This window comes from Erythrolamprus reginae, chromosome 1, assembly GCF_031021105.1.
Source record: "Erythrolamprus reginae isolate rEryReg1 chromosome 1, rEryReg1.hap1, whole genome shotgun sequence".
In the NCBI taxonomy this organism is placed as follows: Eukaryota; Metazoa; Chordata; class Lepidosauria; order Squamata; family Dipsadidae; genus Erythrolamprus; species Erythrolamprus reginae.
In genome coordinates, this window is record NC_091950.1 from 10,769,017 (window position 1) to 10,828,460 (window position 59,444).

The 59,444-nt window shown below is 45.2% G+C and overlaps 1 protein-coding gene across 1 annotated transcript; it reads right to left on the reverse strand.

Annotated features, from left to right (window-relative positions):
* Positions 1 to 3,554: 3,554 nt before the first annotated feature.
* On the reverse strand, positions 3,555 to 48,594 carry CHAF1A (chromatin assembly factor 1 subunit A). Its single transcript, XM_070744285.1, is given in 18 exon segments — positions 3,555 to 3,716; positions 5,669 to 5,777; positions 8,010 to 8,503; positions 11,891 to 11,920; positions 11,923 to 12,029; positions 12,031 to 12,149; positions 13,754 to 13,828; positions 13,831 to 13,848; positions 17,487 to 17,567; positions 18,983 to 19,154; positions 23,388 to 23,614; positions 25,744 to 25,812; positions 25,938 to 25,998; positions 28,053 to 28,294; positions 35,549 to 35,608; positions 40,923 to 41,680; positions 45,853 to 45,907; positions 48,408 to 48,594. Coding segments are annotated over 17 exon segments (2,742 nt in total). The 5' UTR covers positions 45,902 to 45,907; positions 48,408 to 48,594; the 3' UTR covers positions 3,555 to 3,645.
* Positions 48,595 to 59,444: the final 10,850 nt, after the last annotated feature.

The window sequence follows — 59,444 nt, forward strand, 5'->3', positions numbered from 1 at the left end:
TGTGGGTCTTCTAGTCCAGTGTTTTTCAACCAGTGCGCAATGGCACACTAGTGTGCTGCGAGACATGGTCAGGTGTGCCGCGAAGCTCAGAGAGAAAGAAAATGAGAAAGAAAGCAAGAAAGAGCAAGAGAGAGAGAAAGAAAACGAGAGAGCAAGAGAGAGAGAAAGAAAACGAGAGAAAGCAAGAGAGAGAGAGAGAAAGAAAGAAAGCAGAGAGAAAGACAGAGAGAAGTAGGGAGGGAGAAAGAGCAAAAAAGAGGAAAGAAGGAAGAGAGAAAGAAAGAGGGATGGAAAGAGAAAAAAAGGGAGAGAAAGAGGGAGAAATAGAGCGAAAGGGAGGAAGAGAGATAATTTTTTTGTCCAAACTTTTTTTAGCCGCGCCCCCCTCAATGTGCCCTATGGTTTTGTAAATGTGAAAAATGTGCCGCGGCTCAAAATAGGTTGAAAACCACTGTAATCTAGTCCAACCCCCTGCTGGTGCAGGAGACCCAGTACCACCCCAGACAAATGGAAGTCCAGTCTCTCCTTGAAGGTCTCCAGTGTTGGGGCACTCACAACCTCTGCCATTCCACCGGTTGATCGCTCTCACCGTCAGAAAGTTCTTCCTTATTTGCAGGTTGAATCTCTCCTTGGTCAGCTTCCATCCATTGCTCCTGGTCTGGCCCTCTGGTGGCTTTGGAAAACAGCCTGACCCCCTTCCTCAGTGGCAGCCCCTCAAGTATTGGAAGACTGCTATCGTGTCCCCACTGGACCTCCTCTTCACTAGACTATCCATGCCCAATTCCTGCAACCTTTTCTCGTATGTTTTGGTTCCCAGTCCCCTTATCATATCCAGTTGTTCTCTTCTGTACTTTCCCCATAGTCTCAATGTCTTTCTTGTAGTGTGGAGCCCCAAATTGAATGCAGTGCTCCAGGTGTGGTCTGACCAGGGCAGTGATTGCGAACCTGTGGCAAGGGTGCCACAGGTGGCACGCAGAGCCCTATCCGCTGGCATGCGATTGTCCTAGCTCAGCTCCAACTTGCATGTGTGCCGGCCAGCTGTTTTTTTGCTCACACAGAGGCTCTGGGAGGGCATTTTTGGCCTCCCTCAGCTCCAGGGAAGCCTTTGGAGCCTGGGGAGGGTGAAACACGAGCCTACTGGGCCCACCAGAAGTAGGGAAACAGGCTATTTACAGCCTCCGAGGGGGTGGGAGAAGCTGATTTCGCCCTCCCCAGGCAGTGAATTATGGGTGTGGGGACTCGTGCATGTGTGATAACATAGAAGTCTGACAGCAGAAAAAGACCTCATGGTCCATCTAGTCTGCCCTTATACTATTTCCTGTATTTCATCTTACAATGGATATATGTTTACCCCAGGCATGTTTAAATTCAGTTACTGTGGATTTACCAACCATGTCTGCTGGAAGTTTGTTCCAAGGATCTACTACTCTTTCAGTCAAATAATATTTTCTCATGTTGCTTTTGATCGTTCCCCCAACTAACTTCAGATTGTGTCCCTTTGTTCTTGTGTTCACTTTCCTATTAAAAACTTCCCTCCTGAACCTTATTTAACCCTTTAACATATTTAAATGTTTCGATCCTGTCCCCCCTTTTCCTTCTGTCCTCCAGACTATACAGATGGAGTTCATTCAGTCTTTCCTGATACGTTTTATGCTTAATACCTTCCACCATTCTTGTAGCCCGTCTTTGGACCCGTCCAATTTTGTCAATATTTTTTGTAGGTGAGGTCTCCAGAACTGAACACAGTATCCCAAATGGGGTCTCACCAGCGCTCTATATAAGGGGATCACACTCTCCCTCTTCCTGTTTGTTATACCTCTAGCTATGCAGCCAAGCATCCTACTTACTTTCCCTACTGCCTGACTGCACTGTTCACCCATTTTAAGACGCACTCTTTCAGCACCTGAGGGGAAAAAAGGTTTGCCATCACTGGACTCGAGAGGTATTGGTGCCTCCTTACTCTTAGATTGTAACCCCTCTGTTGATGCAGCTCAGTGGCTGCATCTCAGTTTATCAGAGAAATTGGACCACTTGGCTCACACCTTTCTCTTTTTCTGCTTGATGGGAGGGAGGGAGGGGATTGGGTGGCAGGGGGGGCTTTTACAGGGGACCACAAGAACCCAAGAGGCACAGTGGGATGTTTGCAGAACACACAACGCCTTTGCTTGTGGCAATTGTGAAGGAGAAGAAAAACCACAAAAGTTTGCGTGGAAAGGCGAGTTGGACCGTGGGGGAAAAAGTGAGAGGCAGAGACCTCTTGTCAACAGAAGGAAATATTTGTAATTCGGAGTTGAACTGTGAGGCCCTTGGTGTTTCTCCTGCCTTCATGGCCCAACTAGGTAATATCAGCAGTGCTGGGGAGGGGGAGGTTAGGCGGGGGGGGGGGGGGAAAGGATGGGTCCTCGGTTGTTTTCTTGCAGGCCTTGTTTTACCCAACTGGGTAACCTCATCAATCCTAGCAGGGTTTGTTGCCTGGCATGTACGACCAACTCAGACCAACAAACTAACAACACACCAATGCAGCGTAATTGGGGAACCAAGAACGCTCCCACTGACAGGACCAGCAACCTGCAAAAAAGGGCAACAAGAATGATCAAGGGAATGGAGCCCCTCCCTTATGAAACCAGGTTGCAACGCCTCGGTCTCTTCAGCCTTGAAAGACGGCGTTTAATAGGTGACTTGATCGAAGTGTATAAAATCCTGCATGGGATAGAAAAGGTGGATAGAGAACAATTATTTTCTCTATCACACAATACTAGGACGAGGGGGCCCTCCCTAAAGCTCATAGGTAAGAAAGGGAGGACAAATCAAGGGAAATATTTCTTCACCCAGAGGGTCCTTGGTTTATGGGATTCCCTTCCAGAAGAGGCCGTGACAGCTGTCAGCCTGGGGAACTTCAAGGCAGGATTAGACAGATTCATGGATGCCAAGTGTATCGGTGATTGAAACGGATGTCCAAGTGCTGCCTCTGTTGGTTGAGGCAGGCAGGGTTCCCTTGAGTACCATTTTTTGGGGGTCAAGGGAAAGGGAGGGTCTTGCCTTCTCTTTCTACTCAAGATCCCCCTAAGGACAATTGGTGGGCCACTGTGGGCCACAGAATGCTGGACTCGATGGACTTTGGCCCGATTCAGCATGGCTCTTCTTAGGTTCTTATGTTTATAAACAGAGAGAGCAAACCCCACACACCCTTCAAGCACTGATGATGTTACCTACTTGGGTCATTCAAGAGAACAGCCAAGCTCAGTCAGCATCTCTGTGTTAGATTTCATGTGAACAACTATAATAAACTCGAAGTTTAAAACACTCCTGGTGAAAAAATAATCACAGCACCACCTGCAGAGCCCATCAAAAAATTCCATAATGCTTTTATTAGAAGAGATTATATGCCTTATGTTTTATTCACCTACACTGCCCCCTCCAACCCACCCCCCCGCCCTCCCTTCTAAACAATATGTGTCTTAAGCTTCCACCAGTTTGGAGCCGAACAAAGTGCTGTCTTCTCTTTACAAGGAACACAGTATGTTCAAGTATCTCGTACACACACACACACAAAGAAAGGTACACAGGGGTTTTACAATAAGCTAAAAGAATTCTACATACGTACAAAAGGGGGAGAGGGGAGAGGGGAGAATAGGGACGTGTATATCAAAAGGTCTTAGGGAGGTTGCTGACAGCTGCAGGGGCTGCTTCTGCTTCGGAGGTCCTGTGTTCGGGTGCTGAAAAGACACAACAGTTATTATTATTATTATTATTTATTAAATTTGTATGCCAACCCTCTTCATAGACTTGGGGCAGCTCACAACAATAGTGGCAAAACAATATGTAATACAAATCTAATAATTTAAACTAAAAAACCATAATTTTAAAACATGCACACAACCTACCATACATAAACAATATAGTGGGAAAGTTATCTCAGTTCCCCCATGCCTGACGGCAGAGGTGGGTTTTAAGGAGTTTACGAAAGGCAAGGAGGGTGGGGGCAATTCTAATCTCTGGGGGGAGCTGGTTCCAGAGAGTCGGGGCCACCACAGAGAAGGCTATTCCCCTGGGCCCCGCCAAACGGCATTGTTTAGTCGACGGGACCCAGAGAAGATCCACTCTGTGGGACCTAATTGGTCGCTGGGATTCATGCAGCAGAAGGCGGTCCCGGAGGTATTCTGGTCTGATGCCATGAAGGGCTTTATAGGTCATAACCAACACTTTGAATTGTGACCGGAAACTGATCGGCAACCAATGCAGACTGCGGAGTGTTGGTGTAACATGGGCATATTTGGGAAAGCCCATGATTGCTCTTGCAGCTGCATTCTGCACGATCTGAAGTTTCTGAACACTTTTCAAAGGTAGCCCCATGTAGAGAGCGTTACAGTAGTCGAGCCTCGAGGTGATGAGGGCATGAGTGACTGTGAGCAATGACTCCCGGTCCAGATAGGGCCACAACTGGTGCACCAGGCGAAACTGGGCAAACGCCCACCTTGCCACAGCTGAAATATGTTTTTCTAATGTGAGCTGTGGATCGAGGAGGACGCCCAAGTTGCAGACCCTCTCTGAGGGGGTCAGTAATTCCCCCCCCCCCCCCCAGGGTTATGGATGGACAGGTGGGATTGTCCTTGGGAGGCAGAACCCACAGCCACTCCGTCTTATCCGGGTTGAGTTTGAGTCTGTTGCACTCAAAACAATGGTTCCCCATTTCTGTAAGGCACAAGAGGGGGAAGCCCGGCACCTTTGCCAGAGCACCTGCTGTGGAAATGGGAAAACCCAAATATACATATGGGGAGGTCAACGTGAGAGAGAGAATGCGGCTTCTATTCTGCTAGACCAGTGTTTCCCAACCTTGGCAACTTAGAAACATAGAAGACTGAAGGCAGAAAAAGACCTCATGGTCCATCTCGTCTGCCCTTAGACTATTTCCTGTATTTTATCTTAGGATGGATCTATGTTTATCCCAGAGGCATGTTTACATTCAGTGACTGTGGATTTACCAACCACGTCTGCTGGAAGTTTGTTCCAAGGATCTACTACCCTTTCAGTCAAATAATATTTTCTCATGTTGCTTTTGATCTTTCCCCCAACTAACTTGATATTTGGACTTCAACTCCCAGAAATGTAGAAACTGGATGGTGGGGAACGGAAGGATTTATGCACCTTGAAGACAAGTAGTCATTTGCATTCTTTTAGTGCAGTGTTTCCCAAGCTTGGCAACTTGAAGATATTTGGACTTCAACTCCCAGAATTCCCCAGCCAGCATTCGCTGGCTGGGGAATTCTGGGAGTTGAAGTCCAAATATCTTCAAGTTGCCAAGCTTGGGAAACACTGATCTAGACGTTCGGGGTAGTGGCTTTGCCCTTGTCCTGCTTTCGGGGGCTGAGAGAGAGAGAGGGGGAGTGGTCCAAGGTCAGGTAATTGCTTCATCCCTAAGGCAGGAAGAGAACTCGCAGCCTCCTGGTTTCTAGGCCCTGTGCTTTTCAACCACCACACCAAACTGGCATTGCTGGGTTTATACAAGTTATTGTTCTGGGACTGGCAGAGAGTGTCAACTAGTTTGGGCCAAAGGTCTTTCTCAACTTACTTGGGTCTGATGGAATTGTCTTCATGCAACATGGATGTTTAGCCAACTTGGTTTCCCCCACCCCTCCGGCCGTGGGACTTTGAACAAGCAAGGATCTACCTGAATTAGCCAGCTTGCCTTGGCTTGGCTGTACGTCTATGATGATGCATTCGTCGTCGTCTTCTTCCTCGGTGTCTGCCTGAAATCCATCCATCTCCGTCATTTCCGCCTTGAAGAAAAGAGAGGCGGGTCAAACATTGGTGTCAGCCCTCCCAACTTGGGAAGGAACGACTCTCGAGTCCATTGTTAGCGAAAATATACTCTACTATAATGCCCAGTGGTTACTCCAAAGCAAAGCTGGATTAGTTTTTTGCGCCCAAAGTAGATTGCAAAATTGGACCGGGTCTTACAATGACCTATTTGATGACTGTCATGACTTTACAGCAGGGATGTCCAACACAAGGCCCTCAGACCAGGTCTGGTCCATAGGGTCCTTATATCTGACCTGGGGAGGGGGCACCCTGGAAACAGCGAAGCACTGGACCCCCAGTGCCTCTGCCAGCAAAAACAGAGCTCCGTTTTCACCTGCAGAGGGGGGCAGGAGGCCATCGCAGCCAAAAAGGGAACTCGGGAGCCCATTTCTGGAATCAACTCCCCCTGGAGATTAGAACGCCCCCCCCCCCCACTCCTTATTTATTTATTTATTAGATTTGTATGCCGCCCCTCTCCGTAGACTTGCCTTTCGCAAGTAACTTAAGACCCACCTTTGCCGCAAGGGATGGGGTAACTGAGATACTCTGAGCACATATAGTTTTATGAATGGTATGATTGTATTGAATGGTTCTTAATGAAGGGCTTTTTAAATATTTTGTTTCTTTATAAACACAGTAGTACCTCGTGATACGAACCCGTCATACAAACTTTTCGAGATACAAACTTGGGGTTCGGAAAATTTTTGTCTCTTCTTACAAACATTTTTCGCCTTACGAACCCGCCACCTGAACGCTAAACCCGGACGTTCGGCAAAAGTTCGGGTTCAGCGTTTGGGTTCGGGAGGCTGCCGAGAAGCCCAACCGCCCGGCTGTCACCTTGCCAGAAGAGCCGCAGAGCTGTCGGCCGGTCGAGAGGCTCAAACAGAGGTGGGGAATCCCAATAGGGAATTCCATGGGTGGAGCTTTGACGTCACAAAGACGTCCTTCCTGGCCTGCCGAAACGTGGAAAATTTTTTTTTTTTTTGCTTGTATGCATTAATTGATTTTACATTGTTTCCTATGGGAAACATTATTTCGTCTTACTAACTTTTCGCCTTACGAACCTCCTCCCGGAACCAATTAAGTTTGTAAGATGAGGTATTACTCTATTGGATTTGTATATTGTTATGATTGTTGTGAGCTGCTCAGAGTCTCCGGAGAGGGGCGGCATACAAACCTAATAAATTATTATTATTATTATTATTATTATTTTCACTGGCAGACTGCTTGGACACCACAGGCGCCCTCTGACATGAGTGATGTCAAGCTGGCCATGCCCACCATGGCCTCACCCACCCTGGTCCCTCGAAGTCAAACACAACCCTGATGCGGCCTTCAATGAAATTGAGCGAAGTGTTAATACTACTTTATAAGGCCTTGGCAAGGCCGCACCTGGAATTCTGCATTCAGTTTTGGTCACCAGATTACAAAAAAGATGTTGGCAGCATAAGAGTGACAAAGATGATTAGGGGACTGGAGGCTAAAACATATGAAGAACAGTTGCAGGAAATCTTCGGAGAGGGGCGGCATACAAATCTAAATAATAAATAAATAAATAAACTGGGCCTGTCTAGTTGAATGAAGAGAAGGACCAGGGGAGACAGGATAGCAGCCTTCCAGTATCTCAGGGGTTGCCACAAAGAAGAGGGAGTCAAGCTATTCTCCAAAGCACCAGGCGGTAGAACAGGAAGCAATGGGTGGAAACTAAACAAGGAGAGAAGTAACTTAAAACTAAGGAGAAATTTCCTGTGGAACCGCTTGCCTCCAGAAATTGTGAATGCTCCAACACTGGAAGTTTTAAAGAAGATGATGGATAAGCATTTGTCTGAGGTGGTGTATGTAGGGTTTCCTGCTTAAGCAGGGGGTTGGACTAGAAGACCTCCAAGGTCCCTTCCAACTCTGTTATTCTGAGTTTCACACCCCTTTTCTATGTTCTGGCACATGTACCTGCTGGCCAGCTGGTCGTTGTGTGAAGGCCAGTTGGCTGCTGTGCATGCATGCGACGGAACCCAGAGGAGCAGCTGCCAAAGGCATGCATGTCTACAGAGAGGGCTCTGCATCACAGTCCGATGTAAATTAGACAGACCTTCTGGAATTGGAGAGCCAGAATTTCCACCAGTCGGTAAACAAAACACGAAGCAAAGGACGAGGGTGGCACAGCTTGCTAATAACCAGTGGGGGATGGGGAGTTCCTAGAAGCCCATGCTTACCTGCTCGGTGCCCGCAGGTCTCCTCATGAACTTGGTTATTGACATGCTCTGTGTTGACTTCCGTTTTGCGGAGACCGGGGGGGTCTGGGTCGCCGGGCCTCCCTGCAGAGTGCCCGCCGCTTCTTCCTTGGCCACGGATGGCAGCTGGGTGACGTAGTTCCACTGACAGGGCACGGGCAGATGCTCCTGGCCAAAGTTCTCCAGGACCTCGGAGTGCACGTACCAGCACATCCGATACTCGGGCCTCTTCTCGTAGACGGAATTCTCGGAGATGATCCTCTTCAGCCGGGCCTTGGAAGGAACGGCGTTCTCGCAGGACGGCAGAGCCTGGCCTTGTTGGGAGACTTTGGGGCTGGCGTCTCCGCTGCCCAGGGAGGAGGCCGGGCCGTTGGGGTCTGAGAGTAACGCCAAGCGACAGCATTCCTGGAACTCATGAATAATTATCTTGCTTCCATTCACGTTGCCGTGAAGTAGAGGGAGAAGCTGGGCCAGAACTACAAGGGGGAGAAAAGCAGGACCTTAAGTTACACTGAGGACATCTCTGGCTGGTGGAACAACAGAGGTCACCAGAAGGGACCCTGGAGGTCTTCTAGTCCAACCCCCCGTGCTCAAGCAGGAGATCCTATAGAGCAGTGATGGTGAACCTATGGCACAGGTGCCACAGGTGGCACGTGGAGCCATATCTGCTGGCACACGAGCCGTTGCCCTAGCTCAGCTCCAACATGCCTGTTTGTGCCAGCCAGCTGATTTTTGGCTCACACAGAGGCTCTGGGGGGGCGGTTTTGGCTTCCAGAGAGCATCCGGGGGGGGATGGGGAGGACATTTTTACCCTCCCCCAGCTCCAGGGAAGCGTTTGGAGCCTGGGAAGAGTGAAAAAAGAGCCTACTGGGGCCACTAGAAACATAGAAACATAGACGACTGACGGCAGAAAAAGACCTCATGGTCCATCTAGTCTGCCCTTATACTATTTTCTGTATTTTATCTTAGGATGGATATATGTTTATCCCAGGCATGTTTAAATTCAGTTACTGTGGATTTATCTACCATGTCTGCTGGAAGTTTGTTCCAAGCATCTACTACTCTTTCAGTAAAATAATATTTTCTCATGTTGCTTTTGATCTTCCCCCCAACTAGCTTCAGATTATACCCCCTTGTTCTTGTGTTCACTTGCCTATTAAAAACACTTCCCTCCTGGACCTTATTTAACCCCTTATCATATTTAAATGTTTCAATCATGTCCCCCCTTTTCCTTCTGTCCTCCAGACTATACAGATTGAGTTCATGAAGTCTTTCCTGATACGTTTTATGCTTAAGACCTTCCACCATTCTTGTAGCCCGTCTTTGGACCCGTTCAATTTTGTCAATATCTTTTTGTAGGTGAGGTCTCCAGAACTGAACACAGTATTATTCCAAATGGGGTCTCACCAGCACTCTATATAGCGGGATCACAATCTCCCTCTTCCTGCTTGTTATACCTCTAGCTATGCAGCCAAGCATCCTACTTGCTTTCCCTACCGCCTGACTCCACTGTTCACCCATTTTGAGACTGTCAGAAATCACTGCCCCTAAATCCTTCTCTTCTGAAGTTTTTGCTAACACAGAACTGCCAATGCAATACTCAGATTGAGGATTCCTTTTCCCCAAGTGCATTATTTTACATTTGGAAACATTAAACTGCAGTTTCCATTGCTTTGACCATTTATCTAGTAAAGCTAAATCATTTACCATATTACAGACGCCTCCAGGAATATCAACCCTATTGCACACTTTAGAGTCATCGGCAAATAGGGAAACCTTCCCTACCAAACCTTCCCCTATGTCACTCACAAACATATTAAAAAGAATAGGACCCAGAACAGACAGGCCATTTCTGGCCTTCAGAGGGGTAGGGGAAGCTGTTTTTGCCCTCCCCAGGCATTGAATTATGGGTGTGGGCACCCATAGACGTGATAGCACGTACACATTCTCTTTTGGCGCCCCGGGGTGGAAAAATGTTCACCATCACTGCTATATCATTTCAGACAAGTGGCAAGCAAACGGGAAGAAGTTGATTCACTTAGCAACCCTGTTCCCAACTTCGACAACTGCAGAGATTCCCTTAACAATTATGGCCACAAAGGATGTAAAAGAGGGCAGAATTCACTTAACAATTACAGTGGTACCTCAGTCCTCGACCACAATTCGTTTTGGAAGTGTGGTTGAGAACCGATTTGGTTGAGAACCGAAACAATTTAAAATAAATTCCCCCTCTGCAGTTGTCTCTCCCTCTAGCTTGCCTGCTTCTGTCCCCATGTGTCTGTCTCTCTCTCTGTGTAGCTTGCCTGCTTCTGTCCCCATGTGTCTGTCTCTCTCTGTGTAGCTTGCCTGCTTCTGTCCCCATGTGTCTGTCTCTCTCTCTGTAGCTTGCCTGTTTCTGTCCCCATGTGTCTGTCTCTCTCTCTCTGTAGCTTGCCTGCTTCTGTCCCCATGTGTCTGTCTCTCTCTCTGTAGCTTGCCTGCTTCTGTCCCCATGTGTCTGTCTCTCTCTCTGTGTAGCTTGCCTGCTTCTGTCCCCATGTGTCTGTCTCTCTCTGTGTAGCTTGCCTGCTTCTGTCCCCATGTGTCTGTCTCTCTCTCTCTGTAGCTTGCCTGCTTCTGTCCCCATGTGTCTGTCTCTCTCTCTCTGTAGCTTGCCTGCTTCTGTCCCCATGTGTCTGTCTCTCTCTCTCTGTGTAGCTTGCCTGCTTCTGTCCCCATGTGTCTGTCTCTCTCTGTGTAGCTTGCCTGCTTCTGTCCCCATGTGTCTGTCTCTCTCTCTCTGTAGCTTGCCTGCTTCTGTCCCCATGTGTCTGTCTCTCTCTCTCTGTAGCTTGCCTGCTTCTGTCCCCATGTGTCTGTCTCTCTCTCTGTGTAGCTTGCCTGCTTCTGTCCCCATGTGTCTGTCTCTCTCTCTGTGTAGCTTGCCTGCTTCTGTCCCCATGTGTCTGTCTCTCTCTCTGTGTAGCTTGCCTGCTTCTGTCCCCCATGTGTCTGTCTCTCTCTCTCTGTAGCTTGCCTGCTTCTGTCCCCATGTGTCTGTCTCTCTCTGTGAAGCTTGCCTGCTTCTGTCCCCATGTGTCTGTCTCTCTCTCTCTGTAGCTTGCCTGCTTCTGTCCCCATGTGTCTGTCTCTCTCTCTCTGTAGCTTGCCGGCTTCTGCCTTCAGCTCTCTCGAGTGTTCGAGTTCCAAATATTTGTTCGGATTTTAGGGCAAAAGTTTCTTGAATTTCCTGGTCGAATACCGAATTGTTCGAACTGAGAAGCGTTCGAAAACCGAGGGTACCACTGTACCTTGTTTAGCAATAGAAACTTTGGGCTCAACAGAGGTTGTAAGTCGAAGACTACCTGTACAGTAGTCCCTCACCTATCGCTGGTGTTACGTTCCAGACCTCGCCGCGATAGGTGAAATCCGCGATGGGGAATTTATCGACTGATAGTACTTATTTAAGTATTTATATTGTAATTGTTTGGTAAGTTTTCATTGTTTTAAGTGTTTATAAACCCTTCCCACACAGTATTTATTTTAGATGCAGTATTTAAATACAGTATTTACAATTTTAGATTTATTTTTATTTTTTTAAACCTGCCGATCGAGTTCGGCGGGCTGTTTAAATCTGCCGATCGACTTCCTCAGAAACCCGCGATGAAGTGAAGCCGCAGTAGGTGAAGCGCGGTATAGCGAGGGACTACTGTATTATAAAACTGATTGCTACTTTAGACCTTCTCTTTGACGTCAAAAAGTAAATCCTCAACGTAAGAAACCAAAATGAATGACGCTTCATCCATTCACTCCACATCCCAGGAAAGACCCTTGTTCTGGGAAGGGGACCCTGGTTCTTTTTGCTCCCGCCACCCGCCGCTTACTTTGCTGGTCCTTTGTTTTCTTTTTGTGCTCTTCTCTATCAAATCTTCCTCGCCAAAGCCGGAATCCAGGAGGGAAGCTGAAAATTGCTGGAGGATTCCCATTTCTGCCGTCGTGACGGCCCCGTTCTGCTCGCTTTCCCCAAATGCAACCAATCTTCACCGGCTGCAAGACGCGGAATCTCTTCCCCTTGGTAATCAGCTCGTCCCACTCCTTGGCTTTCAGCTTCTGGCGGGCTTTGTAGTTTTCGGGATCACATTCCTGGATAAGGAGGGAGGGGGGGAGATGAAGTTAACAATAGCCTGCTACCGCACGAATCCCAGCGACCAATAAGGTCCCACAGAGTTGGCCTTCTCCAGGTCCCATCGACTAAACAATGCCGTTTGGCGGGCCCCAGGGGAAGAGCCTTCTCTGTGGCGGCCCCGGCCCTCTGGAACCAACTCCCCCCGGAGATTAGAACTTCCCCCACCCTCCCTGTCTTTCGTAAACTACTCAAGACCCACCTTTGTCGCCAGGCATGGGGGAGTTGAGATATTCCTTCCCCCGAGGCATTACAAGTTATGCATGGTATGTTTGTGTGTATGTTTGGTTTTATAATAAGGGTTTTTAGTTGTTTTATTAATTGGATTGTTACATGTTGCTTTTTATCATTGTTGTTAGCCACCCTGAGTCTGCGGAAAGGGGTGGCATACAAATCCAAATAATAATAATAATAATAATAGCCCTTAGACTTATAGACCACTTCACAATGCTTTTGCAGCCCTCTCTAAGTGGTTTACAGAGTCAGTCTCTTGCCCCCAACAATCTGGGTCCTCATTTAACCCCCTTCAGAAGGATGGAAGGCTGTGTCAACATTGAGCCTAGTGAGATTCGAACTGTCAAATTGCAGGCAGCCCAGCAGTTAGAAGTAGCCTGCAATACTGTACTCTAACCACTTAGAACACAAAATACTTCAAGAAAGTATGAGATAGAGAGATCTGGCCCACAGAAATCGCCGAGTTGTAAAATTAGGGGCAAAACTCACTTAACAAGTTCTCTCTCTCGTCTCTCCATCCATCCATCCATCTATTCATTTATTTATTGGATTTGTATGCCGCCCCTCTCCGCAGACATTGTTTAGTTGACAGGACCTGGAGAAGGCCCACTGTGGGATCTAAGATGGTCGCTGGGATTCGTGCGGCAGAAGGCGGTCCCTGAGATAATCTGGTCCAGTGCCATGAAGGGCTTTATAGGTCATAACCAACACTTTGAATTGTGACTGGAAACTGATCGGCAACCAATGTAGACTGCGGAGTGTTGGTGTGACATGGGCATATTTAGGGAAGCCATGATTGCTCTCGCAGCTGCATTCTGCACAATCGAAGTTTCCAAACACTTTTCCAAAGGTAGCCCCATGTAGAGAGCGTTACAGTAGTCGAGCCTCGAGGTGATGAGGGCATGAGTGACTGTGAGCAGTCCATGTAGGGCCGCAACTGGTGCACCAGGCGAACCTGGGCAAACGTCCCCCTCACCACAGCTGAAAGATGTTTCTCTAATGTGAGCTGTGGATCAAGGAGGAACGCCCAAGTTGCGTACCCTCTCTGAGGGGGTCAATGATTCCCCCCCCCAGGGTTATGGATGGTCAGATGGGATTGTCCTTGGCAGGCAAAACCCACAGCCACTCTGTCTTATCCGGTTGAGTTTGAGTCTGTTGACACCCATCCAGACCCCAACAGCCTCCAGGCACCAGCACATCACTTCCACTGCTCTTAGCAACTGTAGTCGTAAATCTAGGACTACCAGCTGAGGTAGATCAACATCTACTGCCTAGGTCATTTTCCCAGCCTCCTGGCCTTAGGAAAACACACTTCCCCTTTGGAGCTTACTTCAGTCACGCCTTCATCCTCTGAAAGGTATCCATGGGGAACAAAAAAGCCGTCGTCATCATCTTCGTCCTCTTCCTACCATCTTCTTCCTCATCCTGATTGACAAACAAACAGGGAGAGATTACAAGGCAGCTTTGGAAATTTATCTTCCTTCTAAGAACAACTTCAGTGGCAGATCTTAAAAAAAAAAAAAAAAGGGGCTGGTTGGGGAGGAAAGGCCATTCTCAGTTGTGCCAAGACGTTTGTGGGTATTTTTATATGTTCTACAAGATTATGCACAAAAATGGAAGGACATTTTCATCCCCACAATGGACGAGTGACTGCGAAAGTTGATGGAGTTAGCAGAGATAGCAAAATTGACTGTTTTGATCAAAGACAAAAAAACCAAACCCACAACTGTATTTTTCAGAGTATACAGTGGTGCCTCTACTTACGAACTTAATTCGTTCCGTGACCAGGTTCTTAAGTAGAAAAGTTTGTAAGAAGAAGCAGTTTTTCCCATAGGAATCAATGTAAAAGCAAATAATGTGTGAGATTGGGGAAACCACAGGGAGGGTGGAGGCCCTGTTTCCTCCCAGGAGATTCCTAGAGGAACCACAGAGGCTTCCCCCCCCTTTTCTGGCCCTGTTTCCTCCCAGGAGATTCCTAGAGAGGCCTCATGGAGTCTTAGCCCTGCTTTTTCCGGTTACATTTTCAGAGGCTCCGGTTTTAAGTGCAAAATGGTTCTTGAGAAGAGGCAAAAAAATCTTGAACACTCGGTTCTTATCTATAAAAGTTTGTAAGTAGAGGCGTTCTTACCACTGTACCTCCCCTCTTTCTAAAAGAGGCTGAAAATATAGGTGCATTTTATACTCCGAATGTAGCTTGTTCAAAGCTATTTTTTCCAGCCCTAACGAGGTGCTAACAATCTTTCTGGCTCTTCACAGCTTGTTTTCATTGCTACTCCCTCTGAAAAAGGTTTTTTCAGCTCTAACGAGGTACAGCTTGCAAGATTTTTTAATTGCTACTCTTCCCAAAGTTTTTTTTCAGCCCTAAGTGTTTGCACGCTTGATTTCATTGCTACTCTCTCCAAAGAAGATTTTTTTCAGCCCTAACTAGGGGATAAAATAATGTGCTGAAGCTGACCAGACTAAGGACGCTAGCCAGAGGAATACCTGGTAGGCAGATTCCTACCCCCAATTTTCCTCCCCCCAAAACTAAGGTGTGTCTTAGACTTCAAAAATAGGGTACTTTCATTTCTAATTGGAAACAGCTTCTGGACTTTGTGTTTGAGATGGGAGCGGAAATGAAACTTTTTGGGTTTTGCCAATGCAATAGGGTTGTTGTAGTAGAAATGGCTAGTTTATATTATTATGGAAAAGTAAAAAGTTGAGATTTGATGCCATTACCTTATTTTACTGCACCAAAGAGAGTTAGAACTCCATGCCTTTCCCCCTTTCTTCTCTACACTTTTATTTTCCTCTTTCCCTCCCTTATTTTCCCTAATACAGTGATAACTCATCTTACAAACGCCTCGTCATACAAACTTTTCGAGATACAAACCCAGGGTTTAAGATTTTTTTGCCTCTTCTTACAAACTATTTTCACCTTACAAACCCACCGCCGCTGCTGGGATGCCCCGCCTCCGGACTTCCGTTGCCAGCGAAGCGCCCGTTTTTGCACTGCTGGGATTTCCCTGAGGCTCCCCTCCATGGGAAACCCCACCTCCGGACTTCCGTGCTTTTGTGATGCTGCAGGGGAATTCCAACAGGGGAATCCCAGCAGCACAAAAACGGGCGCTTCGCTGGCAACGGAAGTCCGAAGGTGGTGCTTCCCAGCGAGGGGAGCCTCAGGGATATCCCAGCATTGCAAAAACACAGAGGTCCGGAGAAGGGGTTTCGAGGACTTTGGTGTTTTTGTGATGCTACGATTTCACTGATGCTCCCTTCGCTGGGAAACCCCACCTCCGGACTTCCGTTGCCAGCAAAACACCCGTTTTTGCGATGCTGGGATTCCCCTGCTGGGATTTCCCTGCAGCATTGCAAAAACACAGAGGTCTGGAGGTGGGGTTTCCCATGGAGGGGAGCCTCAGGGGAATCCCAGCAGTGCAAAAACGGGCACTTCGGCTGGCAAAAGGGGTGAATTTGGGGCTTGCACGCATTAATCGCTTTTCCATCGATTCCTATGGGAAACATGGTTTCATCTTACAAACGTTTCACCTTAAGAACCTCATCCCGGAACCAATTAAGTTTGTAAGACAAGGTATCACTGTATTTGCTTTCACGTTTTATAATTAAAAACTGTAGACATGATACTGAAAAAAAAGCAGGTCTTGGGGTATGTGCCATTTCTGAAAGAACTGCATCTCTCACATTTAGGGATAAATTTCCCCTTCTCTCCTCCCCACCTGCCCCCCTCCCAGCCTTCGGGCATATCAGAACTCAAAGGGCAAAGATAGATTCCAATTATGGGGCCGCAGCAGTTGGAAGAAGTCACAAGTCAGAACTGGTTTGACTCACAAGAAGGACTTTCATTGCAACCACCCATCTATAGGGTGCTTTTCACCCCCAGACATCTGGATCATGATGTCTGTTGTGGTAGGCTCTGGACCAGCTCCTGCCCCAGGGAATGTGGAGGTGGAGGCAGGGGAAATGTCAACATGTCCTAGGCCTGTTTTGTTGCCGGCAGAGTCAGGTAGTGCAGTGTCCTCAGACGAAGAAGTTGGAGGTGGCTTGGAAGAGGGGGGCTTGGCACACAGCCCAGGAAGCCAATCTCCATTATCTTCGGTCGATTCGGATGAGGAAGTGTTAGACCCACGCAGGCGCAGACTTATGCATCGAAGAGACCAATTGAGGACATATTACAGGAGATAAGAGGGGCCACCTGTGTTTGGGTGGGGCTCCAGCAATTAGAGCTGCTGATATAAATAGCAGCGTGCTGGCTTGGCTGTTGTGGAAGATTATCTGATCGTTGTTCTTCAGGACCGTGTCTCGCTGTGTCTGAACTTTGTTTGTGGATTTTTCACGCCTTTGGCACCAAAGCAGAGTAAAGTGTGTGTGTGTTTCACCTCGTAGGAAGAAGGAGGGCTGTGACGTTTCTTCACAGCTACTAGCTAAGTACTTAAGGACTGATTAAGGGACTTGTAAAGCCGACAAGGTTGTTTTGAGGGGGAGTGCTCTTTGCAATACAAAAAGGGTGCTTTGTTTCTTTTGAATTTTGGGATAAAGGACATTGTTTTGAATTTTCAAATGTGTGTGTGTCTGAAATTTGTACCCGTGAATTTTCAGGAGGCTTCTACCAGAGAGCCCGGCAGAACAATGTCAGGTCAAGATTAATCCTGCTGGAGGAGCCAGTTAGGTGTGGGAGTTAAGGCCTCTAGCAAGAAAGCAGGAGACTGTGAGTTTTAGTCCTGCTTCAGACACAAAACCGACTGGATGACCAGTCAGTTTCTGTCAGCCCTAGGGGGGAGGCAATGGCAAAGCACTTCTGAAAAACCTAATTAAGAAAATTGTGGAGGCAATCTCTCATAATTGGACACAATTTAATATAAGGGGGGAAAAAACCCTTTCTGTCTATTTCTGTTAAACACTATTCCAACCGTCTTCTCCCAGAAGATGAGGGTATATGGCGACCAATTCCATGCCTGATTCCAGATGTTTCCTGCAACATTTCAATCACTGCATGGTCTTCCCAAGGGTTTTGTCATTGAAGGAGAAGCACGCTGCTGCTTCGGGGAAAAGGCTTAGTCTCTTACCCCTTCGCTGTGAGAGAGGGACTCCCCCGGTTCCTCCTCCTCCCACTCTTCATCGCTCTCAACTTCGTAGTCCAGGAGCTTCTGCAGGGAAAGAAGCAAGACCAGGCAAGCTAAGTAAGGCAGCTTCCAGAAGGACGGTGCAATGGGGTGGGTGGGGAGAGACACTGATTTCAAACAACAACAACAACAACAACAATAATTATTATTATTTATTGGATTTGTATGCCGCCCCTCTCCGTAGACTCGGGGCAGCTAACAACAATAATAAACACAACATGTACAATCCAATAATAAAAAATAACTAAAAACCCCTATTATAAAACCAAACATACACACAAACATACCATGCATAACTTGTAATGGCCTAGGGGGAAGAGCTATCTCAACTCCCCCATGCCTGGCGGTATAAATGAGTCTTGAGTAGTTTATGAAAGACAGGGAGGGTGGGAGCAGTTCTAATCTCCGGGGGGAGTTTGTTCCAGAGGGCCGGGGCCGCCACAGAGAAGGCTCTTCCCCTGGGGCCCGCCAAACGACATTGTTTAGTCGACGGGACCCGGAGAAGGCCAACTCTGTGGGAGTTGCTGGGATTCGTGCGGTAGCAGGCGGTTCCGGAGGTAATCTGGTCCATTGCCATGTAGGGCTTTAAAGGTCATGACCAACACTTTGAATTGTGACCGGAAACCGATCGGCAGCCAATGCAAGCCACGGAGTGTTGAAGAAATGTGGGCGAATCTTGGAAGCCCCACGATGGCTCTTGCGGCTGCGTTCTGCACGGTCTGAAGTTTCCGAACACTTTTCAAAGGTAGCCCCATGTAGAGAGCGTTGCAGTAATCGAACCTCGAGGTGATGAGGGCATGAGTGACTGTGAGCAACGACTCCCTGTCCAAATAGGGCCGCAACTGGTGCACCAGGCGAACCTGGGCAAACGCCCCCCTTGCCACAGCCGAAAGATGATGTTCCAATGTCAGCTGTGGATCGAGGAGGACGCCCAAGTTGCGAACCCTCTCTGAGGGGGTCAGTAGTTCCCCCCGCAGGGTAATGGATGGACAGATGGAATTGTCCATATTAATGGCAAAATAGAAACACGGAACCCTAGAACTAAGAAGGAACCTAGAGGTCGCTGAATTCCAATACTTGAGGGGCTGCCACAAAGAAGAGGTGGAGGTCAACCTATTCCCCTAAGCACTTGAGGGCAGGACAAGAAGCAATGGATGGAAACTAATCAAGGAGAGAAGCAACCTGGAGCTAAGGAGAAATTTCCTGACAGTTAGAACAATTAATCAGTGGAACAGCTTGCCTCCAGAAGTTGTAAATGCTCCAACACTGGTGGTTTCATTTATTTGTTACTTCATTTCAACTCCTACACCTTCCTCATTTACTCTTTCCTTATTCTTCTCTAAACATTCATAACACTTCTCCTATGCTTTATAACATTCTGTTTCGGCGGCCTTTCAACATCTTTGAAGAAGACAGGTGAATTAAGGTTCTCAGCTTACCGTGTCTTTGGCCCAAGGGTTCCTGGGCCTTATTGCAGAGGTCTTCTTGTTCCATGTGCCCCAGTAGGCAGGGCGGTGATTCTCACAGAACTGCAGGAGTTTCATTCTGCCAAATCTCTTCCTTTCGGGCACGTCTTGAGCCTGGCTGCTACTCACGATGACCACCACATCGCTGTTGAACCAAAAATAAAAATAAGGCGCTCAGTCTTTGGTATCAGCCACTGAGGTTGCAAGACACGGGGGGGAGGGGGGGGGAGGAAGGTGGGATGAAGGGGGCTGAAAGTCTTCCTTGATCTCCATTGGAATGAAGTTCCTAATTAGCACTAGGATAATCTTTTTTATTATTATTATAAATTTTATTTAAATACAACAAACAATACAAAACATAAACATTTAAAAAAAGAAAAAATGGACGAGTGTGAGGCAAATCTGTATGAGGGTTCTATGTACACATTCTGTTGCCTGTCCCCCAACACTATATATAAGGAAGAAATGGCAGTTGCAAACATTCCATATTTACAGCAGCACGAAGCTTGAAACTTCAGCCTGATGATGGTGAATGTGATTTCACTGAAACGTCGCATAGACACTCAAAATATTACACGGGGCAAAACCCGAACCCAGAACAATCTACATATATATAGAGTAAATGCACGTGTTGCAGAACATAAGAATACCAAAACCGTCATACCTGTACCCGTGAAAATCTACAAAAACATATATGTATGTGTGTGTGTGTGTGTGTGTATATATATATATATACACACACACACACACACACACACACACACATATATATATATATGACGGTCTTGGTATATTTGGGTTTCTTCCCGTGTAGGATTTGGAAATTTCTGGCGACGTTTCGACGAGGTCCCACTCGTCATCTTCAGGCTGGTGTTTCTGTCCCTGTTCTAGGGCGAACACAGCGAGACCTGAGCTGCCTCCTTTTAAAGGATATATATATATATCCTTTAAAAAGTAAGTCTTAATTTGTATAGATAATCTTAAATCTCCATATTTCCATTGAACATTTCCACCAGGTAATTACTCTTTATATTTGTTAATTTCATATACTGTGTCAGTTTGACCTTTTCTCTAACCAGCAGTAAAATAAATCCCAACAATTTCTCCCTTAGACTATCCACGACTGACCTCTCCAGGTTCCTAAGAGGTCAGTAAGGGGCGTACATAAGTGCACTAGTGTGCCTTTCGTCCCCTGTCCAATTGTCTTTCTTTTCTCTCACTTATCATATATATTTTCTTCCTTTCATATATTTTCTCCTCTATTTTTATATATTTTCTTTATATATATTATTTCATGTCTATTCTCTTCTGTATGTATTGGACAAAACAAACAAACTAACAAACAAATAAATAAATAAATTGTAAAATACAATTTAAAATTTAAAAATCTTCCTTATTTTTAAGTTCTAATGTTAAGATATTAGAGAAAATTACATCTTATGCAGGGATGGACCAAAAAAAAGGACCTTTAACCACTTCCATAGAAAAGCTTCAATTAAAATTGAACTGGTGAATTATGTCAAAGATAAAAAGAGTGAGTGAAAGTTAAGGAAATGTGTGTGCTGCAAACCACACTACATCAAAGAGGAATGGGGAAAAGGGGGGAGATGAAGCAGTGAGGGGGAGGGAGGTTTCTATGCTGGATGCATAGAAATGCCAGAGGCCCCCTGCCATGAAAACATCTGGGCAGGATGACTAAGGGTTATGGGATCACAACAGCACACCCTCTAACAGAGTTGTGAGTGCACAGCGAGTGTGCTTGCAGCCAAGACAAGCTGAAGCTCAAAAGTCGAGTAAGGGGGCGACATTTTGAAATGAGTCCTCGCACCCGAGCGATCTACGCAGTGTATTCTCAACATCAGGTGAATATATACTGCTCAAAAAAAATCAAGGGAACACTCAAATTACACATCCCAGATCTGAATGAATGAAATATTCTCACTGAATACTTTGCTGTGCAAAGTTGAGGCTACACAACAGCACGTGAAATTGATTGTCAATCGGTGTTGCTCCCTAAATGGACAGTTCGATTCCACAGAAGTTTGATTGACTTGGAGTTATATTATGTGGTTTAAGTGTTCCCTTTATTTTTTTGAGCAGTATATTTCCACAAATGGCCTATGGAGGTTCTCAGTCATCCATGTCATGGCTGTCCCAGAGGTGTTTGTTTGTTTGTCAAGAAGCAGAATATCACTCCAAGTAAATCAAAGGTCTGTGAAATCAAACTGTCCACTTAGGAAGCAACACTGATTGACAATCAATTTCATTTTGTTGTCAGCACATTTAACTTTATACAGGACAAAGTATTCAATGAGAATATTTCATTCATTCAGATCTAGGATGTGTTCTTTGAATGTTCCCTTAATTTTTTTGCAGTGTATATAGCAGTGTTTCCCAACCTTTTTTGAGCCGCGGCACATTATTCATATTTTCAAAATCCTGGGGAACACTGAACGGGGGGACGGGGGCACGCGCGGGGGGGCTAAAGAAAAGTTTGGACAAAAAAAACCCCTCTTCCTCCATTTCACTCTATTTCTCCCTCCCTCTTTCTCTCTCTCTCTTCCTTCTTTCCCTTCTTTCTCTCTCTCCATCCCTCTTTCTTTCTTCCTCTCTTTTTTGCTCTCTTTCTCTCTCCCTCCTTCCCTCCCTCTATGTCTTTCTCTCTCCCTTGCTCTCTCTCTGCCTCTCTTGCTATCTCTCTTTCATTCTATCTCTTTCTCTTTCTCTCCCTCTCTTGCTATGTCTCTTTCTTTCTCTCTCCCTCTCTTTCTATCTCTTTCTCTCTCTCTCTCTTGCTATCTCTTTCTCTCTCTCTCTTGCTATGTCTCTCTTTCTCTCTCTCTCGGGCTGGGGGTGGGGGCTAAAGAAAAGTTTGGACAAAAAAAATATCTCTTCCTCCATTTCACTCTATTTCTCCCTCTTTCCTCCCTCCCTCTTTCCATTGTATCTCTCCCTCCCTCTTTCCTTTCTATCTATTTTCTTTCTATCTCTCCCTCCCTCTTTCCATTGTATCTCTCCCTCCCTCTTTCCTTTCTATCTCTCCCTCCCTCCCTCTTTCCTTTCTATCTCTCCCTCCCTCTTTCCTTTCTATCTATTTTCTTTCTTTCTATCTCTCCCTCCCTCTTTCCTCCCTCCCTCTTTCCTTTCTATCTCTCCCTCCCTCTTTCCTTTCTATCTCTCCCTCCCTCTTTCCTCCCTCCCTCTTTCCTTTCTATCTCTCCCTCCCTCTTTCCTTTCTATCTCTCCCTCCCTCTTTCCTTTCTATCTATTTTCTTTCTATCTCTCCCTCCCTCTTTCCTCCCTCCCTCTTTCCTTTCTATCCTTCTCTCCGTCCCTCAGCGGCGGCAAAGAAGAAGGAAGGCAGGCTGCAGAGGGCACCGAGGACAAGAGCGCTCGCTCGCTCCCTCGCCCTCTGACTTCCCTCCCTCGCTGCTGAAGGGACGAGCGCGGGCACGAGCGCGCGCGGGCCCGTTGCAAGAAGTTTTTGTTTGTTTTTTTCCCTTCCCCCGGCTCACGGGAGGGAGAGAGAGAGAGAGAAAGAAAGAGCGCAGCCAGGGAAAGCAGCCTCGAACCGAGTGCGAACTGCAGGATGCGGCAAAGGACTCCTTGCCAACCAAAAAGGGGGTGGGGGTGGTGAAGGCAAAGCCTGGGAGGCAGGGAAGGGAAGAGCGGGAGACCCCCAGACAGAACGGCCGAGGGGAAGGAAAGACGGAAGGAGGGAGGGATTGAGAAGCGAAGCCAGGGAGGGCTGAGAGAAAAGGGGAGCGGCACGCGCGAGAGAGGGGTGGGGCGGGCATTCCCGAAATGGACGGAGAAAGCCCTCTCTCGCAGCGAAAGCGCTCCCAGCCAGGGGGCTGCGAGAGAGGGCATTCTCCGTCCGTTTCGGGAAAGCCCGCCCCGGCACCCGCAGCGCCCCGCCCAGCTGGAGCTTCCCTAGGAGCTCTGCGGTACACTGGCTGTGTCTTGCGGCACACTAGTGTGCCATGGCACACCGGTTGGGAAACGCTGGTATATAGTATATATACTGTATATTATATAGGACAATAATCTCTACACAATCCAAATCACAAATACAATGCCAAATATCAAATACAAACCAGATACATGAGCACCCCGCTCTATACACACAGTAAAGACTAGATGGACCATGAGGTCTTTTTCTGCTGTCAATCTTATGTCTCTATGTAAATATCAACAATAGTCTCCCAAACAGGAACTCTGTTAGCTCCCTCTTGTGGCCAACAGGCACACTTCTCTTAAAGATATATCACTTAAACATACATTGATAGTTAATATGTATTGTAACCCAACTTGGTACTGACGCAAAGTGTTTTGCTGAAGCTACATCTGTCCTCCTTTCCAAAAAAGAGTAACTAACCTATTAATTTCATCATCGCTGGGGCTACAGACGAGGGTAGGCTCCGATTTTCTAGCATCCCGGCCCTTCAGCTCTTCCAGGAAAGAAGTCTCGCAGCCCTGCTCCTCCACGGAGCGGTCCATTTGATCAGAGAGCTCCTGGTCGAAGGGCACCCGGCAAAGGGGAGCAAGGACCATGTTCTCCTTGATCTCAAAGGGAGCAAACTTCCCACACCAGCCTGCCAGTGTCTGAAAAGAAAGAGGACGGCTTTATTATGTGGTTCCCCTTTGGAACACAACGTACAATGGAAGTTTCCCCCTTGAAGGCCAGAAAAACCACACACTTAAAAAAATATATGTAGATTGCCATTCTGAGGCCAGCGTTTGGTTGCTTGAAGTCCAAACCAATGAAGCACCACATCACAGCCATGTTATGTTATTTTTTAACTGCAAGTTCTAACACAGAGGTCTTCAAACTTGGCAACTTTAAGACTTGTGGACTTCAACTCCCAGAAGTCCACAAGTTTGTCCACAAGTTTGAAGACTTCAACTCCCAGAAGTCCACAAGTTTGTCCACAGGTTTGAAGACTTCAACTCCCAGAAGTCCACAAGTCTAACAAAGGTGCAAAGGATCTTCCTGGCTTGCAGGATTTTTTCATTGCTACTTCCTCAGAAGTAGGGTTTTTTCCCATCCTAAGTCTTTGCAGGCTTGTTTTCATTGCTACTCCCTCCGAAGTTTTTTCCCCCCAGGCTTGCATTGGCTGCCGATTGGTTTCCGGTCACAATTCAAAGTTTTGGTCATGACCTTTAAAGCCCTACATGGCATTGGATCAGAGTACCTCCGGAACCGCCTGCTACCGCACGAATCCCAGTGGCCGATAAGGTCCCACAGAGTTGGCCTTCTCCGGGTCCCGTCGACTAAACAATGTCGTTTGGTGGGCCCCAGGGTAAGAGCCTTCTCTGTGGCGGCCACGGCCCTCTGGAACCAACTCCCCCCAGGAGATTAGAACTGCCCCCACCCTCCTTGTCTTTCGTAAACTACTCAAGACTCACTTATACCAGCAGGCATGGGGGAGTTGAGACACCTTTCCCCCAGGCTTTTTTATACTTTGTTTTATGTTTGGTATGAATGTGCTGTTTGGTTTTTAAAATAATAATAGGGTTTTATATGTTTTTTAATATTAGATTTGTTCCACTATTATATTGTTTTTATTACTTTTGTGAGCTGCCCCGAGTCTATGGAGAGGGGCGGCATAGAAATCTAATAAATAATAATAATAATAATAATAATAATAATAATAATAATAATAATAAAAATTAAAAATAATAATGTGCTGTAACTGGCCAGACTAAGGACACTAGCATATTCAGACTCAGTTGAAGAGCAAGAAATAAACTTCTGCTGCCTAACTTTCCAAAAGAAAGACACAAAACCTGGTAGGCAGATTTTCCCCCTATTTTTCTCCCCCAAAACTAAGGTGCTTCTTATACTATGAAAACTACAGTATTTTATGGTATTACCCAGGGAAAGTACAAATAGTTTTTGTGTGCATAAATATTATTTATTTATTAGATTTCTATGCCGCCCTTCTCGAGGCAACTCAGAGCGGCATATATACATCAATGTATACAAATACACATAAAGGTATACAAATATACAAATATACATTTATGTATACAAATATACATATACAAATACAGTGGTACCTCGGTTCTCGAATGCCTTGGTTTTTGTACATTTCGGATACTGAACAAAATTTTTGGCAAAAATTTGCTTCGGTATCTGAACAAAAATTCGGATACCGAACAGCCATAGAAAATTTTGTTTGTTATCCGAAATGTTACCACCCGCTTAACCCCAGCGGCAGCGGTGGCGACGGCTTCCCTTCGAGGAGCAGCAGCACCGGGAACATCACGTGATGAAGGGAAGCCGCCGGAGCCATCTCAGCAGTTGCCGCCGCTCCACTGGCTTCCCTTCATTACGTGACGTTCCCGGCGCTGCTGCTCCTCGAAGGGAAGCCGCTGCCGTCACCACCGCTGCCGCCGGGAAGGAGAAAGTTGGTGCACAAGACGAAGCACTGAGGACAGGAGCCCCCCAAAGCTGCCGGCATTGCAGCTGCCCCCACCCTTCCTGCAGCTTGGAGAGGTTAGACGATAGAGCTCCTCAGATTTTTATCCCATAGGAAATAAAGAAAATAGATTTAATTGGTTCCCAGCAAGTCAACAGGGGCTGGGAACCAATTAAATCCATTTCCATTATTTCCTATGGGATAAATTAATTCAGTACTCAACCAAATCGGTTCTCGGCCACACTTCTGGAACAAATTGTGGTCGAGAACCAAGGTACCACTGTATACAAATATGGTTAAAAAACTTACTTTTGGAGCAGGCGGAGTTTTTGGTTTTTGAAAGAACCGGGTGATTTCAGCTTTTTCAGCTTTGAGGCGCTAGAATCAGAACATCAAGAGAGATGTTACAACCCATTAGATTAAGAACATCATCGCAAACAAGGCTTCTTTGGAGCTCTGTGTTCTTGCTGAAATAGAATAAAGAAAAGGGCTTCTGGTTTTACCTTCTCTTCTTCTTTTAGGCGTTTCTCTTCTTCCTTTTTTCTTTTTTCTTCTAATTTTGCCCTACAAAGTAAAGCCCACGTTTAGGAAAATATAATCCTGGTTTACAAAAACACAAGCATCAGGAGCATTCAGACATGACTCAAATATTCCCCTCACTCTGAAACGCTGGGTAAGGTTATTCCAGTCCCAGAATATTTTGCAGAACTTTTGTTTAAAGGCTTTTGTTGTTGTTGTTGCTGTGGGAAAAGCTTCCATTTGACTTTCTAATTCAAATCGATTTAACGATTAATAGTGGTCCAAGAGGCAGCCTTGAAAATATCCATCACAACTGGCAGAAAAATTGCAGTACTGCAGGCCACTAAAGCTGACTGCTAGATCTGTGGGTCAGCGGTTCAAATCTCACCACCGGCTCAAGGTTGACTCAGCCTTCCATCCTTCCGAGGTGGGTAAAATGAGAACCCGGATTGTGGGTGAGCAATAGGCTGGCTCTGCTAAAAAGTGCTATTGCTAACATGTTGTAAGCCGCCCTGAGTCTAAGGAGAAGGGCGGCATTAAAAAAAATTAAATAAATAAATAAATTGCAATGGAACAGAGATTAAACCTCACAACTTGTGTGAGATGTGAGGGAGGGAGGGAGGGAGGGAGGGAAGGAAGGAAGGAAGGAAGGAAGGAAGGAAGGAAGGAAGGAAGGAAGGAAGGGTGTCAGCCATCCCAACGTGGTCAGTTAGAAAAGAAAAAATCTTGAATTCGTTGTTAATGAAAGTACACTTTATTAAAAAGCCAAGTGGTTACAGTGAAAGCAAAAGCCGAATCTAAGCTTTCACATCCAAAACATCTGGTTAACATTTCCCTTCCCCACCCAACTTCCCTCTACTGTCCAATTACATTTCAATACATTGTTTTTGTAACAGGGTTGATAACAATCCCTGGCTTGGTGGCCTGGGACAGTGTTGCATTATGTGACCTTGGAAAGATCAGCAGCTCTCATGGGATACATAACTATGATAGCCTCCCCCACACCCTTTACCCCAGCTGTAGCTCCCCTCCCCGTTGTGTAGGGCAGACTGGCATCTGGTGAAGGATGGCTGGCACAGCAACATGGCAGTTGTGACAGAAGGGAGGGAGGGAGGAAAGGAAGGAAGGAAAGAAAGAAGGAAAGAAAACAATGAAGGAAGAAATGGAAGGAGGGAAGAAAGATGAAAGTGAGGGGGGGAAGAAAAAGAATAAAAAAGGAAGTAATGAAGGGAGGGAAGGAAGGAACGAATGGCCCTCATCAGTGTTTATTTATTTATTTTATTTATTCATTTGTCCAATACACAAATACATAGGAAGAAAAATAGACATGTAGTAATATATATGAGGGTAAAAGTGAACTTAGAGGAGAGGATATGTGAAAGAAAGAGAATATATATGATAGGTGAGAGAAAGGAAAGACAATTGGACAGGGGACGAAAGGCACACCAGTGCACTTATGTACGCCCCTTACTGGCCTCTTAGGAACCTGGAGAGGTCAATTGTGGAGAGTCTAAGGGAGAAGTGTTGGGGGTTAGGGGTTGACACAATTGAATCCGGTAATGAGTTCCACACTTTGACAACTCGATTGTTGAAATCATATTTTTTACAGTCAAGTTTGGAGCGGTTCGTATTAAGTTTGAATCTGTTGCGTGCTCTTGTGTTGTTGCGGTTGAAGCTGAAGTAGTCATTGACCGGTAGGACGTTGCAGCATATGATCTTGTGGGCAATACTCATGTTCCCTCTAACCTGCACGACTATGCAGTCGCACACGTAATGAGAGAATGGCACGCAACAATTTCCAACTGCCATGCACCATTTTTTAATATCAGAGGCTGCGTGACTGCGCACCTGTGCGTGTGACTACAGAACGGCATGCAGCAGTTTCCAATTGCCGCGTGCTGTTTTCTAACGTTAGAGGGATCATTGGTCCTCATCAGTGATGCTCCTAGCAGCATTAAAGCAAAGCCGTCAATCTGTGGAATGCCATCCTATCGAGAGCAAACAGCCACCAATTCCAGCCAGCAGAATCCCGAGAGCGTATCTGATCGGAACAAGGGAGATCTATGTTGATTGACAATCCCACGTGACAATTTACTTACTCCAGAGCTTCCTGCCTCTCTTTCCGTTTTTCTTCTTTTGCGCGCTGCTTCTCAGCTTTCTCTTTTTCGTCCTTCTCCTTCTTCTCCCTCCTTTCTTTATCCTTCAGCTCCTTCTCCTCTTCTTTCTTCCTCTTCGCCTCCTCTCGGGCACGTTCCTTCGCAGCCTGGGCTTCCTTCTTCAGCTGTCTCTTCTCCTCCCGTGAAGCTTCCAGCTTCTGAAGTTTTTCTGCACGCACTTGGTCCTTTAATAAAAAAAGAGAGACCAGAGAGGGAGTTATTGACCCTGCCGTATCCCAACAGTCCACCAGTGCAATGTGTGTTAACGGGTAACAGGTTGCCTTGAACTACAACCATTCGTTTAACGGCTGATTGAAGATACAACTGCACTGGAAAATGTGACATCCCCATAGAAACATAGAAGACTGACGGCAGGAAAAGACCTCCTGGTCCATCTAGTCTGCCCTTATACTATTTTTGTATTTTATCTTAGGATGGATATATGTTTCTCCCAGGCATGTTTAAATTCAGTTACTGTGGATTGATCTACCACGTCTGCTGGAAGTTTGTTCCAAGGATCTACTACTCTTTCAGTAAAATAATATTTTCTCATGTTGCTTTTGATCTTTCCCCCAACTAACTTCAGATTGTGTCCCCTTGTTCTTGTGTTCACTTTCCTATTAAAAACACTTCCCTCCTGGACCTTATTTAACCCTTTAACATATTTAAATGTTTTGATCATGTCCTCCCTTTCCCTTCTGTCCTCCAGACTATACAGATTGAGTCCATGAAGTCTTTCCTGATACGTTTTATGCTTAAGACCTTCCACCATTCTTGTAGCCCGTCTTTGGACCCGTTCAATTTTGTCAATATCTTTTTGTAGGTGAGCTCTCCAGAACTGAACACAGGATTCCAAATGTGGTCTCACCAGCGCTCTATATAAGGGGATCACAATCTCCCTCTTCCTACTTGTTATACCTCTAGCTATGCAGCCAACCAGTCCCAAGACTTATAGCAAGTCATAAAACTGAGCGTGACTTGACTTATAACTGCCTTGCTTAGCGAAATTCTGGATTGTGAATGTTAAGTCAAGTTGTTTCCAGAGGTGGAACGGTGATGTGTACTCGCCCCCGGGGCTGAGTGTTAGCGGAGTCCAGCGCAATTCTGCTACTGTACCTGGGCAGGTAGCGAAATCGCACGTGGACACGCATCTCCGCACGCGATTTTGCTACCGGCCTAGGTGCAGTAGCAGAATTGCGCTGGACTCCGCTGGCACTCAGAGCCCCGGGGGCAAGCACAGGTCACCGTTCCACCTTAGCAGTCCACCTCTGCCTGTCCTATACCATAACCCAATGAAAGGTTTAAACTCACGCAACAATCTGCATAGGCTATTCTTTCTGTCCTCTTCTTAAAATTATCTGTCCTTCAAAATTAAAATGAAATTCTGCTAACGCTGGGAGACCTTGAAATAAGTATTGTCACAGTTGCCACCCTGAAATCCTTTCCTAGTTTGCTACTTTAAAAAAAAAAAAAGAATCAGTTTTTATAGCTATGGGAAATAATATGGCAACTGTAGCTTGAAGTTGGGAAAGACTCAGAACAACATTGTCACTTTATTAGTATTGAAACAAAGAAACAAGTAACTTAAAAGTGGTTATCAATTTTATTTCATGGTCTGATATACTGCCAATACTCATCTTCCTTGGCACTAAATATATTCTTAAATATATTAATCTAGGAGGAAGTTTTCACAGGATTCTGAAGCTCATTTCAACCTGTCTTTCCAACCCCTTACTTCTCAAATAATTGCTCCTATAGTTTCCTCAAGAAGAGGAAATTTTTGCTTTAAAAAAAATATTAACTTTCAGCAAGGGGTAAAATACAAAAAGCAAAACAGAGATTAAAAATTAAATAAGCAAAATCAGGAGTGCAAAAGAAGGAAAAAATAAAAAGGCAAGAAACAATAATTCCCAACTTTGTTTGGTACAGATCAGGGCTGGGCTACTGCCTAGATTGGGGGAGTGGGGGGACGCAGTGGGGTAGTGAAAATGGAGCTCCACCCCAGAGCACCCAATTTGCACTGAAAGATGTTGAAAGAAAATACAGGGCATCCTGCATAAGCCATGCCCACAGTGTGGTAGTAAAAATTTTGGTACCTCTTCACTGGTACAGATATAGATATACAGTGATCCCCCGAGTTTCGCGATCCCGATCATTGCGAAAGGCTATATCGCGATTTTTCCACCCGATGACGTCACTCCCTTCCTTTCTCATCTTTCTCTCTCTCTTTCTCTATCTTGCTTCTTCCTCTCTCACACTCTCTTCCTCCCTCTCTCATCTCTTTCTTTCCTTCTCTCTCTTTCTCTATCTCTCCCCCTCTTGCTCTCGAGCGGCAAGCGAGCAGCCGGGCGGACGGGTGACGGGCAAGCGGCAAGCGAGCGGCCGGGCGAGCGGGTGACTGGCAAGCGGCAAGCAATCTTGGGGTTTCCCCTTTGCCTGGGCGGCGGGAAGACCCAGGGAAGGTTCCTTCGGCCGCCCAACAGCTGATCTGCTCCGCAGCGCGGCAGCAGCGAGGAGGCTCCTCGCTGCTGCCGCGCTGCGGAGCAGATCAGCTGTTGGGCGGCCGAAGGGTCTTCCCCGCCGCCCACACGCAAACTCCACCATCTGCGCATGTGCGGCCATGGAAAAAGGGGCGCGCATGCGCAGATGGTGTTTTTACTTCCGTGCCGCTACATCACGAGTTATCGATTATCGCGAGGGGTCTTGGAACGGAACCCTCGCGATAATCGGGGGATCACTGTAAAATACAGTACACTGATCTCTTATTCTAAATGAACAAGATACAATATTTCTATGTTCCTAAACAGTACAAATCACCAAATTAAATGTTAATTTATTTCCATTTCTAGCGAGAGATCCAACAATGCTTTCAAATCGAAACAACATACAGTGATACCTCGTATTACGAACTTAATTCGTTCTGTGACCCGGTTCGTAAGATGAAAAGTTCATAAGACGAAGCAATTTTACCCTTAGGAATCAAGGTAAAAGCAAATAATACGTGCAACCCCATCCCCAAAGTCACCCCTTTTACCTTGCGCCTCTGGGAATCCCCGCTTCCGGACTTCAGTTGTCAGCCAAAGTGTGGGGATTCCCCTGAGGCTCCCCTCGCTGGGATGCAATCCCTCCATTTTTGCTCGCACTGTTTTGAATCCCAGCGAGGGGAGCCTCAGGGGAATCCCCACACTTCGGCTGACAACGGAAGCCCAAAGACGGGACGTCCCAGCAGCGGCGGCTTGGGTCCATAAGGTGAAAATAGTTCGGAAAAAGAGGCAAAAAAATCATAAGCACCAGGTTCGTATGAGGATGGGTTCATAAGACAAGGTATCACTGTATGTTCTTTAATGGAAGTACAGTGGTACCTCAAGATACGAACCCCTCGTCTTACGAACAACTCGTGATACGAACCCGGGTTCAGCAAAATTTTGCCTCTTCTTACGAACTTTTTTCGAGTTATGAGTTATTTTCGCGTTCGGAGACTGCTGGGAAGCCGTGCAGCTGTTTTAAAAGGTAACAGCCGGGCGGCGGGGCTTCCCAGAAGCCTCCCGAACGCCGGTTCGTAACTCGAACAAAGTTCGTAAGAAGAGGCAAAATTTGGCTGAACCCCGGGTTCGGTTCGGGAGGTTCCTGGCAAGCCCCCCAGGCCAGCTGCGACCTTTTAAAACACCCGCGCCGCTTCCCATCTGTCTCCTGAAGCCGAACACGGAAGTTTGGCTTTGCCGTTCGGCTTCAGGAGACAGATGGGAAGCGGCGCGGGTGTTTTAAAAGGTCGCAGCCGGCCTGGGGGGCTTGCCAGCACCCCCCCGAACCTTTTAAAACAGCCGGAAAGCCGTTTTTTTGCGGGGGTTTTTTTGGTTGCACGGATTAATTGACTTTACATTGTTTCCTATGGGAAACAATGTTTCGTCTTATGAACTTTTCGTCTTACGAACCTCCTCCTTGCACCAATTAAGTTCGTATCATGAGGTATTACTGTACAGTGGTACCTCTACCTAAGAATGCCTCTACTTAAGAACGTTTTTACATAAGAACCGGGTGTTCAAGATTTTTTTTGCCTCTTCTCAAGGACCATTTTCTACTTAAGAACCCGAGCCCAGAAAAATTTCCCAGGAAATTTGAGAGTGGTACAAAGGCCCGGCCAGTTGCCTGCCGCTCCCCCTTTAATCCCGGCCATCTCGGGCTTTTCTGGGCTGCCAGAGGAAACTTTCAATGGCGCATAAGGAGGCTTGGTCAGTTGAGAGCGAACGAAGCGTTTTCCTTTCTCTGGGCGCTTGGAGAGGGAATAAACCACTTCGCTGTGGTGACTCCCTCGCGCTGCCTCCCACACACCCAATGCGAGGTTGCCCCCCGGAGCATCTGGGCACAGAAAAGCAAAAGGGGGCGCTTCGCCCCGGCCAGATTAACTTGGCTTCAGCCAAACTGAGGAGTCACCACAATGAAGGAAAGGCACCAGCTACAAAGCGAGCGAGCGAGAGGAGAGGGGAGCCCTTCAGCATGGGAAGGAAGAGGAAGCAGGTAGCAGCAGAAGCAGCCGCCTTTTGGTCAAAGGAGCAGGAGGCTCCCCCCTCCCACCTGCATGGGTTTCTCTCTCTGCCGCAGTGTATGGGGGGCATGTGCTCCTCCTTGCCACCTCTCTCTCTTTTTTTTAAGCCTTAAAGTTTTGGATTTTTTTGATTACCCTCACCTCCCCTTCTTCCTTCGGCAGCAGCTGTCCTGCTCCTCTTCTTCCTCCTCCTCCTCCCACCCAAATTCCAAGCTTTTATTTCTTTCCTAATGGGTTTGCAGGCATTATTTGCTTTTACATTGATTCCTATGGGAAAAATTGCTTCTACTTAAGGACTTTTCTACTTAAGAACTTGGTCACAGAACAAATTAAGTTCTTAAGTAGAGGCACCACTGTAGTCAGTTTAAGAGGTGCCTTGCTTTGATTGGAAATTATATTATCCAATCAATCTTCAACCTCCAAACAGACTAAAACAGTCATGCCTCACTTGTTCCTGGATATAGCCAAGTCCAGGAACAACTGTATCAAAACAACATCTTTGATTATACACAGGGTGCGTTCTAAAAGTAGTGCAATTATTTTTTTTAAAGTTTATTGAACACATTTGCAAACACTTAAAATTCTTCAAAGTACTGTCCTTGGGCCTCTACACATTTTTTTCCAGCGACTCTGCCATGACCGGTAAGCGCCCTGGAAGGCGTCTTCAGGGACCTCTCGCAAGGTCTTCGTCACGGCTGATTGGATCTCTTCTATGGACGAAAAATGGGGTTCCTTTCAGGGCTGCCTTAATCCGAGGGAAGAAAAAGAAGTCTGCTGGGGCAACGTCAGGACTATAGGGGGGTGGGGCAGCGTTGGCACCTGGTGTTTGGCCAGAAACACGCGGACTTGTAGCGTGTTGTGGCAAGGCGCGTTGTCGTGATGGAGTTGCCAGGGAGTGGAGATGTCTTTTCTCGTCCTGAGGACCCTTTTTTGGAGCCATTTCAGCACATCCACGTAGTAGGCAGCGTTAACTGTCTGTCCTTGAGGAACAAACTCCTTTACTGTCAAAAAAGACAATGAGCATTGTTTTCACTTTTGATTGGCTCATTCTTGCCTTTTGGGGATTGGGGGACTGGTCGGTGTGCCACTCAGAGCTTCGGCGTTTTGTTTCTGGGTCGTATTCAAAAACCCAGATTTCATCACCAGTGATGACGTTGTCCAAATAATCAGGTTCAATTTCTATGTGTTGCAAAAATTCACTTGAAATTTCTGCTCGGTTGGTCTTTTCGTGACACGGTCGGCGCGCAGAGGTTTACAATAAATGATGTCCTGCTACTTCCACAGCTTGGAGAGCACTGAGACTGGTTTCGCGGAAAAGCTTATTGTGTCCCCCCCCTCCCCTACCAAGTGCTTCGATCCCACTCCGACCAATAGCAGAGGCACGGGGAATTCAACTGCATTACTTTTGGAACGCACCCTGTAAACTGGCACTTTCAAAGTAGCATTTTTAGCCATAAACATCTGGAAGATATGGGATGGTGGAAGAGGACATTTAATCCAGACCACATTCTCATCTGATTTAATATTGTCTTCTCTGGAATTTAAATCTTTTCCGGCCTCTGACTACAGCTCTGCTGAGCTGTTTCAGTGGAGAAAAATTTACAATTTGTTAGGGAAGTGCGTGCATGAAAAACATTGTGAAGCCACCACTTCAAACCTCAAAAAAGTAGAAAATCTCGTTACTCTTTAAGGCATTTATTTATTAGATTTATATGCTGCTCTTCTCCTAAGACTCGGGGCTGCTCACAAGAAACAATATAAAACAGTGTGTACAAAACAAATCTAATTAGTTAAAAAACTACAAGCTAAAAACCCAATACAGTGATACCTTGTCTTACAAACTTAATTGGTTCTGGGACGATATTCTTAAGGTGAAAAGTTTGTAAGATGAAGCAATGTTTCCCATAGGAATCAATGGAAAAGCGATTAATGTGTGCAAGCCCAAAATTCACCCCTTTTGCCAGCCGAAGCGCCTGTTTTTGCACTGCTGGGATTCCCCTGAGGGTCCCCTCCATGGGAAACCCCACCTCCGGATTTCCGTTGCCAGCAAAGTGCCCATTTTTGCGCTGCTGGGATTCCCCTGCAGCATCACAAAAACACGGAAGTCTGGAGGTGGTGGTTTCCCATGGAGGGGAGCCTCAGGGGAATCCCAGCAGTGCAAAAACAGGCGCTTCGGTGGCAACGGAAGTCCGAAGGCGGGGCATCCCAGCGGTGGCGGTGGGTTTGTAAGGTGAAAATAGTTTGTAAGAAGAGGCAAAAAAAACCTTAAACCCCAGGTTTGTATCTCGAAAAGTTTGTATGACGAGGTATCACTGTATATTAAAATCAATCAACCAATTCAATCACAACCAGTCCTCATGTTTATTGGTCAGGGGGGGTCTAGATCTAATTGCCCCATGCCTGGAGACATAAGTGAGTCTTGAGACTCTTGCGGAAGGCGAGGAGTATGGGGGCAGTGCGAATCTCTGGAGGGAGCTGATTCCAGAGAGCCAGGGCCCCCACAGAGAAGGCTCTTCCCCTAGGTCCCGCCAAATGACATTGTCTGGTTGATGGGACCTGGAGAAGGCCAACTCTGTGGGACCTGACCGGTCACTGGGATTTGTGCGGCAGAATTTCTCGGGCTTCTGTCCTTGAACAGCCAGAGTGATAAAGTCACTGGTGATGTGTCATCATTTCTTAGCAACCAGAGATAATTATTCTCCAGGATGATGACAGGTAATTAAAGTAGCTCAAATTTTAATGGGCTTTCACGGGAAAGTTTTATTTAAAAAAAACAAAACCTCAGGCTGCTTGGCCTGACCAAAGAAATACTGTCATTAAAACCATTTATCACTGTGTTCCACACCACTTTCACTTTCCAGCAAGTAAATTCAGTTACTCAGTGGAATCATCTCACCCTCTGTAGCTTGAGTTTCTCCTTCTCCTCAGAACTTTGATGGAGCTTTGGTGTAGAAGCCTGAAATAGGAAAGGTGACGCAGGTTATGCCCTCAACATTTCTTTAAAAGCAATTGAAACAAGGACTTGGAATACAGAGCAAGAGAAAGAAATAGACATTATATGGGAGAAACTGTACATGTGTCTTGAAAAGAATTTTTTAAATAAACTTATAAACAATAAAATTATGATAATATGTAAAAGACTGCAACTGTGAATTTATTTACTTTATTTATTTATTGGATTTGTATGCCGCCCGTCTCCGCAGACTATATGGTTTACATATATATCTATACATATGTAAACCATATATTTGTACAAACAATTATAAAAATATTATGCTGATGCAAAGAAGTGAATATCAGTGAGTTGTAAATAATAGTTATATGCATTTTTTTCCCTTTACATTATTCGTATTACCTGTATTGTACTGTATTGGCTTTTTTCCCCTGTTGTATGTGTTTATTTTATTATTTTTTGTTCTTATGTCTGTTTGTAAAATTTTTGAAAATTCAAAATAATAATAATAATAATAATAATAATAATAATAATAATAGGAATATACAGAGCACAAATTATAATGGGGTATCTGGGGTTCATGGAAGGCCTGCCCTTCTCCAAGCTGTAACTTATAGCGTAATTCAACAAACCATAATTAAGGGAATTGTGGCTCCCCACAACCATCTCCAAACTTTGCAGCTTGCCTGGAGGGTGGAGGGGAGAGGAACTGGGCCACGTGGTGTGCCAGTGTGCACGCACACAGCCCTTGTGCAAGTGGTGGGCTGGCATAATTAATAATAATAATAATAATTAATAATAATTTATTAGATTTGTATGCCGCCCCTCTCCGAAGACTCGGGGCGTCTCACAACAATAATAAAAACAATGTTACAGTGGAATAAATCTAATATTAAAAGAGAAAAAAGACATATAAAACCCTATCATTTAAAACCAAACAACACATCATACCAAACATAAAATATAAAAGCTTGGGGAAGGTGTCTCAGTTCCCCCATGCCTGGTGATATAGGTGGGTCTTGAGTAATTTATGAAAGACAAGGAGGGTGGGGGCAGTTCTAATCTCCGGAGGGGGGGGAGTTGATTCCAGAAGGCCGGGGCCGCCACAGAGAAGGCTCTTCCCCTGGGCCCCGCCAAACGACATACATGCAATTGCCTGTTGGCCCACCATTCAAGCTGCATTTTTGCACACACTCTGGCCAACTGCCTACACAGCCCAATTCCCAACAGGCCACGGGAGGTAGTGGGCCATGGCCCAGGGATTGGGAACCCCTGGTTTAACATGAAGGGTCAGTCAGACTAAAGAGTCATTGTTGGCACGTTTAAAGATGGACAGATGTATTATGACATAATGCAGTCTTCTGAATTCCTCATTTGTATTTTAAGAAAACAGAGGAAGCACAGAGAAACACTGAGGGTAGTCAGGTGAGGTCAGACCCACCATTTTCTACCTATCTTCAGAAATGCTAACATAAAAACCGCCTGAATTTTAGGTAAGATGATTTTAAAAAAGCAACTTTGACATATGAAGTCTGCAATGAATGCCACCCCTGCAAACATGTGTAAGAAAAACTAAAAGACCCCTCAATCAGAGATGGGCTGGGACTACATCTCTCATAATTCTTATTTAGCAGCTACAGGGAGTCTACAATGGACCCTGGACTTTTCATCATAAGATGTTGGGATCATAAGTTGAGATACCAACTGACTGGATTCAAGCTTACAACCATTTTTATAACAGTCATAAGCTGCAAAGTGAATCTGAATAAAATCTATATGAATAAATACAAGTTTCATTTCATCATTATGGCAAACAGGCAAACTAAAAATATTTATTTGCAATAGGGTTTAAATTGGAATGTTTTGCAGGGTGATGAAAGGATGGAGAATCATATTCTGCAACATTTCGGGATTGCTAATCTGGCTCTCTTTTGAATGAAACATTAACCCTGCCTCCCAATTCTAGTTGGATAGGATGAACATGAGAAAACATACCTTTTAAATTGAAACCTTTCGTCAGAAGAGCCCTTCACTCCTCCACTCGAAACAGAATATCCTATGAAAATAGACTATCAATCCTGGGCCTAGAAAGCCTAGAACTACGACGCCTAAAACACAATTTGAGTATTGCCCACAAGATCATATGCTGCAACGTCCTACCGGTCAATGACTACTTCAGCTTCAACCGCAACAACACAAGAGCACGCAACAGATTCAAACGTAATGCGAACCGCTCCAAACTTGACTGTAAAAAATATGATTTCAACAATTGAGTTATCGAAGCGTGGAACTCATTACCGGACTCAATTGTGTCAACCCCTAACCCCCAACACTTCTCCCTTAGACTCTCCATATATCTGTCATATATCCTCTCCTATAAGTTCACTTTTACCCTTATATATATATTACTACGTGTCTATTTTTCTTCCTATGTATTTGTGTATTGGACAAATGAATAAATGAATAAATAAATAAATAACTTTAAATGGGGCCAGTAAGAGGTATATTTTGGGAGCAGCAGAGAAGTAACCCAACACAACCTGTGTTGGGTTAGTTCTATGCTGCTCTCAAAATTTGAATTTAAACCAAAGTATAAAGTATCTGAATTTATACCAAAGAAAGAATCTTCTCCAATTCTTTCAATGAAGGTTGTTAATTCCAGTCCGTGAGTTGAACAACAACAAAACTAGGCAGTAAACCAACTCACAATTGCCACAACTGCAAATTGTACTGGCACCACGGCTTCTCTCCAAGACTTTCCCATTCTTATTTGAAATCAAGAAACCAGGACTTGCCAGTTGACTAAGTTTTGGCCAACAGAATAATTCAGGACTTTGTTCCCAGCTAAGGAAAAGCAACAAATGAATCCCAATGAATAAACTACTTCCCACAAATAAATACAGGGCATTTTAAGTATTGACTGGAGAATTTAATGACATAATAGATATTGTAAACAAAACAAAACCACACACATATACTATGGGTGACATGCCACATTACGCAGGCAGTTCAGAGACTCAATAACAACAAAACAGAGAAGTTTTTAAAAACATAGGCATACACAGAGAGAGAGAGAAGAGAGAGAGAGAAATAGAGGAACACTTTGGAGAAGTTGACACGCAACACACCAATTTATCCAACAAACTAAGTCAGCAGTGAGTGAACTTTGGTTCACATACAGTGGATCCAGCTGCCTATTTGCTTAAGGAGTTAAGCTAGGGAACGTAATTTTCAATCCTTTGCATGTTTCTGATATAGGGAGATTTTAAGAAGCAAAAAATATGGTTTTAACGTTACATAGAAACCGTTTGACGGCAGAAAAAGGCCTCCTGGTCCATCTAGTCTGCCCTTATATTATTTCCTGTATTTTATTTTAGGATGAATATATGTTTATCCCAGGCATGTTTAAATTCAGTTACTGTGGATTTGCTTTTGATCTTTCCTCCAACAAACCTTGGATTGTGTCCCCTTGTTCTTGTGTTCATTTTCCTGTTAAAAATACTCCCCCTCCGAACCTTATTTAACCCTTTAACATATTTAGATGTTTCGATCTTGTCCCCCCTTTTCCTTCTGTCCTCCAGACTATACAGATTGAGTTCATCAAGTCTTTCCTGATACGTTTTATGCTTAAGACCTTCCACCATTCTTGTAGCCCGTCTTTGGACCCACTGCAGAACATTGCACCCACAGATGTACCCTAGTCAGAAGTAAGATGTCTTCTATGTAAATTTCATTTCACACTATACATTTAGTAACCGCACTTTGTGCTTTCCACAGTCCTCAACTTGCAACCATTCATTTCATGATCATTTGAAGTTATAACAGCAGTGGAAAAAGTGACAGGACCATTTTTCATATTTAACCTCCATGGTCATGCATTTAGAATTCGAAAGTTTGGCAACTGGCATGTACTCATGACAGTTGCCCTGTCCCAGGGTCACGTGATCACCATTTCCCAGCCGGCTTCTGACAAGCAATGACAATGGGGGAAACCAGATTCGCTTAATGATCACATGATTCACTTAACAACCACACAGATTCACTTAACTTAACGAATCTTCGGAGAGGGGCGGCATCCAAATCTAATAAATCTTAATCTTAACTGTCACAAAACAATGTTGTAAAATGAGGCACCGAACTGTCTTGCTTAACAACAGAATTTTCAGGCTCAATTGTGGTCATAAGCCAAGGACTGGTTGCAGAGAGGGTACAGTCTGTTGACTCATCACTAAATTCTCTATAGAAAGAGTGGATATTATAATAAGGCCCAACAAGGCCTTAAACCCAAACAAATCCAGCTGTATTATAACATACAACCCCCTTACTCTTCACCTAATTTTTGGCTGGTAGCTTAGACATTCCTACAAAGGAATTTCCAAATTGTTTCCTGAAATAATTTTAAAAAGCGACCGAGTCACATTATTCCACTAGAAGGTATCTATAGCTTTTAATGGCCGTAATCAAGGAAATTCTACTCCACAAGCTGTTCACTTTGGATTGTTTCCTTCCTATCACACCCACGTGGTATCTGTTCTGTGGAACTGCTAGTTCTGTGGAACTGGGACTTTACTCCAGGTTTACTCCCTGGGGTTTACTCCAGGGAAACGGAAGATTTTGAGCTTTTGTTCTCAGCGGAGTCAACTTACTGTGTTAATTTTTCTTTTATGAATACTGATGCTCTATCTATCGAGAGCCAGTTTAGTGTAGTAGTTTAAACATCAGACTAGAAACTAGGAGATTGTGAGTTCTAATCCTGGCTTGGTGAGTGACCTTGGACCAGTCACTTTCAGCCCTAGGAAGTAGGAAGTGGAAAACCATTTCTGAAATTTTGCCAAGAAGACCGCAGAGACTTATCCAGGCAGCCATCAAGAGTCAACATTGACCGGAAGGCGAATGGACACACAAACACAGCTACTCCGTTAATACACCTCCTCCACTGCAGTTTTGTAGGCGGCATTTCACATGACCCCAGGACAATCTAACTATCATAAATACATGCTGGTTGCCAAGCGCCTGTATTTTGATCACTCACTCATTCATTCATTTATTTGATTTGTATGCTGCAGCGGTTGTAAGTGTGAGGACTGGCTGTAAGTCATTTTTTCCCCAATCCTGCTGTAACCCTGGAGCACTGCAACTGTCGTAAATTATAAGTCAATTGCCAAGTTTCTGAATTTTGATCATGTGACCATGGGAATGCTGTCACTTTTTTCAGCACCTCTGTAACTTCGAACAGTCACTAAACTGTTCACGGTTGTAAGTGAAGGACTACTTATAATACTAACCATAATTTAGCTTTCCCAAAGCTGATACCAACCTTACAAACTGGCGTTGAAGCAGCGAGTGGGTTAACATTACGCTCCTTGGCCGCTTGAGACTCAGGGGAGCTGGTGAGAGAGAGAGAACTTAAGGAGGAATTGGTACACGGCGTGTCCTCTTCGGGACAAGATTCCATGGTTTCGTTTTCAGAATTTGCGCTCGTTTCCAAAGCCGCAGCTTGAGGAGATCGGGTGGCCAAGATGTCCTCCAGAACCACGACTGGCATTTTCCGTTCAAATATGACATTCTGAGGTTTATCCTCCGAGGAAATATTAGTTTCTATCCCAGCGGATGCCAGGCTCGGTAATTCTTTATCTGTTACATCGGAAGTGGTTTCTGAGCAGGGATCCACCTCCTGGGCGTTGAGAGAGGAATTTTGGGGGGTGGCCTGGCCTTCTTCTTTCTCCTTTGGGGTTTCTTCCCCCGAAGATGCTACTCTGACGCTGGACTTAGTGTGACCCGTGTCCTCCTCCAGTCTGTGAGGAGGGTTGTCTGTCAAGTCTACGAAGACCCGAGGCTGATCGTTTTTTATACTTTTCTGCACAAAGTTATCTAGGGGACCCTTGCCGTTGACCAACTTTGGAACGGGGGATTCCGTTTCTTCCTCGCAATTGTTTTCCACATTGTCCGACAATGGATGCGGCGAGTCAGGGTTTTGATCGAGGGCCTTCTGCACGCTCCTGGCTTTTTTAACTTCGGGGTTTGTGTCGTTCTTCTCCTGTGGTATGGGATTCAAGCGCTTGAAGGGCAGTCGAGCTGGAATAATAAGACCGATAAAAATTTATATTATTGTTATTTAACATGTAAGCAGCTCTAGGCAGCCCACAGCAGATAAAAAGCAACAATCCAATAAAAGATTATCAAGATTATAACTGAGTCCTTCGGGATTGGGAAGCACAGAAGTCAAATAAATAAACAAATAAATAAATAAATAAATGCAACGGAAAAAGCCTGCAGATATTACACATAAATCCTTTTCAACTGACATCCAAACTCCAAATTAAATAAATATTTTTATGTTTCCAAGAACACAAATTAACATTGTCGTTAGTACAAGGTACATGGTTGTTAGGGTTTGCCATTGTAAACTACCTATTGTAGTCTCTTGTACTATCACTTTAAATATTTTGGGCTGGTTCGCCATAAGAGGGCGCCAGTACTCCTTCCCTCAATGATGCTTTAACGCTCATTCGCTTTTGCTTTGCCTTGAGGGGGGAGTGCATTTGCTTAGTGCTTATTATATTGGATGGCTTAGTGCTTGTTATGGATTGTTTCTATTTTGTATATATGTAAATAGTACTTATTACGGAGAGGGGCGGCATACAAATCTAATAATAATAATAATAATAATAATAATAATAATAATAATAATAATAGTAATAATAATAGTAATAATAATAATAATAATAATAAAGCATAACTAAGTCTGTGTCCTTTTCTTTGGCTTTACCCCACATCCACACTCTGTTAAAATTCTCTGCTCAGTGTATGTCAAAGGTCTCATAGCCTAGCTATACCGAGACATACCAACAATTGTTGCCTAATCCCTTGAGACTGTTTGTGTTCCCACTTACACAAATAATATTTTGGTTGCTCGACACCCATGTCTGGGGCTACTTAAATTGTCAAGGCTCTTGTGGGAGCTGAGGGTGATTCTTTCCCACACACTATTCTCTCAGGGTTCTCATTAGCAAGATTTATTGAGAAAAGATGGGAAGTCTCGCAAGAGAACGGTTTCCCATTTAAAACAATTATAGTTTTGTGTCTAGTATGGCAGTGTGTATGTGGTGGAGTGTGGTCTGGAGTCCCAGGAGGGAGGGGCTGCTTCCCAGCGGGCAATGAGGCAGTGAAGTTTGAAAAGTCTGTTAGGCAGGAAGAGGGCCCTCCCTCACAGTTCACAGATGCATCTATGGTTGTGAGAATCTGGCAAGATTCTGCCTGTAGGCCAACTACTCAGCCTTGGTTTGTGAGGGCTGACAAAAGTCTCTGATTGTCTTTCTGCCAATAATTCATCAAGGAGATAGACCTCCACCTGGCCCTCTGGAACCAACTCCCCCCAGAGATTAGAATTACCCCCACCCTCCTTGCCTTTCGTAAGCTGCTTAAAACCCACCTCTGCCGCCAGGCGTGGGAGAACTGAGATACACTTCCCCCTAGGCCTTTAAAATTTTATGCATGGTATGTCTGTATGTATGATTGGTTTTTATATAATGGGTTTTTAACTGTTTTTAGTATTGGATTATTGTTATATACTGTTTTATTACTGTTGTTAGCCGCCCCGTGTCTGTGGAGAGGGGCGGCATACAAATCCAATAAATAAATAAATAAATAAATAAACAAACAAACAAAATAAGCCTGCAGTAACTGTTAAGACTGCAGTCCCCAGATTCCTTGTCAGCCCAGCAACTAATAATAATAATAATTTTATTAATAATAATTTATTAGATTTGTATGCCGCCCCTCTCCACAGACTCGGGGGGGGGGGGGCTCACAATAATATTTATGTATTATCACGGCCCATCAGTGGACTCTGGACCACAGATAACTAAATTTGGATATGAGGAACAAAAAATTATAGTGTAAGGCTAGGGAGTGGTTCAAATGTGGGCATTTTTTTCCTGTGGTAAAATACCCAAAGCTGGAGTCAACCGAAGTAACCAAACTGAAAGAATCTTAAGTTTTTTTTAAAAAAAATGTAGGGCATAATTAAACCACGGAATTCACTTCCATCAAATGGAGCAATGGAAAGTTGGATAGCTCTGAAGTGGGATTAGACAAATTTATTTATTTATTTAATTTATTGGATGTGTATGCCGCCCCTCTCCGCAGACTCGGGGCGGCTAACAACAATAATAAAACAGCATATAATAATAATCCAATACTAAAAACAGTTAAAAACCCATTATTATAAAAACCAAACATACATACAGACATACCATGCATAAAATTGTAAAGGCCTAGGGGGGAAAGTATCTCAGTTCCCCCATGCCTGGCGGCAGAGGTGGGTTTTAAGCAGCTTACGAAAGGCAAGGAGGGTGGGGGCAATTCTAATCTCTGGGGGGAGTTGGTTCCAGAGGGCCGGGGCCGCCACAGAGAAGGCTCCTCCCCTAGGTCCCGCCAAGCGACATTGTTTAGTTGACGGGACCCGGAGAAGGCCCACTCTGTGGTACCTAACTGGTCGCTGGGATGGAAAACAAAGAGGTTGAAGGATGGTGGATACACATAATCATCTGTATAGGAGTCATTAAAGCTTCTTGGTAGCAGTTGCTAAGGAACATGAGTGGGAGAAATATCACACTGGGCTTTCCCCAGCATCTGCCCTGCAGAGTGTGGTGGGAAGATGCTCGGTGAAAAGGACTTTTGGTTTGAAACATAGAAAATTGGGGACAAAAGGAAGTCCCTTTTTTGAGAGCTCGTGCATCTTTCAAGTCAGCAGAGCCTTTGGGAACACGATTTAATTTTAACAAAGCGAGACTCTACTATAGTTTCTCATTCTGAAATAATTGTTTGATTCTGTTAGAAGGAAATATTGCTGAATGTTTGAGGTATGTTGTGTTTTGCCTTTCATCTCTGCAAGAAATCTATTAATAGCCACGCAAATATATCCAAACTTTATTTGACAATTAAATGTATTACTATTAAGAGACAGATAATGCTGTTAATTTATCTCCAAATGGGAATTTTGACAAATTCAAGAGTTGGCCTTCTCCGGGTCCCGTTGAGTAAACAATGTTGTTTGGCGGGACCCAGAAGAGCCTTCTCTGTGGCGGCCCCGACCCTCTGGAACCAGCTCCCCCCGGAGATTAGAACTGCCCCCACCCTCCTTGCCTTTCGTAAAGTTCTTAAGACCCATCTCTGCCATCAGGCATGGGGGAACTGACACATCTCCCCCGGGCCTATGCAGTTTATACATGGAATGTTTATGTGTTTGTTTGCTTTTAATAATGGGGTTTTTAGTGTTTTTTAAATTATTAGATTTGTTCTTACATTGTTCTTGTTATTGTTGTGAGCCGCCCCGAATCTACGGAGAGGGGCGGCATACAAATCTAATAAATAAATAAATAAAGCTATCAATACTGGCTATGAGCTTGGTTGTTTTGTATCCACCATATTTTCACAGGTACCAGAGGCAAATAATATAGCTGAATTTAGACATAATGATAAGCAATGTAGTTACTTCCTTTTGACTGACATACGAAGCAGCCCGCAGGCATTATTAAATATGGTGCCTACAGTATAGTTTTGAAGAAGATCTAGGCTCCTGACTGCATAGATGCCCTAATGGTTTTAATAGAGGGGAATATTCTGAAGTCACTGTCCTGTCCAGGACTCTGCAGGGCAACAAAACTAAGATGGATTGATATCTTCCTCCCCAGTGAACCAAGTCAATAGAATACAAAGACAACCATTCTTCCCCAAGGTCCTTGAACTCTAATTTCTGCAGCTCCATGAAAAAATAAAGTTATGAAAGACAGAATTGAATGCAAATAGTATTATAAATCCAAGTACTATCAAAAACATAAGAAACATAGAAGACTGACGGCAGAAAAAGACCTCATGGTCCATCTAGTCTGCCCTTATACTATTTTTTGTATTTTATCTTACAATGGATCTATGTTTATCCCAGGCATGTTTAAATTCAGTGACTGTGGATTTACCAACCACGTCTGCTGGAAGTTAGTTCCAAGGATCTACTACTCTTTCAGTCAAATATTTTCTCATGTTGCTTTTGATCTTTCCCCCAACTAACTTCAGAGTGTGTCCCCTTGTTCTTGTGTTCACTTTCCTATTAAAAACACTTCCCTCCTGGACCTTATTTAACCCTTTAACATATTTAAATGTTTCGATCATGTCCCCCCTTTTCCTTCTGTCCTCCAGACTAAACAGAAGTTAAAAAGGCAGGTTATATATTTGAAGAGAAAAGTTACCTTGGATTAGTTTCCGGGCTGGAACTCCTGTTTTATTTCGACACTCCATAGTTGCCTAGCAAAGGCAGATAATAATTAAATTTCCGTAGATATTCAAAACAAATATTGATCACCTCCCATTATTAACATTGGCCTTCATCCAATCTTTCGTGTGACCATTCAAGTTCTATCCACCCATACCCAATCCCCCCTATCATTCAACTACACATACACACAATGTTTAGTTTCTGTTTCCCATTCATCTAACATATCAGGCACTCTACCTCGCTTGGATTTAGTTTAAGCCACCACTGCAATTTGCAAGTCATGCCTGAAAGCATTGTAGGAACCCCTGGGGTGCAGCATTTCCATAAGGTCTCCCCACCTCCGATTTAGCTATTCTCCCCTTCCTTGGATCAAGCCTCCCCGAGTCTATGGAGAGGGGCAGCATACAAATCTAATTAATAATAATAATAATAATAATAATAATAATCTCCGCTTCCTTTGCTCATTCTCCCCTAGAATGCAAGAGGCAGTTTCCATTAGTTTGTTGCATAAATCAAATCTAGAAGGACACAGATAACTGGTTCAGCCGGATTCATTAACTTCTTCATCCATACAAGAATATAGATGAAGTAAATTTTACAATAACAATATAGATTCTTCTTCAATGTAGCCGCTGTTACAAGTAAACATACAGGCAGCAGATTAGTTTCACTTCAGCAGTTCAGAGTGGACAGAGTGTATGTAGAGAGGACTGAGCCATGCCCAGCATCAAGCTTAAGTTTCAATTTCAATTCTCTGCACAAACTCAGAAGTGTTTAAGCTTCCACTGGCTGACTTAGTAGATTTGCCTATTCGTTGGCTGATCTTGAATATCTTAACAGTTTCTGAAGACACATTTGGCCAGGATTTATGCCCTGCTCAGGGTTCACACCATGCCTCGACACAGGCTAAAGGGGCCTCAGGGGAAGCCCCACTCCAAAAGCTGATGAAGCCTATGACATGAGACCCTTCTACATTCTCGTGACCCCTGGTTACCTGTTTCCCTTCCCCCCTGTTGTCCTAAGACAGGGGTCAGCAACTCGCGGCTCTGGAGCCGCATGTGGTTCTTCCATCCCTCTGCTGTGGCTCCGTCGCTCATAATATACATCACAACTGCCAATATGCAACACCCACCGACATGCTATTTGTTAAGCTTTTTGATCCCCAATATGCCAACCATGGATAAATCCAAGGAAATAAAAGTTTCAGAAGAAAACAGAATCTTTAATTCAACTATATATGCTAGTTTTGTGGCCGCTTGGGAAGTAGCCAGGCACAGGAAGCGTTTTGTGGCTCCCTGTGTTTTCTTTTCTGTGGGAAATGGCTCCAAAGAGCTGAGTATTTAAGGTGGCTGACCAGTAGAGGGTTCCTACTGGTATGGTTGATGCCATCGTACTGGTAGCGAAAATTGAACTGCGCGCGCAGCTCCAACTCTCCAGCGTGCGCACGTCCGAATGAGATTTTGCTCCTGTGCACCAGATATTTTGATGATATTTTTTTTTGCTTGTGCACATATGCTGAAGCAAAAAAAATCGCCTAAATGTCACAGACGCGCACATCTCTTTGTACAATTATGCTTCCTGCACATGTGCAAAAGCAAAATCTCGCTCGGACGCACACATGCGCATACAAGAGACGCAGAGCTACATGCGCAGCGCACTGGGGGCATTAACCCCCACCTGCTGTCGACCCGTCTGTTCCTTCCCTCCCGCTTCAGTTCTGAGACCTCTCCCCTATCTGCCTCAGTTTCCTCTCAGTAATAATAATAATAATAATAATTTATTGGATTTGTATGCTGCCCCTCTCCGCAGACTCGGTAACCACTCAGCAGTCCCTCCTTTCCTTTCCAAGTTTCCCAAGACCCATCCCCCTACCTTGCTTCATTTTTGCCTTAGAGACCCATCCTGTGTGCCTCAGTTCCCCCTCAGAGACCTTCCCCTCCTGCCTCAGTTTCCAGAAAACCTCCCCTCTTGCCTGTTTCCCTTCAGAGACCCCCCCGCCTCAATTTTTTCTCAGAGACCCCCTCCTGCCTCAGTTTCCCCTGAGACCCTCCCCTCCTGCCTATTTCCCCTCAGAGACCCCTCTTGCCTCAGTTTCCCGAGACCCCTCCGTCCTGCCTCAGTTTCCCTTTAGAGACCCCCTCCTGCCTCAGTTTCCCGAGACTCCTGCCTCAGTTTCCCGAGACCCTCCCCTCCTGCCTGTTTCCCCTCAGAGACCCCTTTTGCCTCAGTTTCCCGAGACTCCTGCCTCAGTTTCCCTTGAGACCCTCCCCTCCTGCCTGTTTCCCCTCAGAGACCCCTCTTGCCTCAGTTTCCCGAGACCCTCCCTCCTGCCTTAGTTTCTCCTCAACCCCCCCCCGCCTCAGTTTCCCGAGACCCCTCCCTCCTGCCTCAGTTTCCCCTCAGAGCCCCCCCCCGCTTCAGTTTCCAGAGACCCCTCCCTCTCCTGCCTCAGTTTCCCTTTAGTGTTCCTTCTTCTTTCCTTCCCCCGCAGCCCCTGCGGCTCCCCGCGCTTTCTCTCCAGTCCCTCACCTGCCCGAGGAGAAGAGCGGCCGGGCGGCGGGAAACCGACGCTTCCCCTCACATCCCCGAGGCCTCAGTCTGGCTCTTCCTGCGCCCAACCGCCCGCCGCCCCGTCCGCTCTCTCTCTCTCGCTGGCTGGCTGGCGCCTCGCTCGTATTTGGCGGGAGTTCTGCCCACCTTCGCGCTCCGGCGCCCTGATAGGGCGGGACGGCGCGCCCACGTGACCCTGCCGGCTGGGCGGGAGGAGCGGGAAGCGGCCGCAGGAGATCTCGCGATAACAGCTCCGACGGGAGGCGCGCCGGGCTCCGCATCTCGCTCGAGAGGCTGTAGAGATGCGGTGAAAATTCGAGGCGCATCGACACTTCCGGTTCTGGAGAGACTGGGAAAAGGGTGGAAAAGACAGCGCCATGAAAGGGGAAATGACAACACCATCTCTTGTCTGTACCCAACCAACCATCCGCTGGTTGCCTGGGTCTTCCCAAATTTCCAAAAAGAAGGATTGCATTAAAAAATGCTATTGTAAGATTTTTTCAAATGTTTTTCTTTTAGGGGTATTTTATCAATAGGCGTTAACTATCTGTAAAGGGTATTGATTATATATGAAAATTGATATGAAAGTGATTAGGAGAGATTTGAAACATTTCAGCCTATTCAATATGAGATATTTATTATTTATTTATTTATTTATTTATTTAGATTTGTATGCCGCCCCTCTCCGCAGACTCGGGGCGGCTCACAGCATAACATAACAGTTTGTAACAAATCCAAATATAATTTAAAACATTTAAAAGAACCCCATTTTGTTAACAAGCATACACTCAAACATCCCATACATAAAATGTGCATGCCCGGGGGAGGTGTTTTAGTTCCCCCATGCCTGACGACAGAGGTGGGTTTTAAGAAGTTTACGGAAGGCAGGGAGAGTAGGGGCAGTTCTAATCTCTGGGGGGAGTTGGTTCCAGAGAGTCGGGGCCGCCACAGAGAAGGCTCTTCCCCTGGGGCCCGCCAACCGACATTGTTTAGTTGACGGGACCCGGAGAAGGCCCACTCTGTGGGACCTAATTGGTCGCTGGGATTCGTGCGGTAGAAGGCGGTCTCGGAGATATTCTGGTCCAGTGCCATGAAGGGCTTTAAAGGTCATGACCAACACTTTGAATTGTGACCGGAAATTGATCGGCAGCCAATGCAAGCTGCGGAGTGATGTTGAAACATGGGCATACCTAGGTAGGCCCATGACTGCTCTCGCAGCTGCATTCTGCACGATCTGAAGTTTCCGAACACTTTTCAGAGGTAGCCCCATGTAGAGAGCATTACAGTAGTCGAACCTCGAGGTGATGAGGGCTTGAGTGACTGTGAGCAATGAGTCCCGGTCCAGATAGGGCCGCAACTGGTGCACCAGGCGAACCTGGGCAAACGCCCCCCTCGCCACAGCTGAAAGATGGTTCTCTAATGTGAGCTGTGGATCGAGGAGGACGCCCAAGTTGCGGACCCTCTCCGAGGGGGTCAAGGATTCCCCCCCCAGGGTAATGGACGGACAGATGGAATTGTCCTTGGGAGGCAAAACCCACAGCCACTCCGTCTTATCCGGGTTGAGTTTGAGTCTGTTGACACCCATCCAGGCCCCAACAGCCTCCAGACACCGGCACATCACTTCCACTGCTTCGTTGACTGGACATGGGGTGGAGATGTAAAGCTGGGTATCATCAGCGTACTGATGATACCTCACCCCATGCCCTTGGATGATCTCACCCAGCGGTTTCATGTAGATATTAAATAGCAGGGGGGAGAGGACCGACCCCTGAGGCACCCCACAAGGGAGAATTTGGAGCAGCTTAAATGGGGTCTTAGCTAATAGTATATTTGTATAGCATTAAAACATTGGGCATGTCCAAAGTGAAGGTGGTCGCATTTGGTTTGTATACTATAACTTCCTGAAATTGATTTATTGTAAAACAATTTGAGGTGGTTATAATTTTTATTGTACAATACTGTGATTGGAGAGAAAAAAATAAAAAAATTATTTGCCGGAAAAAAAAATAGAATAGAAGGGCAGCACAATTTATTTATTTTATTTATTTATTGGATTTGTATGCCGCCCCTCTCCACAGACTCAGGGTGGCTAACAACAATGATAAAAACAGCATGTAGAAATCCAATTAATAAAACAACTAAAAACCCTTATAATAAAACCAAACATACACACAAACATACCATGCATAACTTGTAATGGCCTAGGGGGAAGGAATATCTTAACTCCCCCATGCCTGGCGGCATAAATGAGTCTAGAGTAGTTTACGAAAGACAGGGAGAGTGGGGGCAGTTCTAATCTCCGGGGGGAGTTGGTTCCAGAGGGCTCTTCCCCTGGGGCCCGCCAAACGACATTGTTTAGTCGATGAGACCCGGAGAAGGCCAACTCTGGGACCTTATCGGTTGCTGGGATTCGTGCGGTAGCAGGCGGTTCCGGAGGTAATCTGGTCCCATGCCATGTAGGGCTTTAAAGGTCATAACCAACACTTTGAATTGTGACCGGAAACTGATCGGCAGCCAATGCAAGCCACGGAGTGTTGAAGAAACGTGGGCGAATCTTGGAAGCCCCACGACGGCTCTCGCGGCCGCGTTCTGCACAATCTGAAGTTTCCGAACACTTTTCAAAGGTCGCCCCATGTAGAGAACGTTGCAGTAATCGAACCTCGAGGTGATGAGGGCATGAATGACTGTGAGCAATGACAGGAGTGGCTGTGGATCGAGGAGGACGCCCAAGTTGCGGACCCTCTCTGAGGGGGTCAGTAGTCCCCCCCAGATGGAATTGTCCTTGGGAGGCAAGACCCACAGCCACTCCGTCTTGTCTGGGTTGAATTTGAATTTGTTGAAACCCATCTGGGCCTCAACAGCCTCCAGGCACCGGCACCGATCCTGAAAGCTGGAGGCAAGTTTCATTTAAACGGAATAACAGAGTTGGAAGGGACCCTGGAGGTCTTCTAGTCCATCCCACCCACCCCCATTCAAGCAAGAGATCCTATGCCATTTTAGACAAGATTTAGGATGATTGTATTGTCACTTTGAATGTGCACTAGTGGTTATCCAGTATCTTTAAAAAAAAACCTCCAATGTTGGAACACCCACAACTTCTAGTAACAAGCAGTTCCACTGATTAATTTTTCTTACTGTCAGGAAGTTTTTCCTTAGTTCCAGGTTGCTTCTCTCCTGGTTGAGTTTCCACCCATTACTTCTTGTTCTACCCTGAGGTGCTTTGGAGAATAGCTTGACTCCCTCTTTGTGGCAACCCCTGAGATATTGGAAGACTGCTATCATGTCTCCCCTGGTCCTTCTTTTCCTTAAACCAGCCATGCCCAGTTCCTACAACCGTTCTTCGTATGTTTTAGCCTCCAGTCCCCCAATCATCTTTGTTGCTCTTCTCTGTTGCTCTTTTGAGACTCCTGATAGCTCTTATTAGAGAAAATGTAGGCATTGTAGAAATTTCTGCCCCTTTCCTGAACGCTATCACTGCCAGACAAATAATTCCCTCAACTCGGTCAAACTATTCACAAAGGCTGCATTACTATTACTATTAGTTTTTTCTCATCGTTCCTATCAACTGCCTCCTCCCACTGATGACTGTAACTGGTTGCTTGTATCCTTAAGATTTTTATTACCGTAATATTGATTGTTTCTTGATGGCTTATTTCACCCCTATGACAATCATTAAGTGTTGGACCTCATGATTCTTGACAAATGTCTCTTTTCTTTTATGTACACTGAGAGCATCTGCACCAAAGACAAATCCCTTGTGTCTCCAATCACACTTGGCCAATAAAGAATTCTATTCGCTATTCTATTCTATTTTATCTTCTATTCTATTCTATTCTATTTTATCTTCTATTCTATTCTATTCTAATGTCTCTTTTCTTTTATGTACACTGAGAGCATCTGCACCAAAGACAAATCCCTTGTGTCTCCAATCACACTTGGCCAATAGAGAATTATATTCTATTCTATTCTATTCTATTCTATTTTATCTTCTATTCTATTCTATTCCTAATCCTAATGCAAGTAGTCCTCGACAACACAACTGAGCCCAAATTTACGTTGCCGAGCAAGACCATCGTTAAGTGGATTTTGCCCCATTTTATGAATATGTCGCTTTAATGCCAGCATCAAAGGCTTTCATTTCTTTCTTTCTAATTTTACCTCTATGGCTCAGTCAGCCTCCTGAAATTTGGAAGGGAAGACATTGGCGCTGCTGATTGGTCAAACGCCCCCCCCCCCTCTTTTCTATTGGCCAGCACAGAGATAAATGCTCACGATTGGCTGGAACCTGAGGTTTTTAAAGTAAAGGCGGAAAGTGGAATTTCTGCCTTTAATGTCCCAATTAATTGAATGATCTGCGCATGATCCTTTTGTGTCTATTCATGAGCACACAACAGATACACATTCAAAGTAAACTTCTCTAAACTCGACTGCAGGAAATGCGACTTTAGTAACCGAGTAGTTGATGCATGGAACTTACTACCAGACTCTGTAGTAGCATCACCATACCCCCAAAATTTATTTGTTTGTTTGTTTGTTTACTTACTTATTTAGGTATTTATTTAGTCATATAATATTAATATACAGGGTACAAGAAAAAGTCTTAATATTCAAATACATGCAATAGGTAGAAAATAAAGAAGCCCTAAGGGCAGGGGACGGAAGGCATGCTGGTGCACTTATGCACGCCCCTTGCTGACCTCTTAGGAATTGTGAGAGGTCAATAGTGGAATCCCAGTGACTGGTGAGGTCCCACAGAGTTGGCCTTCTCTGGGTCCCATCGACTAAACAATGTCGTCTGGCGGGACCCAGGGGAAGAGCCTTCTCTGTGGCGGCCCTGACCCTCTGGAACCAGCTCCCCCCGGAGATTAGGATCGCCCCCACCCTCCTTGCCTTTTGTAAACTCCTTAAAACGCACCTCTGCCATCCGGAATGGGGGAATAGAGACATCTCCCCCAGGCCTATATAGTTTATGTATGGTATGTTTGTGTGTATGTTTGGCTTTTAAATAAGGGTTTTTAAAGATATTTTTAAATATTAGATTTGTTAGTATACATTGTTTTTATTATTTCTGTGAGCCGCCCCGAGTCTACGGAGAGGGGCGGCATACAAATCTAATAAATAATAATAATAATAATAACAACAACAACAACAACAACAATAATAGGAAGCCAGTGCAGCTCGCGGAGTGTAGGTGTTATGTGGGTGTACTGAGGTGTAGCCATGACAGCTCATGCAAGTGCATTCTGGGCAATTTGGAGTCTCCGAACACCCTTCAAGGGTAGCTCCATATTTATTTGTTTGTTTGTTTATTTGTTTAATTAATTAATTAATTAATTAATTGAATTTGTATGCCTCCCCTCTCCGAGGACTCGGGGCGGCTCACAGCATATATAAAAAACAGATCAATAATGTAATACAATTAATACTACAATTTAAAAACAATTAAAAGAAAAAAATTAACCAAACAATTAAGTAAGACCCCCCCGATTGTAAGACATATGGGGGGTTTCAGGGGGGTCGGCTAACATAAGCCATACCCCGAAAGTAAGACATACCGTATGTCTTACTTTCGGGGAAACACGGTACTAAAAGCGAGGGAGGCGTCCGCTACTCCCGCCGCCGCCTTTGCTCTCCCCGCCGCGCCTGGGGCTGCCTGCCTGCCTGCCTGCTGCCGTAGCCGGGCTGGGCGCGGGGCATCCTCGGCGTTAGGCAGCAGCGGGAGGAGCCGCAGCCTCCGGAGCCGGCCAGCCGGGCGCCCCCAGGATGCGCATCGCAGACCGGCCCTGCCGCGGCGCAGGAGGGATGGAGGCCGGGCCCGACGGGCAGCCGCACCTACCGCGCAACACCGCCTAACGCCGCCCGAAGACGAGCCGGCCCCGGTGCCCAGGACAATATAACACATACCCCCAAAGTAAGACACAGTGGGGCTTTTGGGGGTAAAAAGATAGTAAGACACTGCCTTACTATCGGGGAAACACGGTATTAACCAAACATTCAGCAGTCAGTGGTCAGGGGAAGATCTAAAAGTCCAAAGCCTGGCAGCAAAGATGAGCTTTTAAGCTCTTTCAGAAGGCAAGGAGGGAGGGGGCAGTGCGAATCTCTGGGGGGAGTTGATTCCAGAGGGCCGGGGCTCCCACAGAGAAGGCTCTTCCCCTAGGTCCTGCCAGCCGACATTGTTTGGTCGACGGGACCCTAAGGAAGCCAACTCTGTGGGACCTGACTGGTCGCTGGGATTCGTGCGGCAGAAAGTGGTCTCTGAGATAGCCTGGTCCTATGCCCTGTAGGGCTTTATAGGTCATAACCAACACTTTGAATTGTGCCCAGAAACTAATCAGTAGCCAATGCAGTCCGCGGAATGATGGTGAGATGTGGGCATGTCTTGGAAGGCCCAAGACTGCTTGTGTGGCTGCATTTTGGACAAGTTGAAGTTTCCGAACACTCTTCAGAGGTAGCCCCATGTAGAGAGCATTGCAGTAGTTGAACCTCGAGGTGATAAGGGCATGAGTGACTGTGAGCAGTGAGTCCCGGTCCAGGTGAACCTATTAGTCTACGGGCACAATTCAAGGTGCGAGCAGTGACTCCCGGTCCAAATAGGGCCACAACTGGTGCACCAGGCGAACCTGGGCAAACGTCCCCCTCGTTACAGCTGAAAGATGGTGTTCTAAAGTTAGCTGTGAATCAAGGAGGACGCCCAAGTTGCGAACCCTCTCTGAGGGGGTCAGTAGTTCCCCCCCCCCAGGGTAATGGACAGACAGATAGAATTGTCCTTGGGAGGCAAAACCCACAGCCACTTCGTCTTATCCGGGTTGAGTTTGAGTCTGTTGACACCCATCCAGACCCCAACAGCCTCCAGGCACCAGCACATCACTTCCACTGTTTTGCTGAGTGGACATGGGGTGGAGATGTACAGCTGGGTGTCATCTGCGTACTGATGATACCTCACCCCATGCCCCTGGATGAGTGAGTTGCAATAATCAAGATGGGAGGTGATGAGGGCCTGAATGGCTGTGCGTAGAACCTCCTGGGCAAAGGTCCCCCTGGCCACAGCCGAGAGATGGTGGCCAAGGCTCAGCTGTGGTCCAGGAAGACACCCAAGTTGCGGACTCTCTATGAGGGGGTCAGTGATTCTCTCCTTAGAATAATGAATGGACAGATTGAATAGTCCTTGGGAGGAAATGCCACAGCCATTCAGTCTTGTCTGAGGTGAGCTTCAGCCTGTTGACCCCCATCCAGTGGACTTCATCTCCCAGAATTCTGGGAGTTGGTCCACAAGTCCATTGAGGACCTGTATAATGCACGAGTCAAAAAGATGGACATGGAAATATTTACTGACCCCTCGCATCCTGGACACATATTGTTTCGACTCCTACCCTCAAAATGATCCTATAGAGCACTGCTCACCAAGACAACTAGACACAAGAACAGGTTTTCACAAGAACGCCATAACTCTGCTAAACAAATAATTCCCTCAACACTTTCAAACTATTTACTAAATCTGTACTACTATTACTATTAGTTTTTTAATCATAATTTCAATCACCCATTTCCTCCCACTATGGACTATATGAATGTAACTTGTTGCTTTTCTCCTTAAGATTTTTATTAATATTGACTGTTTCCACATTGTTTATTTGTCCCCTATAATCATTCTTGTATCTCACGAATCTTGACAAATGTATCTTTTGTTTTATGTACACTGAGAGCATATGCACTAAAGACAAATTCCTTGTGTGTCCAATCACACTCAGACAATAAAGAATCCTATCTATCTATCTATCTATCTATCTATCTATCTATCTATCTATCTATCTATCTATCTATCCCTTCCTTCCTTCCTCCTTCCCTCCCTACCTCCCTATCCATCCATCCATCCATCCACCCATCCATCCATCTCTTCCTTACTTCCTTCTTTCCTTCCTTCCTTCCTACCTACCTATCTACCCATCTATTTCTTCCTTACTTCCTTACTTCCTTCTTACCTACCTACCTACTACCCATCCATCCATCCCTTCCTTCCTACCTACCTACCTACTTATCTATCTCTTCCTTCCTTCTTTCTTACCTACCTACCTTTATCTATCTATCTATCTATCTATCTATCTATCTATCTATCTATCTATCTATCTATCTCTCTCTCTCTTCCTTCTTTCCTTCCTTCCTTCCTTCTTACCTACCTACCTATCTCTCTATCCCTACCTACCTACCTATCTATCTATCTCTTCCTACCTACCTACCTACCTACCTATCTATCTATCTATCTATCTATCTATCTATCTCTTCCTTCTTTCCTTCCTTCCTTCCTTCTTACCTACCTACCTATCTCTCTATCCCTACCTACCTACCTACCTACCTACCTATCTATCTATCTATCTATCTATCTATCTCTTCCTTCCTACCTATCTACCTACCTACCTACCTATCTATCTATCTATCTATCTATCTATCTATCTCTTCCTTCTTTCCTTCCTTCCTTCCTTCTTACCTACCTACCTACCTATCTCTCTATCCCTACCTACCTACCTATCTATCTATCTCTTCCTTCCTTCCTTCTTTCCTTCCTTCCTTCTTACCTACCTACCTACCTATCTCTCTATCCCTTCCTTCCTTCCTTCCTTCCTACCTACCTACCTACCCCTTCCTTCCTTTCTTCTTACCTACCTACCTATCCATCCCTCCCTCCCTCCCTCCCTATCTATCCTAGTTTTGGGGCCGCTCAGGAAATAATCAGTCATGGGAAGTGTTTTATGGCTCCCGGTGTTTTCTTTTCTGTGGGGAAAAAAATGTCCAAAAGGCTCTTTGAGTGTTTAAGGTTGCCGACCTCTGGTCTATAGTGATGAAGTGCTTTGAGAGACTCGTCCTACAACACCTGAGGTCCTGTCTTCCACCAAATTTCAATCAACGCCAGTTTGGTGATAGAAGCAACAGGTCGACAGGGGACGCCATCGCTGCTGCTCTATATATTGCGCTGAGCAATACTGTACTGTATATATCTATATTTCTGCACTGCAGAAAGCTGGGAATTATGTCAGAATTCTTTTTATAGACTTTATAGCTCGGCCTTTAATCCCATCTTAATCAGGCATTCTCACTGAAAAGTGGTCTGACCTGAATTTCCCTCACTTGGTGACTGGGTCAAAGACTTCCTGATGGATTGACCACAAGCAATAAGAGCTGAGTCAGGGGTGAAATACCATTTTCTTTTTTTAAACCCTCTGTTCTTCCTTCCTTCCTTCCTTCCTTCCTTCCTTCCTTCCTTCCTTCCTTCCTTCCTTCCTTCCTTCCTTTCCTTCCTTCCTTCCTTCCTTCCTTCCTTTCCTTCCTTCCTTCTTTCCTTCCTTCCTTCCTTTCTTTCTTTCTTTCTATCCTTCCTTCCTTTCTTTGATTTCTATACAGCCCTTCTCATGAGACTCAGGGCGGCTTACAACATGTTTAGAAATCTTAAGTAAAATGTAATTTTTCACATTTTAACTGCAGCAAGAATTATTTATTTATTTATTTATTTATTTATCTATTTATTTATCTATTTATTTATTTATTTATTTATCTATCTATCTATTTATCTATCTATCTATCTATCTATCTATCTATCTATCTATCATCTATCTATCATCTATCTATCTATCTATCTATCTATCTATCTATCTATCTATCTATCTATCTATTTATTGGATTTGTATGCCGCCCCTCTCCGTGGACTCGGGGCAGCTAACAACAGTGATAAAAACAATATGTAGCAATCCAATAATAAAACAACTAAAAAACCCTTATTATAAAAACCAGACATACATACAGACATACCATGCATAAACTGTAGAGGCCCAGGGGGAAAGAGTATCTCAGTTCCCCCATGCCTGATGGCAGAGGTGGGTTTTAAGGAGCTTACAAAAGGCGAGGAGGGTGGGGGCAATTCTGATCTCTGGGGGGAGTTGGTTCCAGAGGGCCGGGGCTGCCACAGAGAAGGCTCTTCCCCTGGGTCCCTCCAAACGACATTGTTTAGTTGACGGGACCCGGAGAAAGCCAACTCTGTGGGACCTAACTGGTCGCTGGGATTCGTGCGGCAGGAGGCGGTCCTGGAGATAATCTGGTCCGGTGCCATGAAGGGCTTTATAGGTCATAACCAACACTTTGAATTGTGATCGGAAACTGATCAGCAACCAATGCAGACTGCGGAGTTATGTTATGCCCGATTTTGGAAAGAAGAAAAAACCCTAACCCTTCTCAATCTTATAACAAAAATTATGGAATGCGCAGAAATGTCGAAATTGACTATAGAAATCCAAAACAGAGATGAATCAGATTTCTACAAAGCCTGAGAAAAATGGTATTACTGTATTGGCTCAACCCAAAAAGTAAATAAAAATTAAACATCATCAAAAAAGAAAAAACTAATTAATCTCTCTCTATCAACACAACAGATGAAATGAAAACAATTTATACTTTATTGATCAAAACAATTGTTGAACATTCTCTTCAAACCTTACAATTTAAAATTCAGCTGACTGTTCATCAACACAAATATACAACAACTGCTAAGGATCTTACATATACAATTAAAGCTAATAAAAACTACAGTTTAATTAACCAACAGTAGGAGGTAGTATACATCCACTATAGCAGTGTTTCCCAACCTTGGCAACTTGAAGATATCTGGACTTCAACTCCCAGAATTCCCCAGCCAGCATTCGCTGGCTGAGGAATTCTGGGAGTTGAAGTCCAAATATCTTCAAGTTACCAAGGTTGGGAAACACTGCACTATAGGAACTATTGCTATTAGTTTTTCTCATTGTTCCTATTAACCACCTCCTCCCACTTATGACTGTAACTTGTTGCTTGTATCTTTACTATTTTTATTAATATTGATTGTTTCCTGATTGGCCAATAAAATTCTATTCTATTCCATTTTGATCACATGACCATGTCCTAAGTAACTTTTGACAATGCCCTTGCGACTGAACGACCGGTCGTAAGTCGAGGACTACTTGTATAAGAGACAGCTCCAAACCGGGCACTCTTCTG